The 72,089-nt window shown below is 31.2% G+C and overlaps 10 protein-coding genes and 1 pseudogene across 10 annotated transcripts; 2 read left to right on the forward strand and 9 right to left on the reverse strand.

Annotated features, from left to right (window-relative positions):
- Positions 1-8,068: 8,068 nt before the first annotated feature.
- On the reverse strand, positions 8,069-8,898 carry LOC112698100 (dirigent protein 22). The gene has a single exon (XM_025751505.2). It carries the CDS (start codon positions 8,880-8,882, stop codon positions 8,304-8,306), a length of 579 nt encoding a protein of 192 aa, XP_025607290.1. The 5' UTR covers positions 8,883-8,898; the 3' UTR covers positions 8,069-8,303.
- A 6,051-nt stretch (positions 8,899-14,949) lies between these two features.
- On the reverse strand, positions 14,950-15,808 carry LOC112698101 (pterocarpan synthase 1-like; annotated as a pseudogene).
- A 2,372-nt stretch (positions 15,809-18,180) lies between these two features.
- LOC112698102 (dirigent protein 22-like) lies at positions 18,181-18,759 on the reverse strand. Its single transcript, XM_025751507.1, has one exon. The coding sequence runs from the start codon at positions 18,757-18,759 to the stop codon at positions 18,181-18,183; it is 579 nt and encodes a 192-aa protein (XP_025607292.1).
- A 2,204-nt stretch (positions 18,760-20,963) lies between these two features.
- LOC112696145 (dirigent protein 22) lies at positions 20,964-21,682 on the reverse strand. Its single transcript, XM_025748759.2, has one exon. It carries the CDS (start codon positions 21,618-21,620, stop codon positions 21,033-21,035), a length of 588 nt encoding a protein of 195 aa, XP_025604544.1. The 5' UTR covers positions 21,621-21,682; the 3' UTR covers positions 20,964-21,032.
- A 4,733-nt stretch (positions 21,683-26,415) lies between these two features.
- LOC112696146 (pterocarpan synthase 1) lies at positions 26,416-27,341 on the reverse strand. Its single transcript, XM_025748760.3, has one exon. The coding sequence runs from the start codon at positions 27,260-27,262 to the stop codon at positions 26,597-26,599; it is 666 nt and encodes a 221-aa protein (XP_025604545.1). The 5' UTR covers positions 27,263-27,341; the 3' UTR covers positions 26,416-26,596.
- Positions 27,342-31,527: 4,186 nt separating this feature from the next.
- On the reverse strand, positions 31,528-36,453 carry LOC112696149 (pterocarpan synthase 1). The gene is made up of 2 exons (XM_025748762.3): positions 36,119-36,453; positions 31,528-31,982 (listed from the first exon to the last, which is right to left on the reverse strand). The coding sequence occupies exons 1-2, from the start codon at positions 36,427-36,429 to the stop codon at positions 31,622-31,624; spliced, it is 672 nt and encodes a 223-aa protein (XP_025604547.1). The 5' UTR covers positions 36,430-36,453; the 3' UTR covers positions 31,528-31,621.
- Positions 32,372-34,566, forward strand: LOC140173445 (protein FAR1-RELATED SEQUENCE 5-like). Its single transcript, XM_072196958.1, has 2 exons — positions 32,372-32,509; positions 33,148-34,566. Exon 2 carries the CDS (start codon positions 33,151-33,153, stop codon positions 34,564-34,566), a length of 1,416 nt encoding a protein of 471 aa, XP_072053059.1. The 5' UTR covers positions 32,372-32,509; positions 33,148-33,150.
- Positions 36,454-40,161: 3,708 nt separating the features above from the next.
- On the forward strand, positions 40,162-40,632 carry LOC112696148 (SKP1-like protein 11). The gene has a single exon (XM_025748761.3). The coding sequence runs from the start codon at positions 40,162-40,164 to the stop codon at positions 40,630-40,632; it is 471 nt and encodes a 156-aa protein (XP_025604546.1).
- A 1,091-nt stretch (positions 40,633-41,723) lies between these two features.
- On the reverse strand, positions 41,724-44,062 carry LOC112696150 (pentatricopeptide repeat-containing protein At2g22410, mitochondrial). The gene has a single exon (XM_025748763.3). The coding sequence runs from the start codon at positions 43,953-43,955 to the stop codon at positions 41,937-41,939; it is 2,019 nt and encodes a 672-aa protein (XP_025604548.1). The 5' UTR covers positions 43,956-44,062; the 3' UTR covers positions 41,724-41,936.
- An 86-nt stretch (positions 44,063-44,148) lies between these two features.
- LOC112696151 (histone H2AX) lies at positions 44,149-44,900 on the reverse strand. Its single transcript, XM_025748765.2, has 2 exons — positions 44,567-44,900; positions 44,149-44,484 (listed from the first exon to the last, which is right to left on the reverse strand). The coding sequence occupies exons 1-2, from the start codon at positions 44,774-44,776 to the stop codon at positions 44,257-44,259; spliced, it is 438 nt and encodes a 145-aa protein (XP_025604550.1). The 5' UTR covers positions 44,777-44,900; the 3' UTR covers positions 44,149-44,256.
- Positions 44,901-52,842: 7,942 nt separating this feature from the next.
- Positions 52,843-54,893, reverse strand: LOC112696152 (protein VAPYRIN-LIKE). Its single transcript, XM_025748766.3, has 2 exons — positions 53,721-54,893; positions 52,843-53,560 (listed from the first exon to the last, which is right to left on the reverse strand). The coding sequence occupies exons 1-2, from the start codon at positions 54,272-54,274 to the stop codon at positions 52,975-52,977; spliced, it is 1,140 nt and encodes a 379-aa protein (XP_025604551.1). The 5' UTR covers positions 54,275-54,893; the 3' UTR covers positions 52,843-52,974.
- Positions 54,894-72,089: the final 17,196 nt, after the last annotated feature.

Here is a 72,089-nt window from a genome sequence, read left to right on the forward strand (position 1 = left end):
ATCAGATTTTTGCTCAGGTCCCTCAATTTCAGCCAGAAAATACCTGAAATCACAGAAAAACACACAAACTCATAGTAAAGTCCAGAAAAGTGAATTTTAACTAAAAACTAATAAAAATATACTAAAAACTAACTATATCATATCAAAAACATACTAAAAACAATGCCAAAAAGCATACAAATTATCCGCTCATCAGTAGATTGTTCAATAAGCAAGGAGCTATGTAATTCTTGTCATCTTGGTAAGAAAAAACGATTAGCATTTCCTCATACTGTTTCTGTCACTAAAAATGTACTTGAGTTGATTCATTTGGATATTTGGGTCCAGTCTCCATTTCTTCATTTTCCAGTCACAAATATTTTTTGTTAATTGTGGATGATAAATCTAGATTTATATGAATTTTTCTTATCAAAACCAAGGTTGAAACAACTCAATTTGTGAAAAATTTTATTAATTTTGTCAAAACTCAGTTCAATACAATGGTGAAAATAATCAAGTCTGATCATGGATGAATTTTTAATGCCTTCATTTTATAATAATTTTGAAATTTTGCACCAACGATCTTGTGTTAAGACATCACAGCAGAACGGAATCGTTAAGCGAAAGCATAAACATATTCTAACTGTGGCTCACACCATTATGATTCATTCTCACATGTTCAAAATCTTTTGGAGCTATGGTGTTTAACATGTGGTTTATTTGATTAACAGGTTGCCTTCGCCATTGTTGACCAACCGAACACCCTGTCAGGTTTTATACAATGCTCCACCAAATCTACTTCATTTTTAGGTGTTTGGTTGCCTTGCTTATGCTAATGCAATTACGCGTAACAGAATAAAACTGGATTTAAGAGCAAGAAAGTGTCTGCATCTTGGATTCAGGAAGCGTGTTAAGGACTATCTGTTATTTGACTTACAAATTAAAACATTCTTCACTTCTAAAGATATTAAATTTTATGAAGATTTATTTCTATACTCTGGAGTTGAGGCTTAATATGAAGATTTATCTAAAAATACTAACACCAATTTTACAAATGAAAAATTTTTAGCTGACTAATTGCATATCATAAATCCAAATAATAATGCACATGCACTCAATCATGATCACATGAATTAGAATCATATTCAACATTCATCTCCTATACATTCTAGTATTTATTTAGATAGTCTAGACAAAAATAGCATCTCACCTTCCCTGCCCCATGATAGCCTCATGCATCATTTGGAAGCTTTTGACAATAATCCTGACCATACATCACACACAAATGTAGACACTAGTCCTAGATTAGATACATAATTGCATGATTCACCTAGTCTACCTACTCATGTTATGTTGAGAAGATCCACAAGAATTTCAAAACCACCAGCTTACTTGAAAGATTACAAATGTTTGATAGCCATTAATGAAAATTCAAAAACCCTGTGAAATCTTCAAAGATATCCTATCTCAAACTTTTTATCCTATCGTTCTATTTCTCCCATGCATCTTGCATACTCATTAACTATTCAAAACATCGAGCCTAAGCACTATTAAAAGGCAATATCTTAAACTTACTGGCAAGAAGCTATTAAGGCTGAACTGACTACTCTGGATGAAAATAAAACCTAGAAATTAACCTCACTCCCACTTGGCAAGAAGGCAATAGGATGTAAGTGAGTATTCAAGGTTAAGTATCATTCGGATGGTAGTGTGAAACGTCACAAAGCACGCCTCGTTGCAAAGGGATTCACGCAAGTTCTTGGAGTTGATTACAAGGATACCTTCAGCCTAGCTAAATCGAAATTACACAATTTCTCAACACTAAATCCAATTAATTTTCGAAAATAAGGGCTAAGCTACATGAAGTAAAAATGAAGCTTACCTATGAAATTGTTGGATGCATGGGTCTTGTAGAGCTCGTCGACGTGAATGCGTGACCGCAAATGGTGCGACGATCGGAGTAGGAAGTTATCTTGATTTGAAATTAGAGTTAGGGTTTGGACTCCATGTTCAACCCCTCCTCTCTTGATTCAGTGTTTCTCATGGAATGAGGAAGAAAGATGGCTGAGTTTGTTATTTATATGATGGGCTATGTAGGGGTGTAGTCAACGGATCGGATCAGATCGGATATGGCCAAAAATGCGATCCGATCTGCACAATTCTCATCGGATTGGATCGGATACAATATCTGTGTTTTTGAGTATCGGATCGGATCAGATTGCGGATATATCTACATGATTAAGCTCATTTTTAATTATCTTTTTATTTAAAAAATTCAATAAAAAATGTTTCTTTCACACTTTTAAACCTATTTGTTCCTAAAATAATTTTAATCAAATTTTTTCTAAATAATAAAAATAAAATAATACAATATATAAATAACAAGTTTAACAACTACTAACTAAAACATACAAACTAACAAATAAGTAAATATAATAACAAACATTCCAACAAACACTTCCAATAAGTGAAAGTGAAAACAACAAGCACTAAAATACTAAAAGCCTCATTTAAAATAAAATAGCAACATTATAATACACTAAAATCTAAACAATCTACAAATGCTTATCAACCATTAGCAGAAATAAAACAACTTGATCCAAGATTATAACACACTAAAATCTAAGATTGTTGAAAGAACATTCAGAATGAAATTTTTTGCTACTTAAAAATAAAACAACTTGATCCATCCCTTATTAAATCAGCAGGTAGCAGCCATCAGCAGCAACCATGAATCGTGTATTCCTATTAAAATAATACATATTGAAAAATTAGTGAAACATGATAGAATAAATTGAACAAAAAAATAGTCTAAGTTATTATACACTAATACAAGTACTTAGTTATAAACTTATAATACCTAAGATAATTCAGGAGGATGTAAGGCTCCGTTTGGTTGATGTATTTGATGAGACATAGACACAGAGACACAGACATTAAAGATATGGACATAAAATATTTGTGTCTATGTATTGTGTTTGGCAAAAATAAGAAACAAGACACATATATTTAAAAAAGACTGAATTACCCTTCATTCAACCACAAGTTTTACCACCATTACAATACACCTATTATCCCAAACAATGCATGCCATCACCATTAAATTTTTATTTCTTCTAATAATTTTTTATTTCTTCTAATACCATCTTAAATTATCATTTAAATATTAAATATATAATTATTCTTGAAAAAATAGAAAATTAAAGTTCAGAATTTATCAAAGATTAATCAAAATTTAAATAAATAAAAAAAATTAAATGTACAAATTTTTTTTTGAAAAAAATAGAAAAGTAAATTTAGTTGTAAAATCTAAAAGAGAAAGAGAAAAAAAAGATTTGGGAAGATAAGAAGACAAATTTTAAAAACTCAATAAGGGTAAAAGAGTAAAAAATTAGTGTCTCACAAGTTGTGTCTCAGTGTCTCACCAAATTGGAGGTACACAAATTTAGTGTCTCCGTGTCCATCCGTGTCCTCCCGTGTCCTTCGAAAATCTGTGTCTCACCAAACCAAACAGCAGACATGTGTCACCGTGTACCACTGTGTCTATGTCTCAGTAACCAAACGCTACCTAATTGACTTTGAACTTCAGGATCTCCAGTACTAGTAACTCCAGAAAATTCTATTCAATTAAACAACCAAATATGTCAAAGCTAATGGGATAAAATAAAGAATAAAGAATGACGAAAAATAAATGAACCAATTCATTATATACCCGAATCAACCGCAGCATCTCCTTCATCAAGCTCAACCAAAATCTTAGCAGGTTTTAACCAATTTTGAGTACAAATTAAAGCCTCTACAGTGGTGGGACTCAAAGCACTACGATAAGGGTCAAGGACACGACCTCCGGTGCTAAAAACTGACTTAGACGCCACAGTAGAAACAGGAATGGCTAATATATCTCTAGCCATGCAAGACAGAACTTGATACTTCAGAGTCTTTCCTCTCCACCACCTCAATATATCAAATCCACTAAAATCTTCTGCCACTTCATCTTCCAAATACCTATCCATCTCATTCTTCTTGAGCTCACTTAACTTTATCCTTTGTGTTTGTTTCCACTTGCTCATAGGGTCTTCAATCATAATGCTATCAATGTCATTCGTGTCTAAACTAGGATTTGGTGTAGTATCAAAAGAAAAGCTAGTATCTTGAGTATCTTCAGGGGGCGAGAATTCCATATGGTATATTGCTCAAACAATTTAGTAATAATATCCTTCAATTTTTTGAAGATCCTTGAAGACTTTTCACCTTCACCATATATCTCAGACAAAGTGAACTGAATATATTCCAACTTATAACGGGGATCAAGGAACACAACAACAAGCACTAGATAATTTAAAGATGGTTTATTGACTTTGTCACTTGAAGTGAAAGGAGAAGAAGGGTAACAGTGATCAGAATCATCCCAATACTTATCAAACTTAGCTTTCATAGCTGATGCCATCTCACGCAACACCAAATCATCACTTACAATCCATTTATTTAAAGTGCATAATATCTTACACAATACATGGAAAAAAGTATTTGAAGTGACATTCAAAGAACTAGAGAATGAAAGAGTTGCATGATAGAAAATTTGTAAAAACCGCATGAAAATACGAGCTCTACTAGGAGACCCCCCTTATCGTCAACATATCTCTCAAAATGAGCATTTTCTCTTGCAAGATGAGCAAATGCCTTTTCAAACTTTTCAGCCACTTCCAACATCATATAGGTAGAATTCTACCTAGTTAGCACATCAAAAATAATTATATGACGACTAGTAATGTTTGCCTCAAGTGTGCACCTCCTAAAGGTTGCTAATCTAGATGGAGAGGACTTCACAAACTTACAAGAAGTTCTAATCCTAGCAATAGAAGAGCTTAAATCTTTTAAACCATCACAAACAATTAAGTTCAAAATATGGGCAGCACATCTCAGATGGACAAATTTCCCACCCAACATAGTACAGCCATTCCATTCTTGCATAATTTTAACCAAAGTATTCACAACAACAAAGTTGGCACTAGCATTATCTACAGTTACAGTACAAAGCTTCCGAATACCCCAATCTTTCAGGCACTTCTCTAACGCTTTTCCTATGGTAGCACCAGTATGATCAGCAATCAAATTAAAAGACAAGATTTTCTTATTCAACATCCATCCATCCATCCAAGTGTCAGTGGTTAGGGAACTGATGGTTCAACTCCAAGAGGAATTTAAGTTTTGTCTTTTTCTCTACATACAATTGCATACAATCTCTAGCATCTGTCTGACGACTCAGGATTTTAAATTGAGGTTGCATCTCAACAGAAAAGTCCCTAAATCCAGTATTTTCTACAAACTTAAATGGGAGTTCATCAATTATTACCATCTTACAAAGTGAAAGCCTACAACGCTCCTGGTTAAAGTCTACTACCTTCAATGTTGGTGGCTCATCTAAATTAGAATTTGTGAACACAAGGATTTTTTGTTGTTTATCAACATGATTATCTGGGTTTTTCGCACAAGTTCCAATGTGTTTTTTTAGATTAGAGGTGCCATCCCTATGACTATGACATTGTAACCATTTCAAGCAATGTTTACATTGAGCTTTAGTTTCTTCCGCATTTTTTAAAGTGATCTCAAACAATAGAAGGGGGGCATGTTAGCCTTTCGTTTACCTGGCTGCCCTGTCTGTATCTCTGTCCCAGTAGTAGGAGCATCACTTGAGGCTGGATTAATCACTGATTCCCCTCCCCTTGCTGACTCAGAAAGTGTCGATGCAGCAACATTTGGTAGAGTAGGAATGCTCTCTACCTCAGATCCACTTGTATTGTTTGTAACTGCTTGCTTATCAGCCATTTCAAGCAACACAATCCTACAAGAAACATCTCACATAATTACATAAATCATATAAACATAGAATAGAACACCAGCATCTTACATAATTCATATAAACAATAACATGAGCATAATTCTTTAAAAAAACACAATAACAGTAAGGGTAATTACAACAGGTTACTATTATGTATTGAAAATAAGTAAAAAAATCAAGTCCAAATATAGAATAGAGAAATAGCGTATTTCAATTCAGCAGGTTACTCATGAAAATTACCTGAAGTCCTAAACGCGGCGAAGAGATTAGGGCCTAGGGGTGAGAGATTGGGGGTTTTCAACCAGAGAATCCAAGCAGCGCAGGTAGAAAACGGTGGGGGGAGGGGGTGAACGACCATAACAGCCTGCTCAAGGATCTGAACATCGTCGTCAACGTTGAGGAGGAAACCAACCAATGCAGGCAGGAACGGCGGGGGTGAACGGTGGGGTGAACGGCGGGTAAACGACAGAATAGGTGAGAGCTGAGAGATTGGGGGTCAGGGGGTGAACGGTGGGGTGAACGGCGGGGTGAACGGCAGAATAGGTGAGAGTCTGAGAGATTGGGGGTCAGGGGGTGAACGGTGGGGTAAACGGCAGGGTGAACGGTTTCAGAAATTGGGGGTGAATGGGTGAGATTGGGGTATGGAGATTTGGGTTGCACTTTGTTTCAAACTTTCACTCTTTCAGCGCCGTGAAAGAAGGAACAAGGAAGGGAAGGGACGAAGGGTGAAGTGCAAAATGAGATTAGGGTTAGGTTAGGTGGCTGCAACACAAAGTAACTAACGTATATATATTTTTTATTTTTTAATTATTTTGTGCGGATCTGCGGATCCGCAGATCGGATACGCGGATACAACACAGAAATCCACGATCCGATCCTTATTAGGTCTATCCGATTCGATACGTCTGCGGATCGGATCATATTCGCAATTATCGAATTAGATGCGGATAAATACCACGGATCTGCAGATATAATCCGATCCATGGACACCCCTAGAACTATGGGCTCATTTTGGACTCGGTTCGTTTGGTTCAATCTGTTTGGCTCAATTTTAGGTCAAATTTCTTAAAATTAGTATCAAAATTCTTATTTTAATTAGTTCTACCTCACTAAAACATAAAATTCAATTTTTTTAATTTATTTAATTAATAATTAATTTATTAACTAATTAGTCACTAATTTTGCATATTTTACAAACTTAACCAAACATATCGAATTTTAACCAATTAATGTTGAGTGTTAATTAATAAGTAATTTCAACTCTCTCTAATTTCTTGCTACGTACGGTTCTCACTATAATGATCATTACTTCTTTTATTAAAAGGATTTAAAATATTTTGTTATTAATGTGTTTGAGGCATGTATTTATTATTATTTGTGAAAGTGAACCATTATTAATTTAGGGAGTCATTCGTATAAAGATATTAATTCTTTTTTAATAATTAAAATTTAATACAACATATAATCGATTAAATTGTATTATTTTTGTCAAAATTAGAATGAATAAATTGGTGAACCAAACTTTAAATTAGTCTCAATTAATATCTTTTTATAACAAATAACTACAATACTCCTATTATATAAAAAATATTAAAATAATTTTATTATTATTATTATTAATTTTGAAAACTCTAAATCCTAACCTTTTTCTTTTTTCTATGCCGTTGTGGAATTAGAATTTAAAATTTTTAAAATTAATATATATAAATAAAAATGTTTTAGTCATTTTTTTAAATAAGAGTATTGTAGTCATTTTTTATAAGTCAAATTAATTTATCTAGTCTAATTTTAACAAAAATAATATAATTTAATAAATTATATATATATTAAATTTTAATTATTACAAAATAATATTCTAAATGTCTTTATCTGTGTGATTTTTATTAATTTATTAGTGTGTTTGAGTTAGATTGGGTCTCATATAGACATATACATACTATTTAGATTAGAGATACAACAATTATACGATATAAGTGATAAATAGTTTTATGAAATTTCGGATAACAAAATTGTACTTAGAACAGTCAATATTTTTTTCCCTTTCTTCTTTTAATCTATGTCCATTCACTAATTTGTATATATGAAAGAACCAAATTAAAATATTAACCCAATTTGTAAATTTAAAAAAAATATTCAGATTAGAGTAAAAACAAGTCATCAAAAAAAAGATTAGAGTAAAAACAGAAGAGTACTAAAAAAGAATTAGAAAATTAAAATTAAGAATTTTGGAAAGGAAAATGGTTCTTTAGCTTAATTAACTTGACACTTTTATTATTAATAATTAGCATGTTCAGTAGTCACATCTTATTTATAGCCACATTATTGGAAGCGTAGCCATTGTAACCACCTTTTACAAATAATTATGTTCTACATCAAATTTTCTTTTTCTCCTTTCCATTCACAACTCTCTTATTCCATGCAACACTAGATGAGTATGAAAAAACATGTCATTTGAATTCTAGTTCATTGCCGTGGAGTTATTTATTTAATAATGCAAAACATAGACATTATATTCGACAATAGCATCGCCGGAGGTGGTGTTAAGCCAGAAAGTCTTGGCCTGAGCGTATCCACGTGCAAATCGGAATACCCCGCTCCCTCCCACGATCGACATCTCCCTCACGCCAGAAAACACCGCATTCCTCCCCAACAAACTCACTGTGCTCCCATTGTACTTCCCTTCCATGAATGCAAAGTTCAACATCATCATTAGCCCCAGATCCTTTTGTGACGCAGACGCATAAATCCCCTGGGCTTTTCCTATGACCTTGGAGTTGGGCTCAGGCCCAACGGTTAAGGGGTCATCGGCCATCATTACGGCTCCGAAGAACGTGGGGGACGTAGCCGTCATTGCAGCTTGGGCCACCCTAACAGCGGTGGGGTTTTGGCCGCTGAGAATGTCGTGGAAGTAAAAGTGGAGGTGGCTAAGCTTCTCCTTGCGGAGGCCCAGTGATTTTGGAGACAGGCTTCGATCGAAACGAGGGTCTTTGGCGGTGATAAGGGTGGAGAAGAGGAGGGGAATGAAGAAGATAGAGAAGAGGGTTTTGGATTTCGCCATTGCCATGGTGGTGTATGTTAGGTTTGAATTATTAGTAAGAGATGTTTGAATAAAGAGAAAGGGTTCTCATTTTATAATAAGAGTTTCTTGTTTGTGGCTTGTGGCATTAATTGCATGCATGGATTTCAATCTTTTACTCCAAGCTGTAAGATATAACGAAATGGCCAATTTTAGTATTTTACGGTGCTTATCCCTCAACTGCAGTGGGTGTGGATGATTGAATGTAATATTGACATGTTATTAATAAATAACAACAACAGTTAAGGAAGTAGAAACTCCTTGCCTAAATTTGAGATTTGATATCTAAACTGCCTACTAATATTGATCATATGGTATGAAAATGACGATTGTGTCATATTGAATATCCGACCAGAATCATTATGGTTATACTTTTAGATATTTTTATAAGTCTTTAGAATGATATTTTAAAATTAATTTATCATTTTTAAAGTTAAAAATCTACTATATTATTTTATATATTAATGAATATATAGATTTTTAATGTTTTTAAACATTTCTGTCTATTGAAATTATTTTAAATTTTAAAATTAATTTTAAAAAATATTTTTTTATAATATATACTTATTAAAAGTGACTTTTATTTTAATTTATCAACTGTAGCTGTTACACTTTTTTGACAATTATCTTTAGAAAATTAAATTTAATAAACTACATTTGAAAAATCAAAGTTTCTTCAATTCGGACTTAAATTCACCAAATAAATTTTTTTCACACGGGTCAATAATTTGGAATATAATAAATATATATGGAAACATAAATTTACCTGAACTATATATATATATATATATATTGGTGACTTATCTGAACTAGATTAGAATGACTTTACTTGATTTATAGTTGATTAAAAAATTTACTTGATGTTGGAGAAATGCTTTGATGGAAGCTTTGTGCTTTGGCGGTGACAAGAGTCACAATAAGAACAAGGAAAATAGAGAACAGTGTTTTGGATTTGGCCATAAGTGATCGTAGATGACTAGATGCCAATGTGTATGTTATCGAATAGGATTCTCAATTCCGCAGTGCAGTTTTTTTAATTCAATTTTGACTTCAGGTTGTCTTCATGAATGTAATTATATACGATAAGTCGATAACATATTCTTTTTAAATTAGTTAATACGAAGATTTAATAAAATTATATGATTAGTTAATATTCTTTTCAGTCTACTAATTTTTTCATTTTAAAATATTTTTAACAATATATGTTTTCTTTGTATTATTAATTCAAAACATTTTAAATATATAATTGATTATGAATAGTAATATCTTTATATAAATGTCCATATTTAATGTATAAATAGCATATATTAGTTAAGGAAAAAGTCTATTAAGTCCGTATTTTTATTAAAATTTAGTCAATACTTAACTAATAAAAGAAAAATAAGTAATTTTATATTATTAGATATAATCTCGTATTATTAAAAATACTATTAATGTCTAATTGATGGTTATAATTCACAAAATTTATTATTGGCCTCTAACACTCTTCTTAGGCCCAGTTTAAAATAACTTAAATAATAAATTAGAGTTAATACTCAAAATCGTCCCTGAAAGATACCTCGATCTCCATGTTGGTCCCCGAAAGATAAACTTAATCAAAAGAGTCCTTGAAAGATACCCCAGTTAATCACGTTTGTCCTTCCGTCAAATTTGTTGGTGACTTGGCTAACGATTGCTGACTTGTCTCGTTAGCTTCCACGGTGGAATAGGCCAAGGTGTCATAAGCTGTTGCTGACTAGGATACTTTGAGAAAACAGTTCAAATCAGTCTCTATTTGTTTCAAACCTAATCCTAATTTCCACGATAAATATGTCATGTTCAGCATTCAAAATAGGGCCCTATGCCTGTGTAAGTGTTGAAATTGCTGGTTTGGGGCGACGATGGAGGCAGCAAATGGAGGCCGTGGTGGTGTGTCGTTTCCGTCGAACGGCAGTAATGGTTCGACCGCCTCAATTTGAACCAGGAAGAAAATCCATGAGGAATCATGTTTCTGTGGGTTGAAGGCTGTGATAAGAAAATCTGGCACAGCAGAGAACCCAGATAGACTATTCCGTGCATGCCCAAGGTACCGGGTGAGTGTTGTGTAAGAAGTCAAAGGTGTTCCATGTTGGCTTTGTTTAGGGGGCTTGTGCTTGTGTCTGACTTCAGATCTGATGTCCCCTTTTCCATTACGTTTTTTGCTATCAGAGTCACTGTCACTGTCACTGCTATAGAGGTTGTCTCCTACAACCTTTGGAGACCTATATAGTTCATCTTCAGTACTCTCATAAGAGTCATGAGAGTCGCTGTCATCTTCATGGAAGGGAGCTTCTTTCACTTGTCTTTCAGATCTCGTAACTCTGCACCCACTGCTACTATCCTTATCCCCTTGTGATGATGCATTTGATTGAGGTGGGACTGATTTGGCCTGATGACTGGTCTTCTTGGCCTGAGGAACAGGCTTCATGGGCTGAGATGTTGTCTTCCTGGGCTGATGGACTGGTTTAGTGGGCTCAGAGTTGGGCTTCATTGTTGATTTGTTGGGCTCGAAAATGGCCTTCATTGTTGGTTTGTTGGGTCGTGACTTGAGCTGTAAGGTTGTTTTGTTGGGGTTAGAAGTTTGCTTCTTGGATTCAGGAACCATTGCTGTGGGTTTCTTCACAGGTTGGGAACTGCACTTGTTAGCTTCCATAGGCTTCCTCTGTTTCAAGCTTTCTGATTTCACATTCACTACTTCCTCCTCCAAGATGTCTACTATACACGGCTGAGATATATAATTTTCCAGGTAGATATTGATTAGATTGTGATTTCTCCTACAACCCTTGCACATGATAACCAAGTCTCTGTTTGTGACTAACCTTCTCAACTCGGATGAAAGGGAAACTCCAGGATCTTTCCACCAACAGTTTTCAACTTCAATGTAACCCAATTCCCTATAGTAACCCCTTACAAAGAAGACGTCAAGCGTGTCTCCTTCAACCCCATCAACACTTCTGTATTATGAGGTTCATATACAGTATCTCTTTCCAGATTTTTTTTTATACAATCCACCATGGTGAAACATAAAAGTCATCGGAGGACCTTCCATCTACAATAACAAAAAACAAATTCTTTCAGTCCACACATATTGCCACTACCTATTCTCAATGATAACATAACAAACCCTAACCCCAAAACAAACATGCAACAACGAAACAAAACCATCATTAAAATGAAAGACCCATAATTAAATATCATCACAACGGCAGTCAAAGTAATGCAGTCTGACACACTTAAAATCTTCAACAATAATCACACAAATCCTTACCCTGCTCAAATCCCTACCCAAAGTCACACAAAGACAAACAGAACGCCACCCCTAAGTCATCAGCCCACAAACTGACTCAAAAAATATGAGAAAACTATTATTCTTACCTCTAACCGTCTCGGTTGCTTCTTCCACAATCAATGTTGCTAACAGAGCCGACGACTTCTGTTCTCAGTAGCAACACCTACTCTGCTTTGATCGTCAACCAACAATGCCAAACATGGATGGTGACGTTCGAATGAATGGTGAAATGGTTAGGACATGGCTTGAGGGAGACGAAAGATTTTGGAGCCAAACATGGAGATACTTGTTATGGAATGGGGTGATACTCTTCAACGTAACGTTTTGATTCCACGCTACCAACAAAATGACGCCGAATCATGACTATCAGGGCCTAACTCAAAACAGCGTCATTTTCCTTGCATACCACCGTGGCAGTTAACGCCACACGTCAGCAACTGTTAGCCAGGTCACCAAGAGAATTGACGGAAGGACGATACCGATTAGGTCGGGTATCTTTCAAGGACTCTTTTGATTAAGTTTATTTTTTGGGGACCAAAATGGAGATCGATGTATCTTTCAAGGACGATTTTGAGTATTAACTCTAATAAATTACTATATCAAAAATAGCTTATAAATAAGTTATTTTATGTTTGGATTTTTAGTTCTAAACGTACTTACTTTATAAAAATATGATTAAAAAATAGTAATATTATGAGAGAAGTCATTTTTTTAACCTTTTATAAACTTTTAAATAACTTCTTAAAAAATTGTAATTTAATTTTAAAAATTGTACTAGATACTATTACTTATCATAAGTCAAAAATTAAAAAAATTACTAAAAACTTTTCAAACGAACCTTAGTCAAATATGATGTTTATTAATACATACATACATATATACTTTTCTTTTGTGAAACTCAACTGGATTAGAATAATATTACATAATTAATAAAATTTATTATTTTCATTAATATTTTAATCAATATTTTAAATTTTAAAAAATAAATTTTAAATTTAATTTTAATAATATAAAAATAAAATATAAATTAAAAATATTGATTCATATTAGTAAAAAATATTACTCCTCAACATTTTTTATTGGATTAAGTTGAGTAGGTTAGAGATTTTTTTATATTAATAAAATTTCAAAAAACTAAATAAAAACTATCCAAGTATCTATATTAATATTGTACATTTGTACCTTCGATGACTTATTGAGGATAGTTGGGAGAGAAGAGGTCAAGAGGATACAGGGGTTAGTTGTATGTGTAGTGGCCTAGTTGGAGAACACTGTTATCTTTCCTGAGTGATTCACATGCTTATAGATTGTGAACTAGCAGGGTTGATAATGAATAGAGGAAGATAAGGTTTAGATTCTATCCTAATTTTATTTGAATTAAAAAAATTTTAAAATTTTATTTTATTTTATTTGTGGATTAAAAGTCTCTTAAATTTTAATTTTACTCACACTTTAAAATTTTAAATTTTATCATATTTTATCTTACTCAAAAAAATAACAATTTTTTTAAAATAAATATAAAATTCAATCATTCTATATTTTATATATATTAATAAAATAAAAATAAAAAATTAAAATTAAAACTCCTTATATTTCACAAAAATTTAAAATTTATGTCTCCGTATATCTTATATTTTGTATTGTATTATGTTCCATATTCGTGTTAATACGAGTATCATAAATTATGACATTCTAAACGGAGATAAAACTTAGGGGGAATGCTAGGTAGACAATGATTATCTTAAACAACATGAATAACCACAAAAATCTTAAAAATACACTACACTCTAATTTAATGCTACTAATTTAAATTTACTCTTTTAATTCTATTAATTCATATTATTCACATAGACTGCGTTTGTTTACAGAGACAGGACACTGGGACATAGACATGGAGACATAAAATTGTGTTTAGTAGAAAAGACATGGATAGAAATAATGTGTCCAGAGATACTGAATTAGTGTATTTTGTGTCCATCATGACAGGAAGGACACGGAGACACTAACAAATGACACAACTTATTTTTTATTTTTTCTTTTATTATTCTTATTAATTTTTCATAATTATATTTTTTATTATTATATTTTTCATCTTAAATTTTTTGAATGAAAAAAAATGAGAATAAATTAAATTTTCATAATTTGTTTTAGTTTATCACCAAACAGAATACAAAAACACAAAATTTTGTGTCTCTGTCCATCAGTATCTTGTCCTATTATGTTCTTAGTGTCTTGTCCTATCCTGTTCTTAAAAATAAACGCAGTCATATTATTCAAAAATATTGTTGGTTACTTATACTTTTCCAAATCTTTATTCACCCATAAACTTTTGTTTCTAAAATCTCTTTCTCCTTTTTTCATCCGTTTTTTTTTTATTGTTTTGCTTTAAAAATTGTAAAATATATCAATAAATTCGTTTGCCAACTTAAATTTTGTGTGGCTAGAGATTCCATTTAAAATTTAAAGAATATTTTAATATTTTATTGATATTAAAATATAAATTAATTATTAATCATTTTTAATTATATAAAATATTTAAAATATTTAATAAATAATAATATATAAATAAATGTGTTTAAATATGTTTAAAAATAAATAATATTTTTTATTAAAATATGGATAAACACAAAACATATATATAAATGTTTTATCCGAAATATGTCACGAGCTAACTCAACGAAATATCTTACAATTTATGGTACTTAACTTGTAAGTGCAAATGAAACCCATCACTGAGATCCTTACAGCTATCAAATTTTTATGGAAATTGACAAGTAGAGAATGTTATTAGGTCTACAACATTAGACTGATACACTTACACAACAATTATTAAGACACAATTGATGATGAGTTAATGAAAAAGCAACAGCAAACCAAATAAAATTAAAGAAAAGAAGTAGTAAGAGGCAACCTGCAACGTGGTCATGGAAGAACGAAATTCCTTGTTCTTGATTACCACCTAAAGAAGCTAATAATTAAGGCAAACGCAACCAAAGTAGGGTCAATAGTGGAAGACGTAGACATTGTATTCAACAACAGCATCCCCTGACGTTATATTGAACCAGTGTGTCTTGGCCTCACCATAACCATGCGCAAATCGGAAAACCCCACTGCCACCAACAATGGGCATCTCCCTCACGCTGTTAAGCACCGCGTTCCGTCCAAACAAGCTTAACGTGCTGCCATTGTATTTCCCTTCACAGAACTCCAAGTTCACCACCATTAGCAACCCAATCTCGTCATGAGAAGCAGCCGCCCAGATTCCCTGGGCTTTTCCACAATCTTGGAACCGGGCTCAGGCCCCACGGTCAAGGGATCGTCCATGACGGCCACGGCTCCGAAGAGAGTGGAGGAGTTTTTGGTTATTTGGGCCTGGGCGACTACGGTGGCGGTGGGGTTTGGGCCGCTGGCAGTGTCGTGGAAGTAGAAATGGAGGTGAGTAAGCTTCTCCTTGCGGAGGCCTAGAAATGTGGGAGAGATGGTTCGATAGAAGCGAGGTTGTTTGGCTGTTACATGGGAAGAGAAGAGGAAGAAGAGGAGGGTGAATGTGGAGATGAGAGTTAAGGGTTTGAGCATGGTGGCGTTGGTTGTTTGTTAGGAGACAAGGGTCAATGTGTGTGATCAGAGAAGAGGCAGGCTTTGTAGTGGACTAGCTAGTGGCCAATAAATATCTTAGAGAAAAAGTTAAATTTAATCAATAGAAAAAGAGTATGTAATTTTACTAATATAATTTGAGTAAATATCCAAAATGTTCCTTAAATTTTAAATCACTATTCAATTTAGTTCTCAACTTTTTAAAATGACCAATTAAATCCCTAAAATTTGAAAAAGTGCATTTTCAATAGTTCCTTGCAGAAATGGCATTTAAACGTTGCTAATGTGGCATTCCAGCTGTATGTTGATGTATACTAAAATTGAATTTGATTCAAATTGGTACCTGAAATTACTTAATAATATCTAAATTAGTCCATTTTCAATTATAAAATCCTAATCTTCAAATTATTGTCTTCTTTTCTTTGATCTCTCTGCTATCTTCTTTTCTTCTTCGTCCTCTCCACTATCTTCCAGTTCATATTCATCCTAAACTACAACATCAGTACACTTACCTAAAAACTATTTTAATTACAAGTTAATGCGGCTGGATTAATTTGAAATTCAACACAGATTTAAATTATATGTATCCTTGCAAGTTCGTCCATTAAGTTAAAATATATTTTCCACTTTTAAGAAGGTAATCATTATCATCATCTTCAAAGTCTTAATATCACTTTCTAAATTTGTCATTTCTCAATTGAACTCATGCAAATTTTTTTGTGAAATGGGTGTTGCACAAACTGGTTCTTCACCTCCATCAACCCAATAGAAAAAATTACAATGGATTCCATACTACAAAGTAAAAAACGTAGGTGAATCTAAACTCAAAGTGAAACTATCTTAAATTTTTCTTTAGAGCCATAACCTTACCTCATAGTTTGGACAATCATAAAATAGTCTACTAAGATTCTCTGTCGTCGTTGAGTACTTCATCACCATCCAAAGTCTGCAATTATAGAAAACGGCATTCTTACCTCCCCTGTTGCACATTCTTTTGCTGCCATAAGGTCTTCCTACAAAGTTGTTCCTACTTGAGCTACTTTGACTTCTCTCCCCACCACCCATCATCACTTATGCAGACGAGAAAACAAGATGAACTGGAAGATAGTGGAGAGGTCGAAGAAGAGAAGAAGATAGCGGAGAGGACGAAGAAGAGAAGAAGACAGCAGAGAGATCGAAGAAGAGAATACAATAATTTGGGGATTAGGGTTTTATAATTGAAAATGGACTAATTTGGATATTATTAAGTAATTTCAGGTACAAATTTGAATCAAATTCAAGTTTGGTACACATCAGCATACAGTTAGAATGCCACATCATCAATGTTTAGACGGCACTTCTGCAAGGGACTAACGGAGATGCAGTTTTTTGAATTTTAGGGATTTAATTGGTCATTTTAAAAAGTCGAAGACTAAATTAAATAGCGATTTAAAATTCAAAGACCATTTTGAGCATTTACTCAATATAATTTTATACCATTAAAAATATTAATAATAATTCATTAATAGTTATAAATCACAAATTATACTTGTTCCTAGCACTATTGTATCTTAGAATATTAAAAATTTTGAAAAAGAAAAGACTTTGTTTAGCTTAATTAACTTGACACTTTTACAAGTAAATAATCATCTTTTTATCTCATCGGTCCATCTCATCTTTTCAGGCTTTTCCACCACCGTAATTAACCAACGTTCTCATCCGATGCTTTCTTCTTCTTCCTTCAAGCTACTTCTCTCCCTCGTTTACACTTTAACCTTTCTGAGTATCCATCTCATCCTATGAATTTTCCTTATCAAAACTAAAGAGTTTCCTCAATAAATTAAAAGTTCAAAACCATTAATTAACACATATCGTCATCGTCTACATATTTCACAACCTCAATCATCACAATCAAAACAGCGGGCTCCCATATTTAATCAATCATTTGTGTTAGCTACTTGTTGATTAATCAACCTCCAACTATTTTTTCATTTTTAATTTAGTCTTATCCGAAAAAAAAAACTAAGGAAAAAACACCACATATAATTAATGAAGAATTTTAGTAGAATCAACTCTAAAGTTAATTATTAGTATTTTTGTGAAACAAAATTTATTTTTAATGAGTATAATATTAATTTAATTAATTTATAAACAATTTTATCAGCGTCTAAATTTTGTATGATTAAAAATAATTATATTCCACTTTTATTATTTAATAATTAACACATTCAGTAGTCGCATCTTACGACCACATATACATGAAATTTACATAGAATATATATACTGCAACCATAGCCGTTCTAGCCACCCCAAACATAGACCATACTTTACAAATAATCATCTCTATCAAATTTTGTTTTTCCTCTTTCCATAGACGACTCTTATTATTCCATGAAAGTTATTTAATTAATAATGCAAAACGTAGACATTATATTCGACAATAGCATCGCCGGAGGTGGTGTTAAGCCAGAAAGTCTTGGCCTGAGCGTATCCACGTGCAAATCGGAATACCCCGCTCCCTCCCACGATCGACATCTCCCTCACGCCGGAAAACACCGCATTCCTCCCCAACATGCTCACTGTGCTCCCATTGTACTTCCCTTCCATGAATGCAAAGTTTAACACCATCAATAGCCCCAGATCATCTTGCGACGCCGACGCATAAATCCCCTGGGCTTTTCCTATGACCTTGGAGTTGGGCTCAGGCCCAACGGTTAAGGGGTCATCGGCCATCATTACGGCTCCGAATAACGTGGGGGACGTAGCCGTCATTGCAGCTTGGGCCACCCTAACAGCGGTGGGGTTTTGGCCGCTGAGAATGTCGTGGAAGTAAAAGTGGAGGTGGCTAAGCTTCTCCTTGCGGAGGCCCAGTGATTTTGGAGACAGGCTTCGATCGAAACGAGGGTCTTTGGCGGTGATAAGGGTGGAGAAGAGGAGGGGAATGAAGAAGATAGAGAAGAGGGTTTTGGATTTTGCCATTGCCATGGTGGTGTATGTTACGTTTGAATTATTATTGAGAGATGTTTGAATAAAGAGAAAGGGTTCTCATTTTATAACAAGAGATAATAAGAGATTCTTGTTTGTGGCTTGTGGCATTAATTGCATGCATGGATTTCAATTTTTGATTCCAGGCAAGTGTAAGCTAAGGTATAACAACAATGGCCAAGTTTAGTATTTTACAGATCTCTTAACGGCAGTGGGTGTAGGTGATTGAATGTAGTATTGATATGTTAGCAAATAACAACACCAGTTAAAGAAGTAGAAACTCCTTGGCTAAATTTGACACAAAAATTAGGCAAATTCTACAATGTTTAGTTTTCATATGTAAACTGCCTCTGACATTATTGAGCATGAGTTACGGAGATATTTTAATTATTAAATTAAAAGATTCAATACATATCTATATTCATTTATATTCTTTGTGAAATTATTTTTATTAAAATATTGTTTTTAATATTAAAATTAATTTAAGAATTAATTCATTTTGTATAGATTAAATGTGTATGATAATAGTAATAATAAATATAAAATTAGTTAAGAATTGAATATCATTTTTTTGGTGATGACAAGAGTTCAATATAATACTTATTTTATCATTTAAAAAAATTAAATATTTAATATAGTTAAAAATTATTATTTTTATAAGTTATACGTGATAAAATTGTTTTGTATTCTATATATATATATATATTAAACAGAAATATTTGATAAAAAAATTAGTTAAAATTAATTAAATATTTTTTATTAACTTTTTAATTAGGTTTAATTATTTTTTTAGTCTCTAATATTTTTTATATCAAAATCGTTTTTAACCTTTTTTTCTTATCAAAATCATCCTCAATATTACAAAACATTATAAAATCATCATTTTATCAATAAATAATATTTTTTGAATGATTTTATTCTTAAAAAAAAAATTCCTCACCACTAACTCCCAACTCCCTGAACTTTATCATTATCACCAATCTCTTTCTCTTTCTCTTTCTCCCAAACTCTTATTCTCTCCCTCATCACTAATTTCCTAATTTCCTTCATCATCATCACCAATCTCTTTCTCTCTCTCTTTTTATCCTAGACTCCTACTCTTTTTCACTACTAACTCCACTTATCTTCTTCTCATCACCATCATGGTCACTATTATCACAAAAACAAAGATTGAATCACACACAAATAAAAAAATCACAAAATAAAAGGATTTCATCCAATAAAAACTATGCTTTTTCAAGAGTTTAAATCATAGACGGTTATTATTATTGTCGGAAGAGGAGCCGAAGGAGCTGCAACAGATGATGCTAACGCTATGAACAACATGGTGGAAGAGAGAGACGTCGACGATAAAGTCAATTCGGTCTTTATTCTGTTTAAATACAATAGTTATCAAAGACACTTCTAGAGCAGAATTAAATGACAAATTAAAAGCACTTCTTAAAAAGAAGGTTACTGAATTGAAAATTTTACTTTTTTTATTTTTTATTTTATTTTTTTTATATTCTTGTATTTTTTTCAATTGAAATTTGATTGTGGCTTTGTATTGGGTGTGAGAAATTAAGTGAATTTATAATAATTATATAAGTGGAAAAAGCATACAAAAACATGAAAGAATCTGTAATTGAAAATCCGAATAAAAACAATGAATATCTGTATGTTATTGATTTTAGGCAAATAAAAATTTTAATTAATAATAAAAATTGAAAAAATAAAAATACAATAAAATTAAAAGAATAAATTCTACAAAAAAATTATAAAAATAATATTCTTTTCTTTCTCTGTTGTTCTCCTTCAACCCGCTATCATTGAACTGCTATCTTCGCTTGAAAACAATGGCATATGAGTAGTAACCCATAATATATAAACGAAGTCATGGAAGAACGAAATTCATTGTTCTTTATTACTACCACCCAAGGAAGCTAATAAGGCACGCAAACGCAACCAAAGTAGAAGAAGAGGGTTAAGGCTTTGGCCATGGTGGTGATTGTTATTAGGAATAATGAAGGGTGCTAATAGTTTGTAGTGGGGAACATTGTCATCTCTTTGAAGTGATTCACCTGCTATACCACTGTTCATAGCTACAGTAACAATGTGAACATTGCGATTTCTTTCTAAATGGAGATGAATAATTTGAGGTGCAAAATTATAAAGATAAAGAAAAAAAATGACTAATATTTAATTGTTAAAGAACTATAACGGTATATGAAAAGAAAAATTAAAATACTAATTATTTGGTGGAATACATATATAGAGATAGTATTTTCCATGCATTAATAGTGAAATACATAAACATTGTATTCTACAATAGCATCTAGAGTGGTGGTATTAAACAAGTGAGTTTTGGCCACAGCATATCCCCGACCAAACCGGAAAATCCCGCTTCCCCCGACGATCGGCATCTCCCTAACGGCGGAAAACACTGCGTTGCGCCCCAGCAAGCTCAACGTGCTTCCATTATACTTCCCTTCCGAAAATTCGAAGTTCATCACCATCATTAACCCCAAATCATTCTGAGAAGCAGAAGCATAAATTCCTTGGGCCCTTCCAATAAGCTTGGATTCCGGTTCAGGCCCAATGGTCAATGGGTCATCCGCCATCGCCACGGCTCCGAATTGTGTGGGGAATTTGTCTGTCATTTGAGCCTGGGCCACCCTGACGGCAGTGGGCCTTGGGCCGCTAACAGTGTCGTGGAAATAGAAGTGTAGGTGGCTGAGCTTCTGCCGGTCGAGGTGCAAAGATTTAGGAGAGATGCTTCGGTGGAAAGGAGGGTGCTCCGCGGTGACAATAATGGAAGAAAAGAGTTCAAAGAGGGTGAAGAGAAGGAAGAGAAGAGAGAAGAGGATTTTGGATTTGGCCATGTTCTTGCTCTTAGGGAAGATATGAGGTTCTTTGAGTATGTTAGATTGTTAGTTGAGTGGCTAGGAAACTTATTTAAGGGGCCAAGTTTTGGAATAATATGCATATTGATTGAAACTTACTCCTTTCTATTTTTGTTGGAATCTCCTCTTTTATTTTTGAGTAGAATGACAATTAAATCCTTAAAATTTCGACTTTTCTTAAAAATAATATACTTATTTGATTTTTTGCGATAGTAAACTGTGGATACATCATATTATTTTGTTAATTTATCATGTAAAATTTAATAATAATATTTATATATACAGTTAATTATTGTGATATATTTATTTATGAAAGATTATTATGTAGATAATTACTTTTAAATTAAAATTTATTTTATTTTAATAAAATTCATAATAAATAAAAAATAGTTGATAAATATTGGATGAAAACTCAAAAAATAATAAATATTTTATTATTCAAAATTATATTATTTTTATGCTTATGTAACAATAACGAAACATACATCACTATAAATAACGAAATATATTAATAATTTTATTTTATTTTACATTATTTATTAACAAAAAGATGTACATATTCACTACGTATTGTCATAAAAGACTTAATTTTTTTTTAATAACTAATTAATTCTAGATCAAAATTCTAGGTAATCTGACTATCACTTTACTCTCATTTTTTCGAAGTATGGTGGAAACACGTCATGTACACGATCCAATCATTAAGGTCAACGTTTCCAAAAAAACATAAATAATTGCTCAACACTCTTTCCCAAAAAAGGGAAAAAATACCAATTAATAATTTTTCAATGGAGTGATGAAGTACTATAATACAATTTGAAGAAAGTGAAATATATAGGGCGAATTTAAATTTTAAAGGGTTAAGGTAGTGAATTTCAGGATTGATGACCTAGTTAAGTCATCCCTAAAATAATATCGAGATTTATTCGAAGATCCTATTCAATCTTACCATTGCTAGCAAGTTGAAAAAGATGGCCTTTTAAAATCAGAAATATAGAAGATAAATGAAAATTCATTATTGAAATTAAGGTTGAAGTGAGTCAAACTAATTTGTCAATTAGCTCGAACTTAATTCATTCACGATTTGATAAGTTCAATTTTTGTGAATTAAATTTGAATCTGGATTAATTCAACTAAGCTAGTTGCCATTCTTTCTGTAATTATAATGAATTTGTCAACAATTATTTGATTAAGAAAAGGTATAAGTAATTAATAACATTTTTTAATAATGTGTGAATAATATGAATTAATAAGGTTAAAAGAGTAAATTTAATGAGTAACATTAAATTAGAGTATAATGTACTTGTATTTAATTGGTAGTCGTTAATATTATTCAAGATAACTAGTGTTTACCTAACACTCTCCTTTGATTAATTGCACCTGGATTAAATTTAATCTTTAGGCGATTTAACCAATATCTTATTAGCGATAATAGCTTCGCACATTACGCCGTGTCTAAAAAAAATGATAATAATCTAAATTATAATAAACCACACATTGGCACATGTATGTGTAATTTTTTATGGAACACATGTTTAATCTGAAGTTGTTAATTATTTTTCATAGATGTGATTGTGTTTATTCGGACGATAACTAACTGTGTTTGAAGTTGTTAATTATTTTTTATGGAACACATGTTTGATCATTATTTTCAATAGCTGAAGTTGTTAATTTCTTGTGGGCTAAGGATATCATCAATTTTGCATGGATTTGAATATTCTAAAGTTTGAATTTTACTTTAGAGAGTAAAGTGTGATCTTTTACTCTTGAATGATTTTTTTTATATTTATTCTTGATCTCACCTATAAAATAAACGGTGAGAGATCACAATTTATTCTTTGCACATACATTCAGACTGATGATTTATGACTTTGAGATAACAAAAATTACTAAGGATAAGAAGATGGAGAATGCTAAATTTTAAAAGAGCATAAGTAACAACAAGTGGAAAGAAAAGAATTATTGTGAAAATGAATTCGTTGGAATTTGGTAATCTTTTAAAAAGTTTACGAAGAACAGACTTGATCACATATTTGAGTTCAGGTTTTTAGATAAACCTCTAAATCTATCAGTAACTTTAAATTATAATTAAAAAATGAAAAAACGAGAAGAAAAAAGAACATGTAAATGCCTAATTTTTTTTTACTCCTCACATTTAAGAGTTCTAAGCCAAAACTGAAATTTAAGCTCAATATATTAAGAGATAACATATTTTGCCAACCAACTAAAGTTGTTTCAGTTCCAATAAATGTTTAAGTGTTTTTTTGTTGGTCAAACAATAAATATGTAATTGAAAATCTATGTTTGAACTACTGGGCTTGTGAGCTCAGCTGCTGGGTCTAAATGGCAATGTAATATTTTGGACTATCCCATGACCCATCGGGTTAGGCCTATATCTCCACTCTATGGGTTAGGCCCATGTCTAAAGCTTTACTGTTGACTTATTTCTTTCTCACAACAATTTTTTATTAAAATAATATTATATATTTAAATATTTTTATTAATTAAATTTAATTAAGTTAATTTAATATAACAAATATTAATTATAATTAATATTATTTTAAATTTTATTTTTAATTTAATTAAATTTAATTTATAAAAAAATTTAGATGTATAATATTACTCTTCTCATTATTCATAGTCATGGCCTAATGTTTGGCTCGCTTCTCATTTGACATCGCTAATGGGAAGTACGTACTTTCACGTTCCAACAAAAAAAGAAAGTGCGTAATTTTATATAAGTCGGATGCAAATATTAATTTAACTACTTAATATTAGTGATAACAAAATATAGCATTTATAAGAATAATCTTTTATGGTAGCTGAGATTTAATTTTAACCTAACTTTTTTTTTGTATTATTATGGAATAAGTACTTTTTTCGTCCCCAAGGTTTAGGATCAAAATCAAAATCATCCCCAATCTTTTTTTTTATTAAAATTATTCTCAACGTTACAAAACGTTATAAAATCGTCTATTTTACAAAAAATAATAATACTTTGATAATTTTACCCTTAAAACAATTATAAAAATAATATTAAAAAAAAAAACCCCACCCCACCCCACTCCCAGCCTCTTCGGTCTCTCTCCCCTGCCCACACCCATCAGATCTCTTCGTCTCTCTCCTCCCCCTCCCCCTGCTAATTTTCTTTCCTCCTACACCCACCCCCAAACCCTCACTCCATCACTCTATCACCCCCTCACCCCCTCACCGCCGCCGCCCCTGCGTCTAACCCGTCGCCGCCGTCCCGCGTCCAACTCGCCGCCGGCCCCGTGTCCAACCCGCCGCCGCCTCTTCTTTTCTGCTTTTGTTTTCTGCCTTCTGCTTTTTCTTTTTTTTTCTTCTTTTGTGAACTGAATTTTTGATGAAATTTATTGTTATTGATGAAATCTGTTGATGATGGTGATGATGATGACCATAAAGAGAGGGGCATGAAGAAGGGAGTTGGGAGTTACGGTGAGGGAGTGGAGTGAGGGAATGGGGGGGTTACGATGAGGGGGTGAGGGGTAGGGGGTTACGGTTAGGAAGTGGGGTGAGGGGGTGGGGGGAGGGAGGGGTTACAGTGAAGGAGTGGGGTGAGGGTGTTGTTGGTGTTGGTGTTGGTGTTGGTGTTGGTGTTGGTGTTGATGGTGCTTGTGGTGGTAATGTTGGTGGCAGTGAAGGTGGTGGGGGGAGGAAGGTGAGGAGGAGAATGATAATGATGAGGGTATTTTGGTCCAAAAATTTAAAAAATGATGATTTTAAAGTATTTTTGAACGTTGAGTATGATTTTAATAAAAAAAAAGTCAGAGACGATTTTGATTTTGATCTAGACAAAATAATTACTTATCCCTATTATTTAAATATCAATCATATATACAAAAAAAATAAATACTAAATTAACCACTCATATAATATATATATATATATATATATATATATATATATATATATAATAAAAAGGTATAAACATTATTGTATAACGATTGATTTTTAACGTTATTAACTTATTTATAATAATTTTGTTTACGTATAATCCACGGTATAATTTATATGACATCTGTTAATTTAATGAATTTAGATTTTCTAAATTTTAAATTTTCACTTTAAAGAATAAAATAAAATTTTTTATCATTAAATATTTTTTTTCATATATTTTTTTGATTTTATTTATAAAATAAATAGTAATAGATCATATATTTTATTTTTTAAAGATAAATTTAAAATTTAGAGAATACAAATCCTAATTTAATGAGTTGGTACAAAGTATTAAGTAGCACTTGTACATTAACAAGTTGTGCAAAAGCATAAGAATTAACAGGGTTCTCCATGGCATAATATAATATATCTATCTAAATGCGTGTTATTTAATTTGGTTGCAGTTAGAGTTTTAGTAGACCAAACTTCACTTGGTCAGGAGTCACCAACGGAAGTTGTTCAACATAAATGGTGTTTAATTATGATACATTGGTACGTGTCATTTTGTCATATTCTTTTGTTATTGTTATTTTCTTACGTTGACTACTACTATTATTTTCTTACATTGACTACTACTAAAACCGTTGAACGAAGGCTATTATTTTAGAGGTGTCCCTATTATATTACTTCGAGTGTTTCTGACATTTTCAAAATTGACTGAAACATGCTTAGCTTCTCTCCTGCTTTGGAGCTGGTTATAATTTTTATTGTTCAATTATAAAAGTAACAATTGCATGCACGCATTAGTAACACAAAAGGAACCAAGTTACTATATTAGATTAGGATTTATAGAGTCCTCATCTTATGAATATATATATAAACAACAATTGATCATGTATGGTTTATTTCAAGATATATGCCTATATATAGTACATACTAGAGATTACCATTAAAAAACAAGACAGAAAAATGACTTGATAATTCACTAATCTTTATTTCTGGAGAACATGACGATTTTGCCCTAACCTAAACTAAACCACTTGTGTAATTTCATTTGTTCAGTTAACTGTAGGTTCGATCTTGGCCAATAAAGGATCTACCATATATTCAAGGCCCTCTTTAAAATGATCAGGATTTGAAGATGATGAATGAAGAAGAGGGGTTAAGTAGTGGTACACATAAACATTGTATTCCACAATAGCATCACCTTTTGAGAAATCAACCGTAACGAAATTGGTCCTAGCAATCCCACGTGCGAATTGGAACACACCAGTTCCACCAACGATTGGCATCTCTCTAACGGGTAGCTCAACGTTGTTACGCCCCAAAACGCTGAGTGTGCTTCCATTGAATTCTCCTTCCGTGAATGCAAACGTCATCACCATCATTAGGGCCATTTCCACTTGCGAAATTGACGTGTATAGCCCTTGGGCCTTTCCTATCAGCTTTGACTCCGGTTCCGGCCCAGCGGTTAGTGGGTCTTCTATAATTACCGTAGTCCCGAAGGGAAATGTGTCTTTTGCCCTTCCCTCGGGCTCGGCAATGATGCGCATAGTGGGCTTTGGCCCACTAACGACGTCGTGGAAAAAGAAGTGGAGGTGGGTGAGTTTCTCCTCATGAAAGCCCAAAGATCTTGGGGAGATCCTCCGGGCGAAGCCGACGGATTCCGCGGCAATGAAGGAAAAGAAAAAGGGAAGGAAGAAGAAAATTTTGGAGTTGGGCATGGTGGAGAGTTTGAAGTCTGAAGATGCAGTGTTTTGGAATATAGCTCTCTCTCACTCTCCTTAGTAGTCTAAGTAGTTGTGTAAGGTAAATTTATTTATAATATCACCAAAGTATTTTGGAAATGATACTAGATTATTAAGCTGATAGTCAAATATGAACAACTTGGAATATTTTAAGGCGACGTTAGAAAAAAACCAAGGAGCATTTATATCATATATCATGTATCTTATTAAATAAATAACGTGTTATGTTTATACTAAAATCAATTATTAACATTAGTTTTTTTTATGGTATAGTGTATAATATATTTTAAAATATAAAATACATATTAAAAATAAATTATATTATATATATATTTATATACAAATATATATAGTAACTAATTTTGTTGTACAAATATTTTTTTTGTTAAATGAAAGAAAAACTATTAAGGTTAACAATTTTTTTTAAATTATATTTAACAAATATATTTTATTAATTCATGTGCAAACTTTGAAAAATATAAATGTAAATTATATTCGTTCATGTGTATAAATTTTAATAAATATATGTGTAAATTATATATTTTTTGTATGTAAAATTTTTATAAATATATGCAAATTATTACTGATTAAATATTGACCAAAAATAATAATATTTGATGAACATATAGCATTGCTCAAAACATTTTGTCCAATATATAAAAAACAAAAAACAGAAATAATTAGATGTAACATATTATTTGGTCAAAATTTTAGGGGTACTATGGGAGAATGTTGCTAATAATAATTCATATGAAAACCTCAATATAGGAAGCAAAACAGACATATTACATCTCTTTGAAAACAACCCCACTGTAACTACTAGGTTAAAAATAGTAAGAGACTAAACAAATACATGTACATATATCTCATTAAAATGGAAAGAAAATTAAGTAAAGTACTAATTTGATTTTGTCTATTTCTCAAAATGATAAGACGATCCTTAATTAAAAACATGTTTTATTACGATTTTTGACTCTGTACTTGGTTTGCCAATCCGGTCATTCTATCAATTTTACGGCAAAAATTCGACAGAAATTACTGACATGCTAGGTTCAAAAATGGATAGAGACTTAATTGTCTCTAAATTTAAATTGATTAGGGGTTTATTTCTCCTTATTATTCTTTAAACAATATTTTTAATTATATTTTTATTCGTTATATTAATATTTTTTTTAATAAAGAAGTTCAAACTAATTAATAAATTATTCAAATTTAAAATATCATTTATAATAAAACTAAATAAATAATTTTCAAATATAAATTTTAAATATATAAATAATAAACATTAAAATTCAGTTAATACATTAATAATAATAATCCTATGATATACTATTAGTATTATAACTAATGAACACATTATTTGATATATAGTAAACATTTTTTATTAGTAACAAATTTAATTTTTTATCTCTTTAAACTAAATTAATAATTCTATTATGTTTTATTGCATTTAGTATTAGTAGCCTACTCATAGTATATTTTAGTGCAAAGATATCAAATAGAATTATTAATTTAGTTTAAAGAGATAAAAAAATTAAATTTGTTATTAATAAAAAAAAGTTTACTATATATCAAATAATGTGTTCATTAGTTTTCACTCTATTGTAAAAATGAGCTAGATCATAATACTAATAGTATATCATAGGATTATTATTATTAATGTATTAACTGAATTTTAATGTTTATTATTTATATATTTAAAAATTATTTATTTGGTTTCATAATAAATGATATTTTTAAATTTGAATAATTTATTAATTAGTTTGTACTTATTTATTACAAAAAGAATAATAATATAATGAATAAAAAATAATTAAAAATATTGTTTAAAAATAATACGGACAAATAAATCTCTAACCAATTTAAATTTAGAGACAAATAGATTCCTGTCTATTTTTTAATCTGACACGTCAACCATTTTCATCGAGTTTTTGCCGTAAAACTGACAGAAGAATTGAATTAACAGACAAAGTACAAAAACCAAAAACCATAATAAAACATATTTTTAGTTAAGATTGGTCTTGTCATTTTGAGAAATAGAGAGCACGTTAGTACTTTATTATAGAATCAAGTAGTACACTATCCACGCTTTGAAATTTCTTAGATGCGTAGTATGATGCCTTGTTTTCCACCTTTCAAAACTCCGTTAGGTAAAATTATCCCTTTGTTTATGTAAGCTTTGACATTAGAGTTTCTTGTTTATGTAAGCCAATCATCGACACCTTAATTTGAATAAAAAGATATAAATTTTGAGTAATTATATCATCAGCAAATTTCTGAAAAAAATTTACAATAGACTTATAGTTTTAAAAAGAAAAAATATCAGAAAAATATTGACAAAAATTTAGTAATGCATTTATATATCTTTAAGAAAAAAAGTGTCGAATAAATTAAATCCGTAAAAAATTATATATGTGAACTTATAAAAAAATATCATTTTTACTACCTAGACTATATAAAAAATCCTTGAAATTTGACCTATAATCATTTTTTTATATATTTAATAATATTTGATATATTTTGTTAAAAATTATTTTTAAAATATAAAAAACTTAACATTTATAAAAAATTATTTATCAAAAATTAAAATTTTAAAAGTAAAATCAATATTTTCGTATAAAATTAAGGTTGTACATGGATCGAAAATACAATATCCACATATCTGCGGTAATTATCTATATCCGATCTGAATTTTGCGGATATTATCTGATCCACAAAGCCATCAGATAGGATCAGATCCAATCTGCACTATGATAAGATCGGATTGTGGATTTATCAATGATATATCCGTGGATCTGATCTGCATATATATCCACACGTCTCATATAAATAGCATATTTTAAAAAAATAAACTCTAATATGATATAAATTTTAGTGTGTTGTTTTATAAATTTTATGATATCTTGTTTTTAATTTTTTATGTTGTACTTTAACTTAGAATAATTAAACTTAGCGCTTGTGTTACAAAAAATTATTAATAATATTTTAAGAATAAATAAATTTAAACAGGTAAAAAAATATTTTTTGGATATTTTTTGTAAAAAAATTAAACTAGACCTTAAAACAATTTTTTTAAATTATATAAATATACTCGATATCTAATTTGATCTGCAAATAAACAAATTAAATTGGATCGAATTCGATCTGAAAAAATACGAATATTATATCAAATCTAATCCGATTAATATAATATAAATCGAATAAAATTATTCTATTCGAATAAAATTATTCTATTCGGTCGGGTAGGGTTGAGACTCAACCCGCACCCCACCCGACCCGTACGAAAAATCCTACCCGCACCCTACCCTACCCGCTGCGGATCGGGTTGGCAACCCTACCTGACCGAGTGGGATCGGGTTAAGTACCCGTCAGTAGGATACATATTGCCACCCCTAATAACACTAATGCTATTCATGCAACTTAGCTAAAATATTATAAATAATAAATAAAATATTTAATTATTCTACTAATTTCTATAATTTTATTAAATTTAGAATTATTTTTTTATTTATTTTTTCTTTTAATTAAGTCTAACCCCTCTTTATTTACTAAGTTTTTTATTATTTTGGGCGGGAACCTGCATATGCATCTACATGTTGTATTGCTCTGTTTTGTGTAGTTATGATTTATGAGTAAATATGTTTCTGCCAAACTTTAAATATTCTTTTCCATGCATGTAACTATTTGTTTGATTGGTTTACTTTCGTTTCGGTGTTACTGTAACTTGGAAGCCAGGGTTGTTTAGTCTTACATACTGACTTGAAAACTTTGGTGTTATCTCATGCTGATATGGCAGTTAAGATGAAGAAAAACCAAGATTTGTTATAGTTGCTATGATTTCTGGTTCTTGACATTCATTCTATTAATTCTGAGACAGTTCTTCCCGGTGTTAATAATACCCGAAATTAATAAGGTGAAATTTCAACGAAAGAATCTTCACCAAAAACAATGAGGGAAAAACGACAATAATTAACGATAATATTACAAATTTACAATAGATATATGGTGCTGATGATCGATGACATTTAGAACACGACGCCAGGAGGGTCATTATCACTACTTAGTTATATTCAAATTAAACTATAATTAAACCTTAGCTACATTTGAAAACTTCTATATCATAAAGAACTTTGTCTTCTAATCTATAATAAAGATATATAAAAAATGCTAAATAGTCAAATGCAGTTGTATTAACTTTATATGAATACAAATACACTTTCATCAGCATAACAAATATAGTATAAATATAATTTTTCTTTTATTTTTATAGCATAACTCTTAAGTGATGATTAAGTAGTAATAAAACTTTAATCGTTTTCCCGAAAATTTTTACTTTTATATTTTGCCAAGAATAGGGTCAGTCATGAACTCAAAGCCATTGCTAAAACGCTCTTGAGGAGTAGAAGCATCAAAGCCTTGGTTTGAATAGTGGAAGACGTACACGTTGTATTCCACAACAGCATCACCTTTGTAATAATCCACTGAGTAAGTCTTAGCACGAACAAACCCACGCGCGAATCGGAACGCGCCGGTTCCACCAACGATCGGCATCTCTCTAACGGGGTCAAAGATGTAATTCCGGCCAAAGAGGCTGAGGGTGCTGCCGTTGAACTTCCCTTCGGTGAATGTTATGGTCATACCCATCACAAGCTCTAAATCAATGTCCTCGCGTTGTGTCACCATTGTGTAGAGGCGGCTACTCACATGATGATGGGTGTTTTGTCTTCAGGCAAAGATAGTACTTTAAATCTATGTAATACTGCCGTGTGTAAGGATCACATCAATATTGTGGGACCCATTAAAAATAATGAATGTACTTAGAATAACATGATAATTAACTTAGTTCTAATAAACCAAGTAGATGAACCCAATGGTTCATTCCGAACTGAGTAAATCGAGTTTGTATTTTGATATCTTTTATTTAAATTAAAATTTTAAATAAAAGTAAAATAAAAAATAAAACCTTATTACCCATCGATAAAACTCAATCTTCCAGTGTAAGCTAGAGAAAATAGTTTCTTGTGTCTACATAGGGAGTGACCATTCATACCACCTTGCTGGTGTGGCAGTTCCAAGTACTTGTCCGAAGATGACGAAGACAAAGTACATTGTGGTTATTATATACAAGGTTGATATAGTAAAAAAAGTTCAAGTTTCCTAAAGAGTTGTGAGCAATTGTAGGTATCTGGAGATCGAAGAGTGATATCGTTTCAGCAGCTCTTGGTAAGTTTTTGCCCATAACTCTAATTTATTTCAAGCTCAAAATAAGAATAGATATAGGATATACATTGGTAGTGGAAAATACTAAATGCATTGTTTTATTTATACATTAAACCAAATATTTATTTTCGAAATTTGTGGTAGGGTATTTTTTAATAAATTTTATTATTTAACCCCTATCCGATTATGTGTGTGCCTTTGTTAATAATTTTCTAAAAGCTAGTCCTTTAAATAATCAGTAATAATTTTGTTAAAAAATATATCCAAAATAATCATATTTAAAGAATTATTTGTGAAAATAATATTTCTTAAACGACGAAATTTTTGAGGTAGTTGTCTTAATGAGTAATAGATGAAACTTAAATTTTATGTTGATGATATAAGAGAAACCAAGAGTTTTAGTTTAGTTTTAAGAGTCCCTCCCTATGTGGTTGTTTAAAAATTTCTATTTTCATGTTTGAAAACTGAATTACTATAAAAATATATTTATTGGATCCTTGTGTGTGTCATTGTAGTGTAGAATTTGACAATAATTTTTTAATGCTAATTTTATCACAGCAATAAGTTAAATTTGAAATAGGATTATGATTATGTTTTTGGTTATGATTTGATTTTACATTTAACAGTTTGGTTTGCATTAGGAGATGGATATCGAAGGAGAAGCAACTTACTTTGAAAGTGACGAGGGAGGCCAAAACATGAATGAGACACTGGAGAATGTGAGTTGCACATGTGCATGTTGTGGAAGCAGTAGATATTGTGGTGTTCTAACAATAGAGGACATAAGGAACCACTCATGGATGACAGCTGATGCAGCATATGAGTGCTATGTTAGTTATGCTAAAAGTGTTGGGTTTGGAGTCCGTAAGGGAGATGCTGCTCGTGGCAAAGATGGGAATTATACAAGGCGACGGTTCTTTTGCAACAAGGCAGGATACAGAGAGGAGAAATACTACAACAATTCGAATAGGAAGAGGGAGCACAAGGCAGAGACTCGAACTGGTTGTGAGGCAAAGCTGTCCATTTACCTTGATGAAAGTTCTTCAGTTTGGAGGGTTAGGAAACTAGTCGAGGAGCATAATCATGAGTTAATACCACAATGCCTTGTCCACCTAATTCCAAATCATCGTCGTTTGACCGATGCAAACAAAGCTCAGACTGACACAATGATCATGCATGGACTCCCTACTTCTCAAATTATGGGATATCTAGTTGGACAAGCAGGTGGGTATCATAGAGTTGGCTTTTCAAAGAAAGATTTGGATAATTATATAGAAAGAAGTAGACGGGCAAGGATTATTGGTGGCGATTCAAATGCTACCATAGGATACTTGAGTGGCAAGGCTGATCTAGACCCGATGGCGATGGCACGCTATAGTTCTACCCCTGAAGATAGATTGGGCAACTTATTTTGGGCAGATGGAATGTCCAAGGCTGATTACCAGTTGTTTGGCGACGTCCTAGCATTTGATACCACGTACCGAAAGAACAAGTATAAAAAGCCACTGGTGATATTTTCTGGTAGTAATCACCATAGGCAAACTTGCATTTTTGGTTTCGCTGTGTTAGAGGATGAATCAGGACCGACTTACACATGGTTGTTGAAGAACTTTCTGGATGTTATGCTGGGTAAATCTCCTACTGTTGTGGTAACGGATGGAGATGAAGGCATGAAAGAGGGTATTGCAAATGCATTCCCTAATGCAACCCATAGATTATGCGGTTGGCACCTTCAAAAAAATGCAACGTCTAACATCAAAGATCCAACATTTTGTGCAGAATTTAAAAAGTGCATGTATGGCAAGTGGCATCCCGATGAGTTCGAGCTCCGTTGGGCTAAGATGGTAGATACTTTTGGTCTGCAAAATAATGAATGGGTTAACATTCAATATGCTAGGAAGAAAAACTGGGCTAGCTCTTACTTGATGGACAAATTTTGTGCTGAGTTTAGGACTACCTCACGATGTGAGGGCATCAACAATTATGTGAAAACTTTCATTAACTCTTGTCATTGTCTGTTGGACTTGGTGACTAATCTTGAAGGGAGGATTTGGGATTAGGGAAGGGGGATTAGGGTTGGAGAGGGGGGAGAGTGCATTCAGGAAGGGGACGGGGGGAGTGCGTTGGGGAGGGGGAAGGGGAAGTGCGTTGCAGGAGAAGGATTAGGATTGGAGGGGATTTTTGCCATGTCATCAAAACGTAGTGACTATGTCAGCATTGTGCTTGTCGGAAATTTGCTCCGTCGAGCTCGAAGACACGCTTGTCAAATTTTAAAAATTTTTAGGGGCCATTTTGACAATAACAAAAGTCAGGTACCATTTTGTCAACGTCGGAATCTTCCGGATACCGATTTGATATTTACCTCTTTTATGTAAAGGGAGTTTTATTTATTAAGATCTAAAAATTGATATTAAAATTAAGGTTCAATTACTCTGTTGATCCCTATGTTTTATTAAATTTTTTTAATTAAGTCTCTATAATTTTTTTCTTTCAATTGGGTTCTTATAGTGCTTTTAATTTTATAATTAGCTCATTTTTAGTGTAAAAAATGTTTGAATTATCTGAATATTTCTTCGTAATCTGAAAGTATTCATAATTAAAAACCCAACTAGGTCTTTGCCACATGTATTATGGAAGAAATATTCTGTTAATTTTAATATTTTTTATATGAAAAATAACCTAATTACAAAATTAAAGGTAGTTTAGAAACTTAATTAAAAAGAAAAAAGGTACATAGACCTAATTAAAAATTTGGTAAAACTATAAGGACCAACAAAGTAATTAAGCCTAAAATTAGTATTAAAATTATTAAGAATTAATATTATGAAGACAAAAATAAGAGAGATTTATATGGAACTAATTTGATTAATTTTTTAAATTTTAGGTATGAAAATAACTTATTCTGTTATTTCAACAACTATTTTGACTATACACCAAAACAACTATTTTGACTCTAAATAAATTTATAACGTGTCAAATAACAAGTAGTACACGTGCTATGTCATGTATTCCTGACATGACACATCAACCAATTATCTTATAACACGTAACATTAACCTATCATGTCATCATCTAATTTTTTACCAGAATTTAATGTAAAATTTAATTTATCTAATATAATAATAATTTAATAATTAAAATTTATTAATAATAATTTTCTGTCTAAAACATTTTTACAAACTAATTTAGTGTATTAATATAAATTTATTGATTCAGGCATAATAAATTAATAGAATAAATAATTAATTAAGTAACGAGGTATTTTTATGGGCCATTGCAATCTGGTTTTTTTTTTTTAAGACCATTGTAATTTGTGTATTAGAACATTAGACTGCTGTTTTTTATTTTTTGGACAAGCATCACTATTAAAAAGCCCACTTCATTATTTAATTCTTTTCTCATTTTTCAAACCAGCGAACCAAGTCTACGTTCAACCGATTTTTTATTCTTCGAACCAGACCAACCAGTATATTAATAAAAAAAAACCGATGGGACCACATGTTTATCTTAATTAATGATACACTAACTACGAAACACGTGTGATCATCCTATCGTTGCCAACTCAGAATATTTACATGAAGACAAAACACCCATCATCATGTGAGTAGTCGCCTTGTGTAGAATCCTTGCGCCTTTCCAATGAGTTTGGAATCGGGTTCGGGCCCCACAGTTAACGGGTCTTCCAGCATTACCAAGGACCCGAATGGAAGTGGGGCCTTGGATTTTCCCATAAGTGGACTTATGGAAATGATTATGGTAGCATTTGGGCCCGTAACAACATCATGGAAGTAGAATCGGATGTGAGTTAGTTTCTCCTCCACGAAACCTAGGGACGTGGGGGAGATATTTTGGTAGTAGGCGGCGGCGGCAACGAGGGAGGAGAAGAGGGTGGCAGAAATGAAGACGGTTTTGGATATGGGCATGGTGTATGGCAATGAGAGTTTCTATAACAAGAGTGGACTATATTTATAGGGTCCTGGGACTGTTGAAGTTCTTGGATTAATGATAGGAATTGCTTTCATTTATTTATTAGAAATGTTGTTATTATTTTTTTTTATTTTTTATAGTATAAAAATAAAAAAGTAAGGTAAATAATTTTTAATCAATTAATTTTAAATAATTACAATTAATAATTATTAATTAATAACAATTAATTAGTATGAAGTGTAATTTAAAAATATGTGTTAATTTATTGTTAGTTAGATCGTTGTTGGTTATATAGTGAGATTGATAAAAAAAAATATTTTTTTTATTTTTTATTAATCGTTATCATTAATCAATTCTTTCAAAAAATAAATATACCCCTCATATAAATTTTTTTTTGGCTTGTGTGATTTTTAAGTAATTTTTTTTAATTATTTGTCTTATGTTAAAAAATTTATATCTTTTGGATTAACAAAAATTGATCTAGATCTTTCGTTTATAAAAATTGTAATATCATATAATGAAATTATTTTTTCTAAAAGTTTAAACTAATAAAAAATGCATAAATAATTATATCTTAATTTTGACGATGATTTTTAATATAAAAATAAAAAATTACAAAAATGTATATAAAAATGATGTATGTAATATTTTATTCGAATTTTGTGATACATATAACATTTCTTCTAAAAACAGATGCTAATTAAGGAAGAGAACTGATAGGAAAGTGATGTAGCAGCTAAGTTTTGTAGCTCTTAACATTGACTGAACAGTGTACACCAGACCTTTGTTTGAGATGTGGAGTAATGATTTGGTGTAAAAAAACGGGTCATAAAAGTAGAATGAGTTGCATCATATTTTGCAAGAGTTACTACTATATTATTACTTATCAATAAAACTCATATTTTACTGATACATAATATACGCATAATCTGTCCCGAAGACTTGATTAGTTCAGTCCAATAAATTAATGATAGTTAATTAGAGAATTAATTTGTAAATTAAAGTAGTTAGAGATGGCTAACAGTGCAGTAGTTAGTTGTAGATATTTCAAGTTGCTTAGAGATGAATTAGTCTCCTGATATATATATAAAATAAGTACAACCAGCGTACTTAATTTAGTTTATACGACGAATAACTTGGGGACGTTTACTAAAGAAACCTTGGGATCAACGTTGCCCCCAACAGAAACAAGTGTTTGGAATATAAGAATTTTAATTAAGGGTTAAGTATTTTCTTTGTCTTTAAATTTTAGGTAAAAATTAAAATTATTTTTTATTTTTTTATTAAAATTCTCTTCAATATTACTAACCGTTTTAAAAATATTAATTATATTTAACAAATAAATTATATTAATTTATATATATAAATTTTAATAAACATTAATATAAGGTATATTAGTTTACATGTAAATATATATATATATATATAAATTATTACTGATTAAATATTAATTAAAAATAATAATATTTGTTAGTCATCTCATATTGTTGTTAACTAATATATATCTATTATAAATAATAGTTATATAAAAAAAATTATTTATCTTGCTTTTTGTACTAATGAGTCACGAATTTCTTGATTACTACACAAATATCCTTTGGGGTAATTGTAAAAAAGAAAATGTTAAGAACTAACATTTTTCTGAAAAAAAAAAGAATTGATAAATACTAATTTAAATATCAGATAAATATAAATATAAAGAAATTAAAAAAGAGTAAATGGTCTTTTTAACAAATTTTACATAAGATCTTTTATTTTTCTCAAATTTTTTAGAATTATTTTGGTGAAACAAATTAATATCTTTGACTTTCAACAAAATTTTAATATGTATGTATTAGACAAATGAATTCTTAATAAATTTCATTATAAAATAATTAAGTCTTTAAAATATATCGTTGTAAAATAATAAAACAGTTCTTTTCAAAACAATAAAAAAGTCAATTTATTTTACGGAAGTAAGTTTTAAAATCTTCTAAAAGTAATAATTTGTTAATAATTAAAATATTCGATAAAAAAAATTTAAAATATAATTTAAACGTTTACTCAATAAAAAAATTGTTTTCCTAACTTTTTTTTATTATAAGTGATTGTCTAATCTGTCCCAAAAAAATTAAAAGTTAATATTTAAATTAAAAGATATAAAATAAAAAATTTAAAATGTTTGATATTTTTCTTTTACCTTACAAAAGAAATTCGCCCATTTCAACACCAAAATAAAAACCAGAAAAAAATTGACCTAAAACGTAAGAATGACAAACGTTTTAGCATACCAAAACACACACACACACAAATAATAAAATAAAATAAAATAAAAAATAAAAAATAAAAACAAGCGAAAGATGATCAAATGTTGAGTAGGACGTAGCAGATAGCAGTATTTAGCAACCGTCGCAGTTGACCGGCATCATAGTGTGGCATTTTCTTCCAAGTCATAGTTTAACTTTGAATCACATACACAGCTAAAAATCATATTCAATATTTTAGTATAAACTTATTTTATAGATACATTTATTTATTTGTTGGGATCTAATAATTCATAATATTGACAAAGATATCTCGACACATTTTAGAGGAACTCTGAATGTTATACTTACCTATATCGTCCGTCATATCATCAATACTTTATTGTTATATCTGGAAAAATTTACTGAAAAGGAAAGAAGTAAGAAAATTGCGAACAAAGAATAATCTTTTCTTTGTAATACTGTATATACGATATATGTACGCTTTTCTTTTTTTTTTGGTTTCCCACGGTATTTTCCGACGGGTCAAGGACTAATCCGTCGCGGTACTGAGCTCTATTTAAGGGTTTGTCGTTGGCCAATGGATTGCTGCATGCACAAGGCGGAATTCGAACTCCCGACACTTGCTTAAACGGACTAGTGAGCTAACCACTAAACCAACTCAACTTGGTTTATAATTGTTGTGAATGATGTTATATCATAGACTTTTCCCTCCACTTGCGGCCTTTCTTGCTTTAGAGGTTGTCAATTTTTATCCATAAAATAACAATGTATTAGCTCTACATTAAAATTAGTCATTAAAATTAACTATTAAAATAAAATATATATTAAAATATAAAATACATATTAAAAATAAATTATATATTATATATATTAATATAATTAATTTTAATAATTAATTTTAATATATAAATAATATTTTTGATAAAATAAAATAAATAAATAATCCCTCCCTGTCACACCAAAGACTATTGATATATTTAACCCTTTTATTATTATTATTATTTGGGATACGATACTCAAGTAAGTACTAACTACTAAGTAGTAAACAAGCATGAATTCAGCAGTTGAATAATCAAACATGAGAAAGACTAATTAAGCAGTTGGCTATGTGGTTCCAAGCAAGAGCCAAGACAATCGGCCCTGGCCTTATTTCGAAATAAAGCTTTCAACCAATTATGTAAATGTAATTTTTAAAAAATATTTTATAGGTTCTGAAAAAAAGAAAAGTATTAAATCACTCTTTCACTTTAAGACATGACAATAATAAAAAAATTTAACAACATAAATTTAGTCTAATCAAATATACAAATTCAATTATAATTTTAGTTTTTATTATTATATTATTTTTATCTTATCTTTATTTATTTTTATCTTGACTCTCTATATATATTTAGTTTTACCCTATAGACTTTGAACTCCAAACACTTTGGGTTTTCTGATTAATCAAATAGTTGAAGCAATACATTATTATTATTGTTAGTGATGGGCTCGCCGTTGAAGAAGATCATGCTATGCAGTTCGGAAAAGGAGATTTTCAGTGTGGAAGAACAAGTGATGGTGCAACATTCGGTGATCATAAACAACATGATAGAAGATGGGTTGTACAACCATGAAGAGAGCAAGATTCCATTGGATTGCGTTGACTCCAAGACTCTCAAGAAGGTCATCGATTATTGTACACACCAAACTCACCACCACAACGACAATCAAGAAGATCTTGAGGCTTGGGAAGCTCAATTTTTCAATGTTGATTCTAACGGCCTTTATGATTTGTTGATGGCAGCAAATTATCTCGAGATTAGAAATCTCTTGAATCTGATATACGGAACTATAAAAAATATGATAAAGGGAAAGAAAATAGATGAGATACGCAGAATCTTCAACATCAAAGATCATGGCTTCACTCCTGAAGAGGAAGAACAAAATCGCAAGGAATACCCACATTTTTATTAGAACAAATCTTGCCTACTCTTTAATTTTATTTGTTTTAAATTTTTTCTATATGATGATCAACACCTAGTATTCAATATGGGGATGTTAGAAAGTGTTTTAGCTCTTTTGATATCGTACAATTTTCTTTTTATTTTATATTTAGTTAAACCTCTTTTATTGTCATCATTTTATTAGTACTTAATTTAGTTTTATTTTTCTTTAAAAAATAAAAAATAAAAACAAATAAAAATAATATAAGGATAAATAAAGATAAAATAAAGATAAGATAATAATAAAGACTAAAATTATAATTGAATTTGTGTATTTTATTGGACTGAATTTGTAAGTGGTGAGACTTCTTTATTGTTGTTATGGGTTAAGGTAGAAGAGATGTTTAACAAAAGAGACAATTATAATTAAATGTATACTAAGGGTGTGTGTGGTTGGAGGAATTATAAATAATTTTTAGAAATTTTAAGATGAGAATATCATATTCTTATGTTTGGTTCAAAATTTGAAAAGCTATTTTTAAGCAAGTTTGATTCCAGTAAATTAAAATACCATCATTTCAATTCTCACATTTTTCTTGGGTATCTTTGATTCCTATGGGAATAGAATCTTTATAACAAAATAATACTTTGATTCCTATGGGAATAGAATCTTTATAACAAAGTAACATTTGAACCACACATACCTAAGGGTTTTCAGAACCCCCCCCCCCTTCCTTAAAAATGCATACTAAGGTCTAAGGGTACGTTTGATATAATTTGAAGATTACTGCTTTTAAAAGGATTAAATTGCATTTTACTTAATGTATTAAAAATATGATTAAGAAAACAATTTTTGTTTTGATTGGAAAGTAACAGATTACTTTTACACCTATAATTAAAGAAAAATATAAATGAAGAGTAAATACGATAAGCTTTTATTTATTTTGGTAAAGAAATGTGAGAAGTTGATATAAAAATAATGGTAATATATCATCTCAAAAGGTACATTTTGTAAGTTTGATATTTTTGACCTCTCAAAAATATTCAAAATCTGATTGTATGATATGTTGATAGCAAAAGAGACATGGTAATGGAAAAGTAGCAAAGAAGAATAGTGTGATGGGGAGGAAGAAAGTTGGGGGGATTTTTGATGTTTTATTTATGTGTCAATTTAGATATTGGTAGGGAGTTAACAACAAAACTGAAACTCACCCAAAATGTTTTACTACAGATTTACTAATACATGCTTGAGGAAAAGTTTTGGATGAGAAGTTTTAGGTTCTGGATTTGATTTCGGTTTCATGTTTAACTGGGAATGTGTTGGAGAGAAGTGGTTTAGCCATTGAAGCCTATAATAAATAACTCAGAGTCATAGTCTTCCAATTTTGCCAACAAATATATTAGATCCAGTACTTTATAGATCTCCTCAGATTGAGTGTTTGATTCATCAGCAACCAAAAATTCCTTAAATTCACCCTGTATCTCTATCAAGCTATGACCAGCAATCTTCTTCACACCTTTGTCTCTCATCAAACTTCGCACCCTCCTCACATCGCCCCAGTTTCGATCATTGGCACAGATATTTGCCAGCAGAATATATGTTCCACTGTCTTCTGGATTCAACCTCATAAGGTTACCAGCTGACAATTTAGCAAGCTCGACATTCCCATGCATTCTACACGCATTTAAAAGCGCACCCCAAGCAGCTTCACAAGGTTGCATTGGCATACTCGTTATTAACTTGTAAGCTCCTTCAAGAAGCCCTGTTCGACCAAGTAGATCAATCATGCACGAATAGTGTTCCCTTTTGGGCTTTACCCCATACTTCGTTTCCATGGTGTCAAAATATTCTTGTCCTTCGGAAACTAACCCACCATGGCTGCAAGCTGTTAACAAGCTCACAAATGTAACATCATCTGGCCTAAATCCCATAGATACCATCTGATCAAATACAACGATAGCTTGCTTTGCTCGGCCATGAGCAGCATAGGATGCAATCATGGAATTCCAAGAAATCAGGCTTCTTACTGGCATTACTTTAAAGACTTCTGCTGCTGCATCAATGCTTCCACACTTGGCGTACATGTCTATAATTGCATTTCCCATAGTCACACTAAGGTGCACCCTTTTCTCATTGACAAAATGGTGATGAATCCAGTGTCCCAAATTCAAGCAACTCAGCTGGCCACAAGCAGAGAGCACACTGACTAAGGTATGCTCGCTGGGAACCATACCTGCTGCGATCATTTCCCGAAACAATTTTATTGATTCTTTGGGTTTGTTGTTCTGAGAATATCCTGCAATCATTGCATTCCATGAGACCACGTTTTTATGAGGAGTTTGATCAAAAAACCTCCTTGCAGATTCCAAGTCACCACATTTAGCATACCCATTAACCAAACTAGTCCACGAGAAAACATCCTTAATCTCCATTTTATCAAAAAGCTCTCTAGCAGCCATCAAACTACCACATTTCACATACATGTCCAACAATGCATTATTTAAACTCAAAGTATGCCTTACATTCTTCCTTGCTATGTCTTCATGGATACTCCTTCCCATGACAAGATCACCCTTCTGGGAACACGCGGAGAGCACCGTAATCAAGGTCACCTCATTGGGCTCAACACCACTACTCAACATCAAACCAAACAATTCCAAAGCCGAATCTGAAGACTTATTTCCCACATAGCCATCAATCATTGTGGTCCAAGCAACAACATCCCTCTCAGAACTTTCATCAAACACCTGGCGCGCACTTTTCAGCCAACTACGTTCAGCATAAAAGTGAACCAACCCATTTCGCACTACCAACTCAGAATCGAAGCCCGTCTTCCGAATCAAACAGTGCACCGATTCCCCCTCAACAGAACCCGAGAACTGCTCGCACGCCTTGAGCGAAAAAACGAAGGTTCTGCAGTCCATCTCGGAGAGTTGGCGAAGCATTCGGAGAAAGAAGGAAAACGCCATAGCAGGAACATTGGCCCTGCTGTAGCCCCTGATCATGGTGTTCCACATGAACGTGTTGGGTTGTTCAATACGGTCGAAGACAGCGTGGGCATAACGAACGTCTCCGGAGTCGGAGAGGGCACAGAAAGCTAGGGCTCTGCTGGCTGGGAATGTGTGGTCCATGAGGCCCGTGCGGATCATGCGGGCCTGGATCTGCCTCAGCTGGCGCATGGTGGAGCAAGACTCCATGGCCACCAGGGTTGGGTTCGTAATGACAACGTTGGTTGACGGATTCCATTTTGATTGTTCACTCGAAAGTGATACGGACGAGATATAGAAATAGAACGCTTTGTATTTGGCTTTAAGGGTTGAGCTTAATGAGTATAGAAGGAGACGTTTTTTCATTTCCTGCCAACTCAAACAATTTTCAAGAGGGAGAATAAAGAATTTCTACAATTCTACGTGACTTCTTTTGTCTACTAGTGTGATTGCAGCGCTTCAAAATATTAACAAACAAATTATTGGAAATTGTTTAATTTCTAATAAAATTACTAATTCGATTTAAATAAATATCATTTTTGTACTAAGTCAATTATAATTCTTCTAAACCAAGAATAGTTTTCCTTTATCCAAATCACAAAGAACCTTTACATCATTTAAACAGTCCCAATTCCCACTAATCTAAGCAATCCTCTCTGTTATGCACCTAAAACTCCTGACTAGCAGATCCAATCTCGGCTTTGCCCTTTCCACCAGCAACCTTCTTAGGCAACAAATTCTGGTGAATATTCGGCAGAACTCCACCACTCGCAATGGTCACAGATCCCATGAGCTTGCTCAATTCCTCATCGTTCCTCACCGCAAGCTGAATGTGCCTCGGAATAATCCTAGTCTTCTTGTTGTCTCTCGCAGCATTTCCGGCAAGCTCCAGAACCTAAACCAACCAAAACCATAAGAACCAAAAGTAACGAATATGAAGGTTAAGAAAATTAGAATAAGGGAAGTAAAGGACGAACCTCGGCGGCGAGATATTCGAGTACGGCGGAGAGGTAAACAGGTGACCCGGATCCAACCCGTTGGGCATAACGGCCAACCTTGAGGTAGCGAGCGACGCGGCCGACGGGGAATTGGAGGCCGGCCTTGGAGGACCTGGAAATGGACTTTGAGAATTTGGGTTTGCCCCTGCCGCCCTTGGTGGTTTTTGCAGCTGCTTCTGAAGAACCCATGGCGCGGAATTTTGATGAGAGATGCGAATTCGGGATTTGAATTTTGTGTAGAGTGGTTGATTGCCTTTTGGTTTGTATAAGAGGGTGAGACTCTCTGCGATTGGATGAGAGGTGTTTGTCTCGGATCGCCAGCGTGGATGCGTTTTTTCAACATTTTGGTATTGCGGTTTTCCTTTCGAACGCGAAAGTGGAAAACTCTCAGGTTGCGTATTATCCAAATACAAGTGATATTATTATTTTTTTAATTTTACTTACGTTAAACATTTTCTTTATTTATGTTGCTTTTTTTAAAAAAAAAAAAAACTCAAGATTTAACTACAGATACATATTAACATCTCGCTCATTGTTCCAATAATGGTATTGTAAATAATAATGTTTAACAATACACGTATCTATATCTTATCAAATTAATTAATGAACAATATAGATTAACACCTTTGGGTATTTGGTATATTATTTTGTAATGTAATATATCCAGAATTTAGTTGAGTTTTAAAAAAAATGTACATGCTTAAATAACATAAATGGTAAAAAGTATATATGATAGTACTAGCAATCGCTTTAGCCATATTTACTATTTATTTAAGGTGATCGCTCAAATAAACACGACTATTTTATTTTTTTACTAAAAATATTTTTATGTTGTATTTTAATTGGTTTCTGTATAATTTATTTGGTATTTTTCATTACATATTATTAAATTTTTTAAAAGATTTTTTTCTCAAAAATAATTAAAAACATTTAAAATATAAAAAATAGATTAACTATTAGATTTTTTTAAATATTTATTTATATAAAAAAAATATCACATTCATCAATATATATATATATAACAAGTTCAAGTCTCTTAAAATTTTTATAAATAAAAAAAATAATTTATATTCGTACAATATATAAAATAGTTACTATATTATTATTATATTATACATTAAGATACACTAATTTAAATTTTCTTTTCATTTTTAATATAAGTATTAGAAATAAATAAAATTTTTATAATTAAATGTAGTGTAACAAAATATATATAATATTAATTAGTTCTTAAAAAATTCTAAAAAAATAGTTTCTTTCATTTTAGTAAAATAACTATTTATTAAAGTAGACAAATTAATTATTTTCTTCTCATATACAGTTTTTTTAAGACATAAAAGTAATTAATTAGGACATTAGTTAAGATAATTAAAATTACTATTTCATTAAATTTTTAATTTAAAGAAAAATCCTAGTTAATTTTGGTATAAAAATTCGAATTTGAAAACATTGATAAAAATTATGTTAAATTTTGATTTATTTTATTTTTATTTAAATTAATCACTACATAAGTTAAAGTTCTATTTTGAAGTTATATTCGAGCTTTAATCTGAATTTTAAAGTTTCAATTTACTTAGTTTGATTTTTCAACTTAGGTATCATTGACTCATATTAGGGTTTTAAGTGTTTAGTTGAAAAAAATAAGGTAAAAAAAATTTCAATTGTCATATCAAATAGTCGCTAGAAAGTATAATGTAGCAATCGTTACTCCATCTCAGCATGCCGTTAACGATTTTGTGAAACAGAGACAAAAATAAGATTAGGAACCAATGTGAATCATAACTATTAAGTTGGGAGACTAAATTGAGTAAATCAAATTTTTTGAAATTAGATTGAAACATAGTTGTCAGAACCAAACCAGTTATCGAACTGGTCAAGCTACTAGTTCATTGGTTTATTGGTTCAACAGATAAATCACTGATTGAACCGATAAAATCGGTCTCACGTAAATATAAAATATAAAATAGTTAAAAACTTAAAATTAAAATTTGAAATACATATCTTCACTAACATTTTATGAAGAATCAAGCCTCAACTTCTAAAAATAACTAATATAAAAAAACCATAAAATTTTAATACTACAATAGTATCTTATTTTGACACAATAAAAAAAATAATTATTTCACAAAGCCTATCATCTAACTATAATATCAGTAGATTTTAACACTAATATCAAAACAAGTAACCTTAATCACAATACTAATAATAAAATAGATCAAGTAAATTAATAAATTTTTAGTGAAATTTATATTTATATTAATAATGGTATATAATTAAAACATAATTAATTTTAAAAATAAAAAAAACAAAAACTAAATTAAATTAGATATTTATATATACTATATAATTAGTATTTGTCAAATATAATACTTAGAAGTGCAATGGCTAAGTGGCAAGTGGAGGTTGTTTTTGCTCTAATGTTCTTAGTTCGAGATCTGGTGGAGACATTTTAAAATTTTTTTCAAACAGAGCAGTTCGATTAGACCAGCTTACACCGGTTTTTTCCTTAAACAGTCCAAAGAGTAAATCGAACCGATTCTAGTCCGATTCACTAGTTTTTTGGTCGAACCAGCCAATCCGGTTCAATTTTTACAACTAGGGATTGAAATACGAACATAATTTCAGAGACCAATAAATATTATCTCTTTGTTGACAATTAAGTTGTTTTAATGGTAATTAATATCTAATAATAGTTTATAATAAAAGAAGCATTCTTTTGCAACAATGAACCTATAGTAGTAGTTAGGGGTGTTCATAGATTAGATCATATTCATAAATCCACAGTATTTATCCGTATCTGATCTGTAATTTGTGGATATGATCTGACCTGTAAGATGATCGGATTGGATCGAATCGGATCCACACTCTAATAAGATAGAAGTAAATATGTTTAAAAAAGTAAACAAAAAAATTATTGACTTTTTTATAAAAATACAATTTTTTAATTTTTTTTTATTTTATGGATATATTTTATATCTGATCCAAACATAAAAAGTGCGAATATCGAATTTGATCTAATGAGTTTAGTACGGATTGGATCGAAATTTAAGCCGTATCCCATCTGTAAACACCTCTAACAATAATAACTAAAAAATTATAATGATTATATTTTTAACTAAGAGAAAGTGCAAAAAAAAAATACTAAATACAATAACATTTAATCAAATACTAAAAGAAAATTTTACTTTAAAACAGTTGGACTTTTTTGCTCATATATATAAAACAATTATCATATTATTATTATTATTACATTATATATATATATATATATATATATATATATATATATATATATAATGTAATAATAATAATAATATGATAATTGTAATATATATCACACAAATATAAACGTTTTTTTCTGTGATCTTAAGAAAGGTTTTGTAAGTCCCTAACGTAACACCCTACCACACTAAGCTTTACGCTTAAGTCGTAAAACAGAGGTGGTGTGGTATTATGACCTCTAAAATAAAATGAGTACATATAATAGCAGAAGAATTATAATATGCTAGGAGTCTTGAAGAATAGAGGAAATAAAAATCGCGAAATAAAAGCGCAACGCTCATGGAATGAGTTAACTTACGTGCTAAGAAAATCTTAACTATTAAACATAAGATATCGGGAGTAGGAATAGAGTGCCAAAGACATAAAATAACAAGCTCCTAACTCAGCCCGCGAAGTCAAGACTGGCTGGAGAATATTTACACATATATACATACATATCCAAAACCCAAAAGTTCATATACACAGTCCTGCCTCTCCATAAACCTCTAAGACGATAAAAAAGAACAAGTTATACGGAGAGAAAACTAAATACATATATATACATCACTGTATAGAAAAATTACCCAGTAACCACTCCGCTTCAAGAGTCCAGACGCCTAATGAGATGCCTCTCTACCTGCATCTGAAAAATAACAACATAGTATGGAATGAGAACCGAAGGTTCTCAATATGGTAAAGGTGCCACACACATAATATATAAGGTCTTGAGAATGCTAGAGGCAATCCTAAAACGCCGACACTCATATTATAGAGTTTAAAGTATTAAACAGGAGCCATAAAAGGTGGTTTTCTAAGAATATTTAAACCTAACTTAACTTAACCTTAAATCTAAGTCCCATACTACCATTCTTCCATACTTCCAACTCCATCATGCATTTTCACAGACAAATAAACAGATAAAGGCAAGCACAAGAAGGTTACAATTACTGCAGGTAACAAATACACATTTAACATAGCAAGTACATGTACATCTAGGCACACCCAATTAAAGCACAAGCAAGTAGTTCAAGTAATATATATATGACGCATGCCTGTCCTACGGCTGATGAGACTCATTTGTTGGTTATCCAGCCAACCCGACAAGTCTGAATTGTACTTAGACTGTCCCCCGACGTGCATCCCAAGAGTCTATGCATAGCTTTATCTCAAATAATCAATATTGCTCAATGGGGGTAACATTCCCATAAATTTATATAGTGTCCGGTCACACTTACGTCGTAGGGTCAACAGAGTATCGAGTTTTCAACCCAGTACACGTGGTGGCGAGTCACGACACTCTATACAGGGAATCTCGTCTCTCAGATCATTAAATTATTCAAGCACAATTTCATACATAATCTTTCATCAGAACATCCAATCAAGTATCATATATGACTCATCTATAACATCTCATAATCAAATCATCAATTTTCAACTTTACTTCACCTCCAAGTTATCTTCATTTTCTAACTTCATCTGATTATCAAGTTTAACACTAATATTCATGACTAAAGGAATGAAAATAGAGGTTTAGAGGTTTAAAATTCAGTTTAAAATATTAAAAATCTTGTTTGCTGAAATAGGATCCACACGTACGTGTGACTCACGCGTGCACGTGAAAATGTAAAACTGCAGCTCGCGCGCGCGTCCCTCGTCATGCGTACGCGTAGGTGAAATCTTCATGTCACGCGTACGCGTGGACATGCTTTTTACCCCTTACGCACACGCATGGACCATCGAATACGCATCGCTGAAAATCCTCTCAACACGTACGCATGGGCGTACATTTTTTTTTTTAAATAAGGCAGATGCATGAACGAAGTTGCAGCAGCAGGATTGAAGAAGCAAAGCAACCAAACCTGTTAATAGCACAATTTATAGATTCAATCTTCCAACGGACATAACTCAATCATTTTAAATCGTTTTTCTTCCGTTCTTCGAACGGCATAAACTTCACGAACCCAATTTTTATTTAAAACAAGTTGTAATCAGTTTGGTGTTCCAGAAGCCAAGTTATAACTCGCCAAAGTTCAGCCCAAAACTAAAAGTTTGTAAACAAACGTAAACCTCATTTTCATTCCATTCCAATTCTAACAATACCAACTCAAATACCAATATCAATACTCAATAAATTCTACATCATTTGATCAATCTCCATTCCATAATATTACACAATTTCTTTTTCATCTAAACTAGCAAGCTTTCCTTTATAATAATTGTAACCATACATTCAATAATTCAACAATATATCCTCCTATCAATTATACAGTAACCATTGCTACCATATATCTCAATCACCAAACCAAACCAAATATATTCACCAATCAAATTACTAAACAGTATATATAAACCTGCATTTCATCTTATCATATGATTATCTAGCCTAAGTTTTCACAGAATATTATATATTACATGCAAGAAACCTAAACCATACCTTGACCGATTCTCACGTAGCGACCAAATCAATTCTCTCACAACAAACACAGCTCCAAACCCAACAAAATACTAAGCCCAGCCTCCACCAAAAATTCCAACGTTCACAATTTCAAGTTCCAATTATTTATTTTCAACCTAATACACATTCATAACACACACACACACACACATATATATATCTAATTTAATACTTAAAGCACAAATTCAATGAAATTAAAATAGAATGATCGTATCCTCACCTTACTCAAGCTTCACATAAGTAAGAGTGAATATTTTCTTAGAGCTAATTGGATTCTAAAACATCAGAAATAAAAAAAATTCAATCTTCCTATTCAAAATTCGAAATTTGGGAGAAAAGAGAGGCTGAGGTGAAATAACAAGTTACCTATAAAATTATCCCGGTTAAAATGTAGAACTCGACGCGGTGAACGCGTGGCCACAAACAATACGGCAATCGAAGTTCGGACGAAAAAGTTACGGGGATCGAAAAGTTTCGGGAGCTTTTCTCGTTTGTCCTCTCCCTGGAAGCTGAAAGCTTCGTTGTCATTGAAATGGGGAGAAGACAAAGCTTGGGTTCACTTAAAAGGGCTGGTCCGGTTGGACCGACAGCCCGATTCGGATCCGATTCAACCGGTTCAGTCTGTTCGGTCTAATTTTAGATCATTTTTTTTAAATTAGTGTCAAAATTCTCGTTTTGATGAACTATATCCTAATTTGATATAATATTCGTATTTCTAGTCTTCCTTATGAAAAATTAATTTACTGACTAATTATTTACTAATTAATCGGGGTTTACACCTAACCTTGTTATCGATTTTTGTAGTGTTAACCCTCATATTATCAATTTGATTCATATATAATTAGGATGATAAATTATTTGGTGACATGCTTCCTTTTTTACTGTGACATACTTGTTTATTATTATATTTACATTAAAAAATAATAAGCCAAATTATTGCCGTAACATAATAGAAGTATGGAAGTTTATTATTCTTCTTTAATGGAGGAAACAAATTTTTTTTAAAAGTTTATTTAACGTTTAGTAGAATAAAAATAAATTTTATTAGAATAAATTTTAATACGAGTTTAATATTTTTATTCATCATAAAATATTTATAGAATTACTCGTAGATAGATTTTGGAAAAAAAAAAAACTATGATTTTTAATTTGATTTTTAAATAATCTTTATTTTTAATTTTAAAATAAATTTTATTCTTATTTTTTAATAATATTAATTTTTTACCGTATATAATTATTCAGTTATTTTTTAATCATATATAAATAAATTACTCTTAATAAGATTTTTTTTTGTTATTTAATTATCTTTTTTAAAAAATAATTAATTATTAAAATAATTAAATTTTTCACAACAAAAATAATAAAAAATTATGAACGAAAAAAATTAACCATCATGATAATTTTTTGTATTTTTATTCATATTTTAATTATGAACATAAATATAATTTAATTATATTATTTATGAAATGTGACTATAGATATAGATAAAATTTAGTTATATTACTTATATATAGTTTCATTGTATTGTATTGCTTATAAAGTTAGATTATAATTATGACAATAGAATTGTTTTTGTATTTTTATATGTGTGACTAATTGGTAGTGTTAAAACATTACTCTTAATTATAAATAAAGTTTTTAATTTAAAAAATCAAAGACTCAATTAAAAAGATACGAAAAAAATGATGTTAAAATATTCTAACTCTTTAAATAAAAATATTCAAAATTTAATTAAAATTTATTTAAAATTTAAACTCAATAAAAATTTATATTCAATGTGTTTTGTATTAAATATATTTAATAACCGATTATATCATATTGGTTGAAATTAGCTTTTATAATGTTAATTTTTTAATAACACTTTATTAGAAAAAATCATTTTTTTAAAAATTAATTAATATTATATATATTTTGTTACACTACATCTTGTTATAAAAAATTTATTTATTTTTAATGCTTATATTAAAAATAAAAACAAAATTTAAATTAGTAAATTTTATTCTATAATATAATAATAATATAGTAATTATTTTATATATTGTACGAATATAAATTAATTATTTTTTATTTATAAAAATTTTAAGAGCTTGTTATATATATATATATATATTTTTTTTAATGAATGTAATATATTTTTTTATATAAATAATTTTTTTTTAAAATTAATAGTTAATCTATTATCTTTTTAATTTTAGTCCAAATTAAATATTTTTTATTAATTTTAAAAAGAAATTTTTTTAAAAAATTTAATAATATATGATAAAAAATACCAAATAAATTATACAAAGACTAATTAAAACACAACATAAAAATATCTTTAACAAAAGATAAAATAAACATCTTTATTTGAGTAATCATCCTTATTTAATAAGTAGTATCCAATCTTTCTTGATGGTTTTCAATATAAAAATTGCATTCAGCAAATATGCATGTGATCAGCAGAATATTATACGACAATGGTCAATGGTCAACCAGCAGACAAGTAATCAGTTTATGTCTTTATGAACAAAATTTACAGCAATAATTAAAGCAACAGTAATAATAGTGAATGCGTGGATGTGATAAACTTTCATTTGAAAGCTGATGAAATATATGTACATTATCCACAAGCAAAGCAAAGTAAAACCTATCTGCATTAAATGATTATGTTAAGGTCTTCATTAATCATTAGTCACAGCACATGTTTCGTTAATTTACCAAAAGAATCCAATAATCTAGGAGGTGCAAAGAGGCCTTTGGAGGCCTTGATAGTATCAAGAGTTGCACAAGAGCCACGAGCAACCAAAAAAAGCGCAACCTGCAAGTGACCACTCTCAACGGCACACCGTAACGGAGTGTACCCAACCTCATCAACGGGATCAACCTCAGCACCGTTATCAATCAAGACCTCAACGCTCTTCACCTTTCCTTTCAATGCAGCCCAATGCAGGGCCGTCCACCCGTTCTGGTCCCTTCCATTCACGTCCGCTCCCCCAACTGTCAAACAGCTTGCCATCCCGTGCACGTCCCCTACCCTCGCCGCCCGAAACAGCACGTCCCCCCAATGCAGCAAATCCCCTAATTCCACGTGTCCATTCTCCATTGCTACCGCAAATGCTGTTTTTCCCTCTCTATCCACAGCGCGCTTCGCATCGCACCCACATTCCGCTAACAAACTCTCCACGGCTCTCAACTGCCCTTCCGACGCTGCACAATGCAACGGCGTCCACCCCTTCCGGTCCACAACGTTTGGATTCCCTCCCATCGAAACACAATACCTGATTATTTAAATAATAATCTTTAATTTAGCCCGTTTCAATATTTTATATTATTTCATTGAAATCGTTAAATAGTTAACGTGATATTTTAAAAAACTTATGACAAAAACAGATATTAAAACTATCACTTATTATTATATTATCTGGAAAATTGGCGAACCTGATGACATCTACGTGTCCGTGAAGCGCAGCCACGTGAATTGGAGTCCTACCTTCGTGATTCACCGAATCCACGTCAGCATCATCTTCACCGATAAATTCAAGCAGTAACCGCATGAGATCTACCCTATTTGCCGCCGCAGCTTCGTGCAAAACCAAGTCCACCTTGTTTTCAATTACGCAACCAGAAGCTAGTAAGACCTTCACCACATTGATTTCGTTCCCTGCTCGAATCGCCAAGGGGACAAGCGATTTTCCGTTTGAGTCCTTGGAGTTCGAGTCTGCTCCGGCATCTATCAAAACGGCAACGGATTCTGCGTTTCCACATTCGACGGCGTAAGTCAACAGATCCGTGAGCTGCGACGGTAGACATCTTGATATGGCTTTGTTGAGAAGGGAACGGCTTCGGGGGATGTGGTTTGAGATGAGGAAGTCGGCGAAGTGAGGGCCTACTACTGAAACGGGGATGACGGCGTCGTTGAACACGTGCGGTCCTGGCTTCAAGAAGAGGCGGCGGAGGTCATCGCAGTTGTGTGACTTTCCAGCTAGGAGCATGGAGGTTACGACTGCGACGGCCTCAGGCGCTGTGGAGAAAAGTCTTCCATTATCTGAGTGATGAGAGAGCGAGATGGTGTATGTGGAAGAAGAAAGGGTTTGTGGTGGTTAGTGACACTGCGACGGCCATGGCGTGCATGAGATTGGTGAGTCTGAACGTTGCGCTGCACTTTTCATCAGTCTTTTCAAAAATCATCTCAACTTCCTTCACATCTGGTTTCACCAACCTATCCATATTTTGTGAAATCTTAAATTAGGGTTCTTAATCTTCATGTTCCATTGGTATATAATAAGATATGATTTGTGTAGTGTGAAGATGGGGAAAGGTGTATGTTGATGATTATTATTGGAATGAGTCGTTGATGGAATTCTTTATAGTGCTTGAATTAACGTATTTAATATTTGTTTAAGATTATTTGGAATTGAATGTGATGGAACGTTTAGTCAATATATAGTGATCACAAGCTAAATCACAAGTTGGTGGAGAGGACAAAGGAAGAAAACATGTGAGTAACCGAGTCTTCAAAATCGTCTTTAAAGTCGTCTTTTTCAAGTGTGTAGGCGCCCAGAAGATTCGTGTGTACCGCGTCGTGTATTAGTTTCTCTTCTTCATATTTGTGACCAAGTCAACAATCATTTTGCCATAATGATAGTAATATATTTTTTTTTTGCAATGATAGTAATATTTTATTTCATGCATCATGCATGCGTATCGAATAATGACTTCTAATGAATTTGCGTTGTGATAAAGTTGCAATAATAGAGAACGACATGTTCCTGAGCTTTTTTCTATTACATATTATATATGATTAGCAATGTTATATGACGAATAAATATTATTATTTTTAGTTAGTAATAATTTATATTATATTTATAAATATTTTATATATAAAAATATATAATTTATATTTATATTTGTTAAAAAATTTTGTATATATATTAATATAATTTATATTTATATTTTTTATAATTTATAATATAAATTAATAAAATTTATTTATTAAAAATAATTTAGTATTTATATTAGTTAAATGATGATAAAAATATTAAAAGTTATTAATCTTACAGATTTTTATTATATTATTAGAATTTTTAAAATTAGAATAGACAAGTTATATTATTTAAGGTGTGATTATTATAATATTTAAAAGTATTTATTTAATTTATAAAAAAATTAAAAATTAAAATTTAATTTTAAAAATATAAAATAAATAATTATTAAATATTTAAAATTTTTTATAAAAAATAAATTAGATAAAAATTAAACACCATAGAATTCACCGTCATTCAATAACAAGCCTAAGGATAATTAACCTAAAATAATAGAATTCTAGCTACCCTAAATAATAACCAATCTTTTCTTTTTTTAGTATTATAACGGGGCTGAAGGCCGAAAAAAAAAAAACAAAATTAGAGATTAATAAGATGAGGCAGAGATGTCTCTTTTTCAACATTAACTAGTAAACTAACTACCTTCGTAAAAGATATGTCCCAAAAATAGTATCTTAGATTCTTTTTTTTTGTCAAGTGAATTAGACAATTCTCAATCCTAGTCATTACATCTATATTTCACACACCCACACAACACACTCACACATCTGTTACCCTCTCTATAAACATTTACAAAATAAAATTTTCGGTTTCTTTGTTTCCATCTACTGATTTCTCTAATGAGCGCGTTTTGTTTTTTGACCAAAAGATTTCTCACTATATGAAGCTGTATTTTCTTTTTTTACCAGACCAGATGACTCTTATTACAAGCTTTATTTTTGGTCATGTTATTACAAGCTTGGTATGAAATACATCTCTCGGAATCTGTAAGCCCATAAATATGCATTTGTTCAGAAGCCCAAAAATACATTAGATACAGTTATGTCGCATCACTAAACCCGTCATCCCAATTGCAATTCAGGCTTGTATATTATTTTATTGATTTGGCCCAATAAGAATCCGAAACCAAAATAGACTTATACACGAACCTGTCCACCAAGTTCAACGGATTACCAAGACAACAAAACAAAAAAACAAAAAAACTCAGTTATGTATTTACTTTAAGGTCTAAAAGATTAAATTAAAATACCCAAAAAAAGATTAAATTATGTTTTACTATTTTATTTGATTTAAAATAAATATAAAGAGATAAGTCCTAATTTGTTTTTAAAAGGGGTAGAATTAGAATTTAAAGGATTAAATGAAGATATTTTTAAAAAAAATGTTATTAAAGTTTCAATTTCTATTTTAAAATTTTTCAGTAACCTATTGTTTTTATTTTCTGAATATATTAAAAAAAAAATTTAGTTCTAGTCTCTAATTACTAAATATAATACTGAATCTCAGTCTCTTAGTTTCAGTCATAGCTTCTGTAAACAAATGTGACGATAAAATCTTCTAAAGAAAGATAATGATTTTTGCCTTGCAATAGGTGTACACAAGATTTGAATATGGTTAGTAGTGCATTAAAATTTTTGGTGCTTGGTGTTTGAGTGTAAAGTATGTGTGAATATTGTAATATTGTAATGATTAAAATTGAGAACGGTGCAATCCATCATGTAAAAAAAAAAAAAGGTAAACAACAAAATATTTTAGGTCGATATACACATATTTATGCATTCATATATATTTTCCTAAATATTGATTATTGTTTAGAAGTAATGTTAGTTATGATTCCTTTTAATTTACAGTTGATAAGTGCTTATCCGAATTGATGTGGTTGTGAGAAAAGTAAGATATAACATGGACAAGGCAGTGCCTAACTGCCTTCTCAATCTCGTTATTAAGGGCCTGTTCCTTGCAGAGATAAAATTAAACGATGGTTGATTAATTGGACATGATAGAAGCATATGAAACACATGCTTTATAGAAATGTATGTGGTTGCCAATTTCTTTGAAATTGTGGAAGCTAAATATCCCACGCCACCCTATTCTCATTTGCACGTAAATTCACTTGATATGACATTCTGTGTCACTGATGATGCTGCCTACCATGAAAACATGCTCCCCACCATGGATTCAATTGTTAGGTAAGATTAAAATTAAAGTAAGTTCCCATAAGATTCGCTAGCTAGCATACATATATGTAAATCTCAAATGAAGTTTAACTCTACATCAATATTGCCGTTTCTTTTTTTTTTTTTTATGGTCGATCTTTTGTATGAATTTTGGTAATTCGTTCTTCATGTTTTTAAGCATGATACTTGACTTATTAAAAAATAAAAAAAAAAATTGGGGTTGATCCCTTCTACAGATACATTATATATTATATATTTGCACTATTTCTTTATATATATATGTCAACCCATTTTTTATTTTTTAGTTTGACTTTATATATTATATTTAAGAGAATGTTAAAGGAGTGCTATAAAAATTTATTGTTTTTGGCCATTAATTACTTATACGATAATATTAAAATAAAAAAACTCAAATATATTTTATTTAACATTTGTTTTAGCTGTTTTTCTGTTTTTCAAATATTATATTAATATTTAAAAGTGTGGGTTAAATTATATTATTAAATTATTAAATTAAAAAAATTAGATTTATGACTAAAAATATTAAACATCATATTTTTCTTATATTTATTGTAAGTGAATTTGCTGTATATCTGAGCATAAACAATAATAATGATAATAATGAAGCCGGATAGATACAAGGAATGCTATAATAAGTAAAAATATTGAAGATTGTACAGTCTAACTAAAATTAGTATCACATTTTGTGTTCCCAATTAAATAAGTTTAGAATATATACTAGACTAATATTGGTAAAGAAAAAATAATCATTAAATGTTTCTATTTAATTTAAGGAAATATCTCTATTTCAGCCCACTACAAATTAAAGCAGTCACTGAGTTATATGGAATTTCATTGTCATGCAATGAAGCTAGACTGCACATTTTTGTTGATTATGTATGAGGTATGATAATCATCATCCAACAATCTGCTTCACCTATAAAGGGTTGTCACATACAAATAAAGTTAGGTTTGGCTCCTCTTTTTACGTGTGAGTGCAACGAATTAAATAATGATTGGACTACTAAATCTATAATAAGATTTCCCAAGATATATAAGCCAGCTTATTAAAAAAAAAATTTGGTTACCGCTATAAATTAAACTTTGGCTAATGAAAAATTGAAGACACTAGATAGTAGATAGCTACTTTTGGTCAATGAAGAATCTTACGGATTAATCAGCGAATATTGACACAAATGCATTGCACCAAGTTCGGTGGGTATTTGACTAAGTTAAGTTTTCACAGCAGAGGGAATCAATATTTTTTTTATTGTTTATAGTATCTTTCAATTCGATAAATTAATAATTAATTTATCACATATTTAAAATTTATTTAAAAATTTATTAGTAATCAGTAAATTATTATATGCATAAGATAAAATTTAAGTTTTAATATTTATTTAAATAGATAAATAAACTGATTAATCGACTAACTTAAATTGGTTGCAGAGGGAATCAATATAATCCCGCCAGAAACAACCAAGCATTCATTGCATGTAACAGCATTATTGTCTTCATATACTCAATGAAAAAGGTAACCCTAGTGGACTTAAAAAGGAGCCCTAAATAAAGGCAATGCTTTGTACAATCATATATGTGTATATATATTAATTAATTAATCAAATTGCTACTTACATATAAATATATGGATGTAGTTGGAAAACATTGATGGTAATAATATTATTAATTAATTATAAGCGTTTGATGAGTATATCTATTATTGTGAATGATGATCCACTAGGACTGGTCAGTGGTTACCTCAATGAACAGTTGGATTCCATGCATGCATCCTTCCAACAAATATTGCAAAGTGAAGAAGGTCTCATTAATTAAAGTGGCCCTGGTAAAGGAACTAATAACCCTATAATCAATCACGCACGTAATTTATAAGAAGCTTACATTTAATGGTCGTATCTTATTGTTATTACCATTAACTAATCATAAATTAAATAATTAAGAGGAAGAATATATATATATATATATATATATATATATATATATATATATATGGTGAATGCTATCGTACCTTCTCTAAAATAACATGTAAGTTACTATCTTTGATGTGTCTCATTTTAATTGGGTGTTTATTTTAACCTGAGTTACCTTCTCCACTCTTTCGTCGTCGTTGCTCCTCCCAAGCATTACCGTCTCATTGGTGTTCCGTTTTCTCTTTCCAAATCATTCTTCTAGAAAAGGTACCTTTGTCGTCCTCATTACGCCTCCCAAACATCACGGTGGGTATCTTATTTTATCTTCCCAAATCATTCTTTTAGATAAGGTACTCCAACTCTCTCTAATTGCGTTTACTCCTCTCCATTGTACTTCTTCATCGTCGTCGTTACGCCTCCCAAGAATCACCGTTTCATTGGGTGTCTTGTTTTCTCTTCCCAAATTATTCTTCCAGAAAAGTATTCCATCTCTTTAATTGCGTTTACTCCTCCCCATTCCTTTGTCGTCGTCGTTGTGTCTCCTAAGTATCACCGTCTTATTAGCCGTTACCGTCTTCCAAGATATTATTAACTCTCATGAGATTAAAGTAACTCAGGTTAAAATAAACACCCAATTAAAATATGACATATCAGAGAGGATAACTTACATGTTATTTTAGAGAAGATAGAGTAGCATTTACCTCTCTCTCTCTCTCTATATATATATATATATATATATATATATATATATATATAACTAGCTCAAAAGTTAAAGGAATGGGTTAGAACTTTTTAAAGACAGAAGCATATAGTAGGTTCCAAATTCCAATACAATAAAAATTATTTATATAGTGATAAATTTTTAATAATTAATAATACTCACTATATATCTCATTTGTCAAAAAATTACTAATTAAGAATTTAATTTATATTTTTATAATTATTATATATTTATTGTTATTATTGCATGTTATGATAATAATTATATATTTATTGTGACTATTAAAAAGATATTTACAAATAATTATATAATTATTATTAAAAAAATTTAAAATTTTGAATGATAAAATATAATATGAATAGTATCTGACTATCAGTAAATATATTAATGATATTTTTATTGACACTTAAAATAAAATAAATAATCGTCAAAAATTAAATAACTTTTTCAGTCGTGTTCGATCAATCATTATTAATAGTTAAAAATCCAGCTAAATAAAAAAAAATAATAATAGTAAGGGCTCGTGATAAGAAGGACAAATAATAGGAACAAAGATAGAGACTATTAGATGGAAATAGATAGATTGATGAATAGACATGAATATAGAGCCAGATGGAGGGGACACAATTACATAGATAGAAAATTGCAAAAGACAAAAATCAATTAGAGAATTAATTAGTTAATTAATTAGTATTGATATAATCCAAATCCACACGCGGATTGGTTCCTTGGTAGAATTGTGTTAGGTTAGAACAAAGCAATTACTAAATTATTAAATTACAATATATATATATATATATATATTGTTGCCCATTATTAATGATTAATCTATCATAAATCAGAATTTTATTTAAAAATTTATTATTGACCAATAAATTATTATATATATAAAATAATATTCGAATATCAAATACTTATTTAAACGAATGAGTGAACTAACTATTCGATCAACCGAAATTGGTTATATTTATATGTATGTATATATGTGTGACGATGGAACAGAGAGAGGCATAAATGAAGTGTTTTGTTTTCCACAAACGGCACAAAAGGCCAAAAGGTGTTCCTAGTTGTTGACCTAACGCACAAAAGGCCAAACCCAAAGTTGGCCCTCACGTTATCTTTTATTTTATTATTTAAATCAATAAAACCAAAGAAGACAAAAACAATGAGAGAGAAAGAATGCATTCATTACCCAAAAAGAAATAAAATGGCCCATTGAGTAGAGAGAACCAGAGAAAAGGAAGAAACAAGGAAGCAGTAAACAACACGTCAGATATGTTTCGAATAAAATTTCTTCAGTGTATTTGTGTGTGTCACATGCTTAGCCACCGCTTATTTATTACGATATAATATTATATCTTTTTAAAAAATTTAAATTAACTAAAGTATATATATTTTTTTTTCTCATTTTAGATATTTATCAGATTCTATTAGGATTATAAATGGTTTTATAGATAGTTACTTGTACTTTTATATTTATGGTTTTACTTTATATATTCATGGTTTTATAATTGAAAACCCTTTTTGGAATGTATGGCTATAGCATGTGTCAGCAGTAAAAAAAGATGAACGTTTACTTTTCTTCTTTGAGGTGGAATAACAGATGAAGTGTTTTTAATTTCTCTCGCTTAATTTTAGTTTGATGATTCATTATTGTCTGTTTCTTGTGTTTCGTATTTTCTTTAATTTTATAGGACGATAATAAAATTAAATAAAAAATATTATAAAAAATTAATAATAAAAAATTATTAAATAATAATTTAGTCAAATTTATTAATTTATTTAATAATTTTTATTTATCAACCTCACATTAAATTAGACACTTTTTTTTGTGACTTCAACTTTCTTTTTGGTGACTTCATTAAATTAAATTAGACACTTAAATTTTTATAAAATTATTTTTTTAATTTTCGGAAAAAGAAGGTACGTGCCATGTATGTCACTCTTTATGTATGTATGTGGTGAGTTTTTTTTTTTAATTTCCTTTGTTTTAAAATTCAATTATCTCCTTTGATAAACTATTGTATCTTCTTTTTGGTTAGAGAATCCCCCTAATAGCTCATGTATGGTCTATTCTATAGTTTTCTTCGCTATGATAAGTGAATGGAATCCTAACAAGATAGATTCTATCAATCCACGAATACATACATGTCATGGTGACTGTATATATATGTTGTGTATATGGCCTCCATTGCAATTGATTTTTGCTATATCTCTTTAAAGTACATGTTAGGATGATTATTTTGATTATGATAATTAATTACATAATTTTGGTAATACTTGGAAAGAGTTATTAAAATTAAAGTATTATTTCTTTTTTAATATCTGATATTTGTTAACATTTTTTAATTTTAAAAATAAAAAAGGTGCTATCATAAAAAAATATACAATTTTAATTTTGATAATATCTTTTAAATATCAAAATTAGATAATTATTGTAATTAGTATAATAATTCTATAAAATTATTATAAATTATTATTTTTTATTAATAATTAATTCAAAATATTTAAGATATTAACTAAAAATATAATATTAAACTAAAAATATTAAACCGTTAAATAAAATATTAATTAATATGAATGAAAAATTATTGATCCTTTAAATTTTTATATATCTATATAATAATAATTATATTACGTGTATACTAAAATGAGTTATTATTATAAAATATATATTAAAATATATAAATATATATTAAAAATGTTCCTACCCTAACTCAACGCTATGGCCCAGGTCTAAATACGCCAAAAGGCCTAATCCAAAGATTGGCCTTCGTTATTCACCGACCTCTTCAAAAAAGGTCGGACTCAACACAGACTTCTTTCCAAAGAAGTCGGGCTCAAGAGATAGCTGGCATATAACACTTATTCAAATAAGTAACTGCCCCTAAAATCTCTCAACCCACTTCTAGAAGCCATATCCCAACAATCCCTAGATAAAGGGACGGTTATCACCCTAAAAAGGTGGCACTACTTCAACGGTGGTTATTGGATCACCATTATAAATACCCTGACACTCCTCAGGTATCTCTAATTTCCAATACATTCTAAACCTGCTTAACCCTATGCTGACTTAGGCATCGGAGTGTCTTTGCAGGTATCACCCCCCATTCTCTCTCACACACAAGTTGGAAGGAGGCTCCCAGACGTAAACCAAGTCGGAGACCACCCTCCTCTAGCGCTTGGGCCTCACAAACAAGCCCAACTATCATTCGGTTCTAGGTAAGCCCCGGAACATTGGCGCCGTTGTCGGGGACCTGGAGCTCAACCCTTGATAATGGCGAATAATCAACAAGATGGTCAGACAACCACTCGACATGAATAAGATGAAAGCATGTTAAAAAGAAGCTGGAATACAGTTTCTATGGATACCAAAAATCCCGTAAAAAACTTCTCCCAATGGGTAGAGGATATCAAATAGGGATGTTGATTCTACTTCTACAGTTAAATTGGATTAAATATATCAAACAAAAGAGAAGAAAGCACCGTCCCAAGGCCATTGTAGAAAGCAAATCAAGACGAACTCGAAAGCCAATTGAATAAAAGAATTTTCAATTCAGAAAATTCAATTGGCAAAAGAAGTTACGTGAAAAAAAAAACGAACTCGAAAGCCAATTGAATACAAAAATTTTCAATTCAGAAAATTCAATTGGCAAAAGAAGTTACGTGAAAAAAAAACGAACTCGAAAGCCAATTGAATAAAAGAATTTTCAATTCAGAAAATTCAATTGGCAAAAGAAGTTACCTGGAAAAAAAAAACGAACTCGAAAGCCAATTGAATAAAAGAATTTTCAATTCAAAAAATTCAATTGGCAACAGAAGTTACGTAAAAAAAAAAAAAAGAGGAAAATGGAACGTGACTAATTCCAACCTCTTCGTGAAATAGGATGGACAATGACATCTGTGCCGACTTACAATCTCGGAAAAATCCATTATACCCACGCATGAAATGGAGCAGTTGCATGTTCCAAATACACAGGTTTTATAAATAAATAAAATATTCCATATTAGTCAGTAATTGAAGAAAGAAGGAAAAACATTGTTGATAAAAACAATGAAACCTTTTTTTTCAACTTATGCCAAAAAATGCAGCATCAATCCATTTGAATGCAACCCAATTCGACAATGAAGTGATGAATCCAGTTTTTTTTCATTGGATTCACATATCAATTACAACAAAGCAGTGAATAATACGAAAAATTCACATGGCACATCTTTTTAATGTCGTTTGCACACCAATAAAGATGGATGTCTTCCAAGAAGAAAACTGGAATCCAATCCAAAGGAAAAAGAAAGTCGGAGTGACAAGGGCCCAATCTTCATTGGAGGGGATGATCTTTTCTCTAAAGAGGTCATGCGTACAAAGGTCCTAAAAAATTTTCAACATTCCAACATGGATCCCTATGATGGATCTACTTATCCATATAACTATCTCAGCAACTTCAAAGAAGTCCACCAAGTCGGAGAAAGTTGTACAAAATTCAACCTCTTTTAGAGAGCTCATAAAGAAAAGTTCGACCTCTTTTAAAGGTCAGACTTTACAACAAGGTTGGATAAGCTGGGAGCTCATAAAGAAAATCCAACCTCTTTTAGAGAGCTCATAAAGAAAAGTCTGACCTCTTATAGAGCTCATGAAGAAAAGTTCGACCTCTTTTAAAGGTCAGACTTTACAACAAGGTCGGATAAGCTTGGAGCTCACAAAGAAAATCCGACCTCTTGCAAAGTTCATGAAGGAAAAGTCCGACCTCTTTAAAGGTCAGACTCTACAATAAGGTAAAAAAACCTTTAGACTAATAAAGAAAAATCTGACTTCTTTTAGATCCTACGAAGAAAGTCCGACCTCTTTTAAAGGTTAGACTCTACAAATGAGGTCTAAAACCTCATTTGCTCAGAAGAATTCGGCCTCTTTAGAGCCGACAAGGGAAAAATCCGACCTCCTTTTGGAATTTGTGAAAAATTCGACCTCTTTCATGATCAACTCTGCAATGAGGTCGAAAATCTCGAAGATTACCAGAAAGAAATTCTGACTTCTTTTAAAGATCATTGTCTACAATGAGGTCGAAAACCTCCAAGTTTAGAAAGAAAGTCCGACCTCTTTCCAAACTTAAAAAGAAAAATCCGACCTCTTCTAAGGATCTAAGCTTATAAAGAAAATCTGACCTCTTATGGGGATTCAAGTCTACAAATAAAAATCCGACTTCCTTTAAGAGCTTACGAAGAAAATTTGACCTCTTTTAAAAGTCAGACTACAATGAGGTCAAAATCTCTGAATTTATAAAGAAAAATCCGACCTCTTTTAGAGCTTACAAAGAAAAGTCTGACCTCTTTCTTGAGGTATGACTTCGAGAACCAGATCCCAAGCATAAATGGCCATGAGAAGTTCATACGAAGAAATTTCTCAACTGACAACCTCGTCTTGATTCAAAATGACATCGGGCCAAAATCGGACGAAGAAAAGCCAACACCAAAATGAAAAGATCCCAACAAAGTCACTTAAGACTTGAAAAAGAATTACTACAACATACTCAACTTACTCAAAAATAATCTACCTAGATTGTGCCATGTCTACAACAAAAGGGATACTACAGCTAGAAAGTGCACCTTACTTCCTAATGCACATCTTTTTTGAAGTGACAAGATCCAAACTGGTGTAAGAAGTTATAAATACAAATCGTGGTCTGACCTCATTAAGCCACTTGTACTAAAACAAGCTGGCAAGGGGCAAACCTAAAACGAATTACAAAAATAACTTGAGAACAGTGCGACCATAATCAAACATCAACACGAAGAGATGTAAACCCGACCTCACAATAATTTGTTTAAAACAAATTGAAAAAAAAGGATGGCGATTTATAAGAATGCCTCCTCAAGCTAAGAGATAAGGATCCGACCTTACTAAGTTGACACAACAAGTATAAAACAAGTTATCCGACCTCCCAAAAAGAGAGTCCAAAATAACTTGTAAAAGTCATATAGCAACAAATAGTAAAGAATGGCATGACTAAATACTCGAGTCCGACTTCATGAAACTCGACCTCGAGTAGGGGCACTGGCTTATCATGAAAGCTAAGTCCAAAATTATTAAAAACTAAAGACAACATTCTACAATGATGCTAGAGCACGAAAGAAGAACGTGACTCCCTTCCAGAAACCTGAGAGCAAACTCAGATAAGGAAAAAGCTCTTGAGACAAAGGATGGCTACGAGATTTGCCGCAAAAGACCTCATCTTGATAAGAAAAAATATCAGGCTACTGAGTTCGGGCGAATGAAAGCTAACAACAAAAAGGATAGGACCCTACAAGATTACTGAGATCTTAGGAAAAGGTTATTACAAGGTGACCGACTTAAACATCACCGAGCTACCAAGGTCGTGGCATGCTTGTAACATGAAAATGTACTATAGCTAAAAGCGAACTCTATTCCCTGATGTACTCTTTTTCCAACTTCATGATTTTTTCCCAAAAATTAAAGGATTTTTTTTGAAGAAGGATTTTTAACGAGGTATCATAGTAGAGACTAAGGGATCATAGATAATGAAAAACCCTTAGTAGCAGTAAAAGTACCTTCGCAAATAAATAAAGATCTTTTATCTCTTATAAATTCCTTCTCGTTTTTCTTTCTTTCTATGAAACGCGCCGACTTAAGCTCGACAAAGCGTGAAAATCCCATGAACCGACCTAGATGGTCGTCAGGATAAAACGACGAGGTACAAGTCGGTGTAAAGAGGTTATAAAAGTCGATCGTAATAAACTCGGAAATTATCTGACTTACAAGTCGGAAAAATCGAGAAAAAAGGAAACGCATCGCAAAAATAACCTAAATCATAAGAGCTCAATAAATCAAAAATTGAGTATAAGGAATACCAAAAAGAGATCAGGAAACCTATTGAAAGCATTAAGGTAAAAGGTTGTCCCGAGTTGTTAAGGAAAACTTAACTTAAAGAAATGGACAGTCAGCCAAGAAAAAGGTTTTTCAAAACAAAGATCAAAAAGGTTTTTTCTAAGATTACTGAAATCTTAGAAAATGGCTACTACAAAGTGTCTAACTTCGAGGGTGAAAAACTACCCAGGTCGCAACACACCTCCAACATAAGGAGATAAAACAATTCCTTATGAAAATTGATTTTCTACAATTAACACACACCAATTGAAGCTCGATAAACCGCGAAAATCACGGGCCGATCATATAGAAATCGCCTGGATGAAGCGACGAGGAACCAATTGGTGGAAAGAAGTTACGTATGCGAATTGGAAAGAAAACACCTCGAAACAGCTCGGGCCAAACGGGTTGAAAAAGTTGTGTTTAGAACAAGTCGCAAAAGTAACTTAACTAAATATGCCCCTTGAGGCATAAATACGATCTAACAACTCGATCCACACGGATAACAAATGGATCGTACAAAATCTCAAGCCCACAATCTCATCTCTACAAGTTCTAAAAATAAACGACCTAGTCGTATAAAAAGGAACACTTTCACAAAAACAAGTTGTTCCAAGAAAACTCGTTCTAGCATTCACAACAATATAAGGATAACTTGGATTAAACGAGTTATGCCAGTCAACCATATTTTCAACGAAATTGTGTTAAGCACAAGTCGTGTCTATTTAAAAGCAAAAGCTTTAAAAGTGATTTGTATCAAAATGAATCACTTCAACCAAACGACTCGTATAGAAACGAGTTAAAAAGGAAGGATTGTAAACGTTTTTGAACAAAATCGAAACGTAAAAACTATCCTCCAAAACAACTTGGATAAAACAAGTTGTATCATACACAAGGACGACAGCCTTGTAAAAACTAGAAAGGGGAGGGAATAAGCATATAATCCCCTCACCTAAGGCGCCAATTTATGCTCGATAAAGTGCAAAAATCACGAGCTGGCCTTTTCAATGGTCGCTCGGATAAAGCGACGAGGTATAAATTGGTGTCCAATGGTTATAATACGGCTTGATGATTTAAAACAACTCAAGCCCATGAGTTGAACAAAATCGAGTAAAAAATAACCATATGATCTAAGCAATTTGTATTAAAATAAATTGCGCAAAACAACTTGATATATAACGAGTTGTGCTTCGAAAAAGTGACTTGTATAAAAAACAAGTCATCTATAAAAAACTCGGAATGAACGAGTTGAACAAATCATTGAAAGGCTTCATTCGATAATCCAATCTGCTTGATTGCTCGAGTTCGACTTTATAAAACTCAACCTCGAGCAGGGGCACAATGGATAAAACAACGAAGTCTGATGGCTACAAAGATCTGATATTTTAAAAGGACTCAAAGTAAAACAAGTTGTACTTAAAACAAGTTGTGGAGTCCTAAAGACAGCTCGAATTTAAACGAGTTGTATGTAATCAGATTAAGAAATAGCCACGTTTTAATTAAACGATTTGAAATAAAGCAAATCGTAAAACCTTAAAACTACTCGTATCAAACGAGCTAGACGATGTTATACTAAAAAATAATTACAAGTCTCAAAACAAGCGATTTGTATTAAAACAAGTCATGCATCCTCAAAACAACTCGAACTGAACGAGTTGTACAAAATTAGGATAAGAAATGTTTTCTGGTTAAGCACGATGTGCTAAAACCAGTCATACAAAGCCTACAAGCCTTAAATAACTCGGAAAGAACGAGTTGTACCAATCAGTCTTAGAAAAAAGACCTGGCCAAAAACAAGTCGTTTAAAGAGGAAAAAATATTTATAGCACGCCAGGGGCATAAGGGTAAATTGACGCGGTCATTAAAGGAACGCGCCGTTACCAATGTAACTGCTCCCACGTGTAAATGCGAAAACCCCAACGGACGCGACGTTTGATTAGACTAGGCGATTAAGAAATTTAAAATCACGTCGGCTACAGACCCAAGTTCAATACTCGAATCCAACTCATGAGCAAAAGAGATTGGACTCGAGTAGGGGCACTGTTCCTACCCTGACCCAACGCTATGGCCCAGGTCCAAATACGCCAAAAGGCCCAATCCAAAGATTGGCCTTCGTTATTCACCGACCTCTTTTAAAGAGGTCGGACTCAACACAGACTTCTTTTCAAAGAAGTCGGGCTCAAGAGATAGCTGGCAGATAACACTTATTCAAATAAGTAACTGCCCCTAAAATCTCTCAACCCACTTCTAGAAGGCATATCCCAACAATCCCTAGATAAAGGGACGGTTATCACCCTAAAAAGGTGGCACTACTTCAACGGTGGTTATTGGATCACCATTATAAATACCCTGACACTCCTCAGGTATCTCTAATTTCCAATACATTCTAAACCTGCTTAACCCCATGCTGACTTAGGCATCGGAGTGTCTTTGCAGGTACCACCCCCATTCTCTCTCACACACAAGTCGGAAGGAGGCTCCCAGACGTAAACCAAGTCGGAGACCACCCTCCTCTAGCGCTTGGGTCTCACAAACAAGCCCAACCACCATCCGGTTCTAGGTAAGCTCCGGAACAAAAAATAAATTAAATTATATATATTTATATATAAATATATTAATAATTAATTTTAGTGTAAGAATTTTATATTTGATATAATAATACTATAATAGTCATTATGGGCTCTATATGTAGGCCAGGTCTATGGTGGCACAAGTAATGGTGCCTAGTGGTGGCTAGTTATTGACTCACCAATAGATGTGTGACAGCTGGCCAGAAGTTTATGAAAGAAAACTTGTTTAATTAGTAATAAATGATAAACATGCGGTAATTTATCAAGTGTTACTGTGAGGGTAAAATAAAAATTTGAGCACCAAAAATCAAACTTTATGATGTGGGTTGTATGCTAGGCCAACAAAACTTGGGTTGTTTTCGAATTTTTTTTTTTAACTAAACTAGTAGATAACCAATGTATAATACATGACTAAAAAATAAAAATCCAATTTACAAGCAAGAGTGGAAAAATAAAAAAGAAAGAACAGAGAAAAACACTCTCTATGACCACTTCTTTGCCCGAAACTGTTTTTTCTCTTTACTGGTTTCTGATTTTTGTTTTTTTATAAAACTATTATTTATGTTAGTATTCATAAACAGTGACATATTTTACAAATTATGGACGTTTAATTTAAATTTTGTAATATTAATTCAAAATTATATGAAATTTTTTATATTTTAAAGTTGTAAATTTTAATTATGTAATATATTTTTTAATATTTTTTCAAAAACATATTTTAAATTTTTAATATTGAACATTTAAATCTCTTAAATTTCCAAACACACAAAACAATCTATAATATTTACTCTTTTGTGACACAATACAATCTCCTTTCAACTTGATTCTTGTAATCGAAATGATTGGTTTGAAATTTTTAAATAATTTTAAAATCTGTTTTGAAAATTGTAAATTCTTAGAAAGAATTTTATCTTTATAGTAATACAAATGGAGAGCTCATATACTAACGTGGCGCTCATACGTCGAGTCTGAGAGTTTATTTGCTTAGGTGTCGTCACTAGAAATTTTTAGATTTATATTTTTAAATTATAAATTATTATTTACTTAGGTTGTTATACAAATAGGGGAGCTCATATGCTGACGTGGCGCTCATACGTTGAGTCTGAGAGTTTATTTTTTAGGTGTCGTCACTAGAAATTTTTAGATTTATATTTATAAATTATAAATTATTATTTATTAGGTTGTTATTTTCAAATTTTAAATTATTTATTTGGATTGTTATATTTAAGTTGTTATTTTCTAAATTTTAAATTATTTTATTTAGGTTATTATTTTTTAAATTTTAAATTATTTTATTTAAGTTATTATTTTTTAAATCTTAGATTGAGTGTACTTAGGTTGTTATTTTTTAAATTTTAAATTGTTTTACTTAAATTGTTATTTTTTAAATTTTAACACTATTTTTTTTAAAATTTGTTGATTCTTTTTAGCACTATTTTTTAAATTTTGTAGATTTTTTTTTTCAAAAATTACAGCCACATACGTAAATTTAAATATATTTCCGTTAATTTAGAATTTAAAAAATTTTAGCTATGAGTCAACGCCGATTTCCCACTTTTCCTCTTCTCTGGGTGGATCACAGACAACGCGATGTGAATAGCCAATAATTACTATAATGATCGGTGTTCTCAAACCTATAAAACCCTAACTCATGTAATAACTCTGGATCCATGAATGATGTGCGTGCTAACATCTATTTTTTCCCTAACATGTTAGCATTTTAAATTTATTTTCTCTAATTCTTGTTTAGAATATTTACCTTAACTGTTAATCTTTTTACCATGTTTAATACATAATAACTTAAAGTCAAAATTTATATACTCAAACTAGATGTCTACACTCTATTGGCCAACTTCTTGTAATTACCATAGTCATAGTACCACAATAGATACCATAGAACGCACCCTATATGTATCTTTAATTCGTAGCTTCAAAAGTTGAACTCTCTAAGATGTGTAATATAGGTAGCTAGCTTACGCGTTTTGGTAGAATTGGCAGGTTCGTAACATGCAAGATGATATATATGGATCATCGATAATTTAATTTGGATGTCAGACATAAATATCAAACATTATAACTCGTTGGATTTGTTCAATCTATGTTAGATTGCCGCTAGCTAATAGCTTCATTGATTGAGACCCTGTGCCAAACACTTAGCACATATATGGAAACTAACCATTAATGATTTTATCATATATCATCTGCCTGTAATATAGTTTTTTTTAAAAGAATAAAACGCATGCTTAGGGCTACCAAATTTGTGAAGAATGATCATGATCTTCAATAATCAATTTGGTCCAATAAGCTCCACGATTCAATCTGGCAACCATAATAGGTCATATATACGATATGATATTATATGTGACACTTTATTAATATGAATCTCATTCTCATCTTTATCCTCATTCGTGATTAAATTGCAATGAAGACAAGGGGCGGTGATGGGTCCCGCAAGGAAATGAAGGAAGGAGTGGCAGTACACGTGTCAAGCAGAGGATTGAGGATAAAGGATCAGAGGGGTCTCATCGAAGCTAAAGGGGGCCATTGGATCATCGTATGAAACTCATTTCGGAGAATAAAGACTTCTCAAGTGGGACCCACATACCACATCAAAAACACATTACGTGACACCTGCCATTTCTCCCACTTCTCCATATACGACAAAATATTCAACCAAAAAAAAACATCAGTTTTTTCTCTTTTGGTAT

This window comes from Arachis hypogaea, chromosome 6 (genome assembly GCF_003086295.3).
Source record: "Arachis hypogaea cultivar Tifrunner chromosome 6, arahy.Tifrunner.gnm2.J5K5, whole genome shotgun sequence".
Lineage (NCBI taxonomy): Eukaryota > Viridiplantae > Streptophyta > Magnoliopsida > Fabales > Fabaceae > Arachis > Arachis hypogaea.

Bases quoted from the DNA above. Each gene is read 5' to 3' on its own strand.
- LOC112698100 (XM_025751505.2), bottom strand. From the start codon at position 8,882: ATGGCAATGGCGAAATCCAAAACCCTCTTCTCTATCTTCTTCATTCCC.
- LOC112698102 (XM_025751507.1), bottom strand. From the start codon at position 18,759: ATGGCAATGGCAAAATCCAAAACCCTCTTCTCTATCTTCTTCATTCCC.
- LOC112696145 (XM_025748759.2), bottom strand. From the start codon at position 21,620: ATGGCCAAATCCAAAATCCTCTTCTCTCTTCTCTTCCTTCTCTTCACC.
- LOC112696146 (XM_025748760.3), bottom strand. From the start codon at position 27,262: ATGCCCAACTCCAAAATTTTCTTCTTCCTTCCCTTTTTCTTTTCCTTC.
- LOC140173445 (XM_072196958.1), top strand. From the start codon at position 33,151: ATGGATATCGAAGGAGAAGCAACTTACTTTGAAAGTGACGAGGGAGGC.
- LOC112696149 (XM_025748762.3), bottom strand. From the start codon at position 36,429: ATGCCCATATCCAAAACCGTCTTCATTTCTGCCACCCTCTTCTCCTCC. The intron at 31,983-36,118 runs GCGACTACTCAC...TCATGTGAGTAG, and splicing joins GCGCAAGGATTCTACACAAG to CCGCCTCTACACAATGGTGA.
- LOC112696148 (XM_025748761.3), top strand. From the start codon at position 40,162: ATGGGCTCGCCGTTGAAGAAGATCATGCTATGCAGTTCGGAAAAGGAG.
- LOC112696150 (XM_025748763.3), bottom strand. From the start codon at position 43,955: ATGAAAAAACGTCTCCTTCTATACTCATTAAGCTCAACCCTTAAAGCC.
- LOC112696151 (XM_025748765.2), bottom strand. From the start codon at position 44,776: ATGGGTTCTTCAGAAGCAGCTGCAAAAACCACCAAGGGCGGCAGGGGC. The intron at 44,485-44,566 runs GTTCGTCCTTTA...TGGTTGGTTTAG, and splicing joins TCGAATATCTCGCCGCCGAG to GTTCTGGAGCTTGCCGGAAA.
- LOC112696152 (XM_025748766.3), bottom strand. From the start codon at position 54,274: ATGCTCCTAGCTGGAAAGTCACACAACTGCGATGACCTCCGCCGCCTC. The intron at 53,561-53,720 runs GTTCGCCAATTT...TTAAATAATCAG, and splicing joins GGACACGTAGATGTCATCAG to GTATTGTGTTTCGATGGGAG.